Consider the following 72,089-nt stretch of genomic DNA (forward strand, 5'->3'; position numbering starts at 1 on the left):
GAGACGTTCGTTCATCTAGCACCAAGGGAACGGGTTGCAGGAGACACTTTTTCTCTGCTTTCTCAGTCTGTTTCCTAGTGCCGGTTTGAAGTTCCTGCAGTTTTCACTGTAAAAACGAGTTGGAGCTAGTACCTCCCCATATATATGTATGGAATGGAGTTTGCAACTGAAAAGAAACTTTGTGTTCCCAACAAGCTAGGTGAAGGACGGCTTTCACACACACTTATCTCTCGGAACTGAGCAAGTGGAGAGAGGTTCGTTCATCTAGCACCAAGGGAACGGGTTGCAGGAGACACTTTTTCTCTGCTTTCTCAGTCTGTTTCCTAGTGCCGGTTTGAACTTCCTGCAGTTTTCTCTGTAAAACAGAGTTGGAGCTAGTACCTCCCCATATATATGTATGGAATGGTGTTTACAACTGAAAAGAAACTTTGTGTTCCCAACAAGCTAGGTGAAGGACGGATTTCACACACACTTATCTCTCAGAACTGAGCAAGTGGAGAGACGTTCGTTCATCTAGCACCAAGGGAACGGGTTGCAGGAGACACTTTTTCTCCGCTTTCTCAGTCTGTTTCCTAGTGCCGGTTTGAAGTTCCTGCAGTTTTCACTGTAAAACCGAGTTGGAGCTAGTACCTCCCCATTTATATGTATGAAATGGAGTTTGCAACTGAAAAGAAACTTTGTGTTCCCAACAAGCTAGTTGAAGGACGGCTTTAACACACACTTATCTCTCAGAACTGAGCAAGTGGAGAGACGTACGTTCATCTAGCACCAAGGGAACGGGTTGCAGGAGACACTTTTTCTCTACTTTCTCAGTCTGTTTCCTAGTGCCGGTTTGAACTTCCTGCAGTTTTCACTGTAAAACCGAGTTGGAGCTAGTACCTCCCCATATATATGTATGGAATGTAGTTTGCAACTGAAAAGAAACTTTGTCTTCCCAACAAGCTAGGTGAAGGACGGCTTTCACACACACTTATCTCTCGGAACTGAGCAAGTGGAGAGACGTTCGTTCATTTAGGACCAAGGGAACGGGTTGCAGCAGACACTTTCTCTCTGCTTTCTCAGTCTGTTTCCTAGTGCGGGTTTGAAGCTCCTGCAGTTTTCTCTGTAAAACCGAGTTGGAGCTACTACCTCCCCATATATATGTATGGAATGGTGTTTACAACTGAAAAGAAACTTTGTGTTCCCAACAAGCTAGGTGAAGGACGGCTTTCACACACACTTATCTCTCAGAACTGAGCAAGTGAAGAGACGTTCGTTCATCTAGCACCAAGGAAACGGGTTGCAGAAGACACTTTTTCTCCGCTTTCTCAGTCTGTTTCCTAGTGCCGGTTTGAAGTTCCTGCAGTTTTCACTGTAAAACCGAGTTGGAGCTAGTACCTTACCATATATATGTATGGAATGGAGTTTGCAACTGAAAAGAAACTTTGTGTTCCCAACAAGCTAGTTGAAGGACGGCTTTAACACACACTTATCTCTCAGAACAGAGCAAGTGGAGAGACGTTCGTTCATCTAGCACCAAGGGAACGGGTTGCAGGAGACACTTTTTCTCTGCTTTCTCAGTCTGTTTCCTAGTGCCGGTTTGAACTTCCTACAGTTTCCTCTGTAAAACCGAGTTGGAGCTAGTACCTCCCCATATATATGTATGGAATGGTGTTTACAACTGAAAAGAAACTTTGTGTTCCCAACAAGCTAGGTGAAGGACGGCTTTCACACACACTTATCTCTCACAACTGAGCAAGTGGAGAGACTTTCGTTCATCTAGCACCAAGGGAACGGGTTGCAGTAGACACTTTCTCTCTGCTTTCTCAGTCTGTTTCCTAGTGCCTGTTTGAAGCTCCTGCAGTTTTCACTGTCAAACCGATTGGGAGCTACTACCTCCCCATATATGTGTATGGAATGGTGTTTACAACTGAAAAGAAACTTTGTGTTCCCAACAAGCTAGGTGAAGGGCGGCTTTAACACACACTTATCTCTCAGAACTGAGCAAGTGGAGAGACGTTCGTTCATCTAGCACCAAGGGAACGGTTTGCAGGAGACACTTTTTCTCTGCTTTCTCGGTCTGTTTCCTAGTGCCGGTTTGAAGTTCCTGCAGTTTTCACTGTAAAACCGAGTTGGAGCTAGTACCTCCCCATATATATGTATGGAATGGAGTTTGCATCTGAAAAGAAGCTTTGTGTTCCCAACAATCAAGTTGAAGGACGGCTTTCACACACACTTATTTCTCAGAACTGTGCAAGTGGAGAGACGTTCGTTCATCTAGCACAAAGGGAACGGGTTGCAGGAGACACTATTTCTCTGCTTTCTCAGTCTGTTTCCAAGTGCCGGTTTAAAGTTCCTGCAGTTTTCACTGTAAAACCGAGTTGGAGCTAGTACCTCCCCTTATATATGTATGGAATGGAGTTTGCAACTGAAAAGAAACTTTGTGTTCCCAACAAGCTAGGTGAAGGGCTGCTTTCACACACACTTATCTCTCAGAACTGAGCAAGTGGAGAGACGTTCGTTCATCTAGCACCAATGGAACGTGTTGCAGGAGACACTTTTTCTCTGCTTTCTCAGTCTGTTTCCTATTGCCGGTTTGAATTTTCTGCAGTTTTCACTGTCAAACCGAGTTGGAGCTAGTACCTCCCCATATATATGTATGGAATGGAGTTTGCATCTGAAAAGAAGCTTTGTGTTCCTAAAAAGCAATTTGAAGGACGGCTTTCACACACACTTATTTCTCAGAACTGTGCAAGTGGAGAGACGTTCGTTCATCTAGCACCAAGGGAACATGTTGCAGGAGTCACTTTTTCTCTGCTTTCTCAGTCTTTTCCTAGAGCCGGTTTGAAGTTCCTGCAGATTTCACTTTAAAACCGAGTTGGAGCTAGAACCTCCCCATATATATGTATGGAATGGAGTTTGCAACTGAAAAGAAACTTTGTGTTCCCAAAAAGCTAGGTGAAGGACGGCTTTCACACACACTTATCTCTTAGAACTGAGCAAGTGGACAGACGTTCGTTCATCTAGCACCAAGGGAACGTGTTGCAGGAGACACTTATTCTCTGCTTTCTCAGTCTGTTTCCTAGTGCCGGTTTGAACTTCCTACAGTTTTCTCTGTAAAACCGAGTTGGAGCTAGTACCTCCCCATATATATGTATGGAATGGTGTTTACAACTGAAAAGAAACTTTATGTTCCCAAGAAGCTAGGTGAAGGACGGCTTTCACACACACTTATCTCTCAGAACTGAGCAAGTGGAGAGACGTTCGTTCATCTAGCACGAAGTGAACGGGTTGCAGGAGACAATTTTTCTCTGCTTTCTCAGTCTGTTTCCTAGTGCCGGTTTGAAGTTCCTGCAGTTTTCACTGTAAAACCGAGTTGGAGCTAGTACCTCCCCATATATATGTATGGAATGGAGTTTGCAACTGCAAAGAAACTTTGTGTTTCCAACAAGCTAGGTGAAGGACGTCTTTCACACACACTTATCTCTCAGAACTGAGCAAGTGGAGAGACGTTCGTTCATCTAGCACCAAGGGATCGGGTTGCAGGAGACACTATTTCTCTGCTTTCTCAGTCTGTTTCCTAGTGCCGGTTTAAAGTTCCTGCAGTTTTCACTGTAAAACCGAGTTGGAGCTAGTACCTCCCCTTATATATGTATGGAATGGAGTTTGAAACTGAAAAGAAACTTTGTGTTCCCAACAAGCTAGGTGAAGGGCGGCTTTCACACACACTTATCTCTCAGAACTGAGCAAGTGGAGAGACGTTCGTTCATCTAGCACCAAGGGAACGGTTTGCAGGAGACACTTTTTCTCTGCTTTCTCAGTCTGTTTCCTAGTGCCGGTTTGAAGTTCCTGCAGATTTCTTTGTAAAACCGAGTTGGAGATAGTACCTCCCCATATATATGTATTTAATGGAGTTTGCATCTGAAAAGAAGCTTTGTGTTCCTAAAAAGCAATTTGAAGGACGGCTTTCACACACACTTATTTCTCAGTACTGTGCAAGTGGAGAGACGTTCGTTCATCTAGCACCAAGGGAACATGTTGCAGGAGTCACTTTTTCTCTGCTTTCTCAGTCTTTTCCTAGAGCCGGTTTGAAGTTCCTGCAGATTTCACTTTAAAACCGAGTTGGAGCTAGTACCTCCCCATATATATATATGGAATGGAGTTTGCAACTGAAAAGAAACTTTGTGTTCCCAACAAGCTAGGTGAAGGATGGCTTTCACACACACTTACCTCTCAGAACTTAGCAAGTGGAGAGACGTTCGTTCATCTAGCACCAAGGGAACGGTTTGCAGGAGGCACTTTTTCTCTGCTTTCTCAGTCTGTTTCCTAGTGCCGGTTTAGAAGTTCCTGCAGTTTTCACTGTCAAACCGAGTTGGAGCTAGTACATCCCCATATATATGTATGGAATGAAGTTTGCAACTGAAAAGAAACTTTGTGTTCCCAACAAGCTAGGTGAACGACCGCTTTCACACACACTTATCTCTCGGAACTGAGCAAGTGGAGAGACGTTCGTTCATCTAGCACCAAGGGAACGGGTTGCAGGAGACACTTTTTCCCTGCTTTCTCAGTCTGTTTCCTAGTGCCGTTTTAGAAGTTCCTGCAGTTTTCACTGTCAAACAGAGTTGGAGCTAGTACCTCCCCATATATATGTATGGAATGGAGTTTGCAACTGAAAAGAAACTTTGTGTTCCCAACATGCAAGGTGAAGGACGCCTTTCACACACACTTATCTCTCAGAACTGAGCAAGTGGAGAGACGTTCGTTCATCTAGCACCAAGGGAACGGGTTGCAGGAGACACTTTTTCTTTGCTTTCTCAGTCTGTTTCCTAGTGCCGGTTTGAACTTCCTGCAGTTTTCACTGTAAAACCGAGTTGGAGCTAGTACCTCCCCATATATATGTAAGGAATGGAGTTTGCAACTGAAAACATACTTTGTGTTCCCAACAAGCTAGGTGAAGGACCGCTTTCACACACACTTATCTCTTTGAACTGAGCAAGTGGAGAGACGTTCGTTCATCTAGCACCTAGTGAACGGGTTGCAGGAGACACATATTCTCTGCTTTCTCAGTCTGTTTCCAAGTGCCGGTTTGAAGTTCCTGCAGTTTTCACTGTAGAACCGAGTTGGAGCTAGTAACATCCCATATATATGTATGGAATAGAGTTTGCAACAGAAAAGAATCTTTGTGTTCCCAACAAGCTAGGTGAAGGACGGCTTTCACACACACTTATCTCTAAGAACTGAGCAAGCGGAGAGACGTTCGTTCATCTAGCACCAAGTGAACGGGTTGCAGGAGACACATTTTCTCTGCTTTCTCACAGTCTGTTTCCTAGTGCCGGTTTGAAGTTCCTGCAGTTTTCACTGTAAATCCGAGTTGGAGCTAGTACCTCCCCATATATATGTATGGAATGGGGTTTGCAACTGAAAAGAAACTTTGTGTTCCCAACATGCAAGGTGAAGGACGCCTTTCACACACACTTATCTCTCAGAACTGAGCAAGTGGAGAGACGTTCGTTCATCTAGCACCAAGGGAACGGGTTGCAGGAGACACTTTTTCTTTGCTTTCTCAGTCTGTTTCCTAGTGCCGGTTTGAACTTCCTGCAGTTTTCACTGTAAAACCGAGTTAGAGCCAGTAACACCCCATATATATGTATGAAATGGTGTTTACAACTGAAAAGAAACTTTGTGTTCCCAACAAGCTAGGTGAAGGACGGCTTTCACACACACTTATCTCTCAGAACTGAGCAAGTGGATAGACGTTCGTTCATCTAGCACCAAGGGAACGGGTTGCAGGAGACACTTTTTCTCCGCTTTCTCATTCTGTTTCCTAGTGCCGGTTTGAAGTTCCTGCAGTTTTCACTGTAAAACCGAGTTGGAGCTTGTACCTCCCCATTTATATGTATGGAATGGAGTTTGCAACTGAAAAGAAACTTTGTGTTCCCAACAAGCTAGTTGAAGGACAGCTTTAAATCACACTTATCTCTCAGAACGAAGCAAGTGGAGAGACGTTCGTTCATCTAGCACCAAGGGAACGGGTTGCAGGAGACACTTTTTCTCTGCTTTCTCAGTCTGTTTCCTAGTGCCGGTTTGAAGTTCCTGCAGTTTTCACTGTAAAAACGATTTGGAGCTAGTACCTCCCCATATATATGTATGGAATGGAGTTTGCAACTGAAAAGAAACTTTGTGTTCCCAACAAGCTAGGTGAAGGACGGCTTTCACACACACTTATCTCTCGGAACTGAGCAAGTGGAGAGAGGTTCGTTCATCTAGCACCAAGGGAACGGGTTGCAGGAGACACTTTTTCTCTGCTTTCTCAGTCTGTTTCCTAGTGCCGGTTTGAACTTCCTGCAGTTTTCTCTGTAAAACAGAGTTGGAGCTAGTACCTCCCCATATATATGTATGGAATGGTGTTTACAACTGAAAAGAAACTTTGTGTTCCCAACAAGCTAGGTGAAGTACGGATTTCACACACACTTATCTCTCAGAACTGAGCAAGTGGAGAGACGTTCGTTCATCTAGCACCAAGGGAACGGGTTGCAGGAGACACTTCTTCTCCGCTTTCTCAGTCTGTTTCCTAGTGCCGGTTTGAAGTTCCTGCAGTTTTCACTGTAAAACCGAGTTGGAGCTAGTACCTCCCCATTTATATGTATGAAATGGAGTTTGCAACTGAAAAGAAACTTTGTGTTCCCAACAAGCTAGTTGAAGGACGGCTTTAACACACACTTATCTCTCAGAACTGAGCAAGTGGAGAGACGTACGTTCATCTAGCACCAAGGGAACGGGTTGCAGGAGACACTTTTTCTCTACTTTCTCAGTCTGTTTCCTAGTGCCGGTTTGAACTTCCTGCAGTTTTCACTGTAAAACCGAGTTGGAGCTAGTACCTCCCCATATATATGTATGGAATGTAGTTTGCAACTGAAAAGAAACTTTGTCTTCCCAACAAGCTAGGTGAAGGACGGCTTTCACACACACTTATCTCTCGGAACTGAGCAAGTGGAGAGACGTTCGTTCATTTAGGACCAAGGGAACGGGTTGCAGCAGACACTTTCTCTCTGCTTTCTCAGTCTGTTTCCTAGTGCGGGTTTGAAGCTCCTGCAGTTTTCTCTGTAAAACCGAGTTGGAGCTACTACCTCCCCATATATATGTATGGAATGGTGTTTACAACTGAAAAGAAACTTTGTGTTCCCAACAAGCTAGGTGAAGGACGGCTTTCACACACACTTATCTCTCAGAACTGAGCAAGTGAAGAGACGTTCGTTCATCTAGCACCAAGGGAACGGGTTGCAGAAGACTCTTTTTCTCCGCTTTCTCAGTCCGTTTCCTAGTGCCGGTTTGAAGTTCCTGCAGTTTTCACTGTAAAACCGAGTTGGAGCTAGTACCTTACCATATATATGTATGGAATGGAGTTTGCAACTGAAAAGAAACTTTGTGTTCCCAACAAGCTAGTTGAAGGACGGCTTTAACACACACTTATCTCTCAGAACAGAGCAAGTGGAGAGACGTTCGTTCATCTAGCACCAAGGGAACGGGTTGCAGGAGACACTTTTTCTCTGCTTTCTCAGTCTGTTTCCTAGTGCCGGTTTGAACTTCCTACAGTTTCCTCTGTAAAACCGAGTTGGAGCTAGTACCTCCCCATATATATGTATGGAATGGTGTTTACAACTGAAAAGAAACTTTGTGTTCCCAACAAGCTAGGTGAAGGACGGCTTTCACACACACTTATCTCTCACAACTGAGCAAGTGGAGAGACTTTCGTTCATCTAGCACGAAGTGAACGGGTTGCAGGAGACAATTTTTCTCTGCATTCTCAGTCTGTTTCCTAGTGCCGGTTTGAAGTTCCTGCAGTTTTCACTGTAAAACCGAGTTGGAGCTAGTACCTCCCCATATATATGTATGGAATGGAGTTTGCAACTGCAAAGAAACTTTGTGTTTCCAACAAGCTAGGTGAAGGACGTCTTTCACACACAATTATCTCTCAGAACTGAGCAAGTGGAGAGACGTTCGTTCATCTAGCACCAAAGGAACGGGTTGCAGGAGACACTTTTTCTCTGCTTTCTCAGTCTGTTTCCTTGTGCCGGTTTGAAGTTCCTGCAGTTTTCTCTGTAAAACCGAGTTGGAGCTTGTACCTCCCCATATATATGTATGGAATGGAGTTTGCAAGTGAAAAGAAACTTTGTGTTCCCCACAAGCTAGGTGAAGGACGGCTTTCACACACAATAATCTCTCAGAACTGAACAAGTGGAGAGACTTTCGTTCATCTAGCACCAAGGGAACGGGTTGCAGTAGACACTTTCTCTCTGCTTTCTCAGTCTGTTTCCTAGTGCCTGTTTGAAGCTCCTGCAGTTTTCGCTGTCAAACCGATTGGGAGCTACTACCTCCCCATATATGTGTATGGAATGGTGTTTACAACTGAAAAGAAACTTTGTGTTCCCAACAAGCTAGGTGAAGGGCGGCTTTAACACACACTTATCTCTCAGAACTGAGCAAGTGGAGAGACGTTCGTTCATCTAGCACCAAGGGAACGGTTTGCAGGAGACACTTTTTCTCTGCTTTCTCGGTCTGTTTCCTAGTGCCGGTTTGAAGTTCCTGCAGTTTTCACTGTAAAACCGAGTTGGAGCTAGTACCTCCCCATATATATGTATGGAATGGAGTTTGCATCTGAAAAGAAGCTTTGTGTTCCCAACAATCAAGTTGAAGGACGGCTTTCACACACACTTATTTCTCAGAACTGTGCAAGTGGAGAGACGTTCGTTCATCTAGCACAAAGGGAACGGGTTGCAGGAGACACTATTTCTCTGCTTTCTCAGTCTGTTTCCAAGTGCCGGTTTAAAGTTCCTGCAGTTTTCACTGTAAAACCGAGTTGGAGCTAGTACCTCCCCTTATATATGTATGGAATGGAGTTTGCAACTGAAAAGAAACTTTGTGTTCCCAACAAGCTAGGTGAAGGGCTGCTTTCACACACACTTATCTCTCAGAACTGAGCAAGTGGAGAGACGTTCGTTCATCTAGCACCAAGGGAACGTGTTGCAGGAGACACTTTTTCTCTGCTTTCTCAGTCTGTTTCCTACTGCCGGTTTGAAGTTCCTGCAGATTTCACTGTAAAACAGAGTTGGAGCTAGTACCTCCCCATATATATGTATGGAATGGAGTTTGCAACTGAAAAGAAACTTTGTGTTCCCAACAAGCTAGGTGAAGGACGGCTTTCTCACACACTTATCTCTCAGAACTGAGCAAGTGGAGAGACGTTCGTTCATCTAGCACCAAGGGAACGGGTTTCAGGAGACACTTTTTCTATCCTTTCTCTGTCTGTTTCCTAGTGCCGGTTTGAAGTTCCTGCAGATTTCACTGTAAAACCGAGTTGGAGCTAGTACCTCCCCATATATATGTATGGAATGGAGTTTGCAACTGAAAAGAAACTTTGTGTTCCCAACAAGCTAGGTGAAGGACCGCTTTCACACACACTTATCTCTCAGAACTGAGCAAGTGGAGAGACGTTCGTTCATCTAGCACCAAGGGAACGGGTTGCAGGAGACACTTTTTCTCTGCTTTCTCAGTCTGTTTCCTAGTGCCGGTTTGAAGTTCCTGCAGTTTTCACTGTAAAACCGAGTTGGAGCTAGTACCTCCCCATATATATGTATGGAATGGAGTTTGCAAATGAAAAGAAACTTTGTGTTCCCAACAAGCTAGGTGAAGGACCGCTTTCACACACAATTATCTCTCAGAACTGAGCAAGTGGAGAGACGTTCGTTCATCTAGCACCAATATAACGTGTTGCAGGAGACACATTTTCTCTTCTTTCTCAGTCTTTTTCCTACTGCCGGTTTGAAGTTCCTGCAGATTTCACTGTAAAACCGTGTTGGAGCTAGTAACTCCAAATATATATGTATGGAATGGAGTTTGCAACTGAAAAGAAACTTTGTGTTCCCAACAAGCTAGGTGAAGGACCGCTTTCACACACACTTATCTCTCAGAAGTGTGCAAGTGGAGAGACGTTCGTTCATCTAGCACCAAGGAAACGGGTTGCAGGAGACACTTTTTCTCCGCTTTCTCAGTCTGTTTCCTAGTGCCGGTTTGAAGTTCCTGCAGTTTTCACTGTAAAACCGAGTTGGAGCTAGTACCTCCCCATTTATATATATGGAATGGAGTTTGCAACTGAAAAGAAACTTTGTGTTCCCAACAAGCTAGTTGAAGGACGGCTTTAACACACACTTATCTCTCAGAACTGAGCAAGTGGAGAGACGTTCGTTCATCTAGCACCAAGGGAACGGGTTGCAGGAGACACTTTTTCTCTGCTTTCTCAGTCTGTTTCCTAGTGCCGGTTTGAAGTTCCTGCAGTTTTCTCTGTAAAACCGAGTTGGAGCTAGTACCTCCCCATATATATGTATGGAATGGAGTTTGCAACTGAAAAGAAACTTTGTGTTCCCAACAAGCAAGTTGAAGGACGGCTTTCACACACACTTATCTCTCAGAACTTAGCAAGTGGAGAGACGTTCGTTCATCTAGCACCAAGGGAACGGGTTGCAGGAGACACTTTTTCTCTGCTTTCTCAGTCTGTTTCCTAGTGCCGGTTTGAAGTTCCTGCAGTTTTCACTGTAAAACCGAGTTGGAGCTAGTACCTCCCCATTTATATGTATGGAATGGAGTTTGCAACTGAAAAGAAACTTTGTGTTCCCAACAAGCTAGTTGAAGGACGGCTTTAACACACACTTATCTCTCAGAACTGAGCAAGTGGAGAGACGTTCGTTCATCTAGCACCAAGGGAACGGTTTGCAGGAGACACTTTTTCTCTGCTTTCTCAGTCTGTTTCCTAGTGCCATTTTGAAGTTCCTGCAGTTTTCACTGTAAAAACGAGTTGGAGCTAGTACCTCCCCATATATATGTATGGAATGGAGTTTGCAACTGAAAAGAACTTTGTGTTCCCAACAAGCTAGGTGAAGGACGACTTTCACACACACTTATCTCTCGGAACTGAGCAAGTGGAGCTACGTTCGTTCATCTAGCACCAAGGGAACGGGTTGCAGGAGACACTTTTTCTCTGCTTTCTCAGTCTGTTTCCTAGTGCCGGTTTGAACTTCCTGCAGTATTCTCTGTAAAACCGAGTTGGGGCTAGTTCCTCCCCATATATATGTATGGAATGGTGTTTACAACTGAAAAGAAACTTTGTGTTCCCAACAAGCTGGGTGAAGACGGCTTTCACACACACTTATCTCTCAGAACTGTGCAAGTGGAGAGACGTTCGTTCATCTAGCACCAAGGGAACGGGTTGCAGGAGACACTTATTCTCTGCTTTCTCAGTCTGTTTCCTAGTGCCGGTTTGAAGTTCCTGCAGTTTTCTCTGTAAAACCGAGTTGGAGCTAGTACCTCCCCATATATATGTATGGAATGGTGTTTACAACTGAAAAGAAACTTTGTGTTCCCAACAAGCTAGGTGAAGGACGGCTTTCACACACACTTATCTCTCAGAACTGAGCAAGTGGAGAGACGTTCGTTCATCTAGCACCAAGGGAACGGGTTGCAGGAGACACTTTTTCTCTGCTTTCTCAGTCTGTTTCCTAGTGCCGGTTTGAAGTTCCTGCAGTTTTCTCTGTAAAACCGAGTTGGAGCTAGTACCTCCCCATATATATGTATGGAATGGAGTTTGCAACTGAAAAGAAACTTTGTGTTCCCAACAAGCAAGTTGAAGGACGGCTTTCACACACACTTATCTCTCAGAACTGTGCAAGTGGAGAGACGTTCGTTCATCTAGCACCAAGGGAACGGGTTGCAGAAGACACTTTTTCTCTGCTTTTTCAGTCTGTTTCCTAGTGCCGGTTTCAAGTTCCTGCAGTTTTCACTGTCAAACCGAGTTGGAGCTAGTACCTCCCCATATATATATATGGAATGGAGTTTGCAACTGAAAAGAAACTTTGTGTTCCCAACAAGCTAGGTGAAGGATGGCTTTCACACACACTTACCTCTCAGAACTGAGCAAGTGGAGAGACGTTCGTTCATCTAGCACCAAGGGAACGGTTTGCAGGAGACACTTTTTCTCTGCTTTCTCAGTCTGTTTCCTAGTGCCAGTTTGAAGTTCCTGCAGTTTTCACTGTCAAACAGAGTTGGAGCTAGTACATCCCCTTATATATGTATGGAAAGGAGTTTGCAACTGAAAAGAAACTTTGTGTTCCCAACAAGCAAGGTGAAGGACGGCTTTCACACACACTTATTTCTCAGAACTGTGCAAGTGGAGAGACGTTCGTTCATCTAGCACCAAGGGAACGGGTTGCAGGAGACACTTTTTCTCTGCTTTCTCAGTCTGTTTCCTAGTGCCGGTTTGAAGTTCCTGCAGTTTTCACTGTCAAACCGAGTTGGAGCTAGTACATCCCCATATATATGTATGGAATGGAGTTTGCAACTGAAAAGAAACTTTGTGTTCCCAACAAGCTAGTTGAAGGACGGCTTTAACACACACTTATCTCTCAGAACTGAGCAAGTGGAGAGACGTTCGTTCATCTACCACCAAGGGAACGGGTTGCAGGAGACACTTTTTCTCTGCTTTCTCAGTCTGTTTCCTAGTGCCGGTTTGAACTTCCTGCAGTTTTCTCTGTAAAACAAAGTTGGAGCTAGTACCTCCCCATATATATGTATGGAATGGTGTTTACAACTGAAAAGAAACTTTGTGTTCCCAACAAGCTAGGTGAAGGACGGCTTTCACACACACTTATCCTTCAGAACTGAGCAAGTGGAGAGACTTTCGTTCATCTAGCACCAAGGGAACGGGTTGAAGGAGACACTTTTTCTCCGCTTTCTCAGTCTGTTTCCTAGTGCCGGTTTGAAGTTCCTGCAGTTTTCACTGTAAAACCGATTTGGAGCTAGTACCTCCCCATTTATATGTATGGAATGGAGTTTGCAACTGAAAAGAAACTTTGTGTTCCCAACAAGCTAGTTGAAGGACGGCTTTAACACACACTTATCTCTCAGAACTGAGCAAGTGGAGAGACGTTCGTTCATCTAGCACCAAGGGAACGGGTTGCAGGAGACACTTTTTCTCTGCTTTCTCAGTCTGTTTCCTAGTGCCGCTTTGAAGTTCCTGCAGTTTTCACTGTAAAACCGAGTTGGAGCTAGTACCTCCCCATATATATGTATGGAATGGAGTTTGCAACTGAAAAGAAACTTTGTGTTCCCAACAAGCTAGGTGAAGGACGGCTTTCACACACACTTATCTCTCGGAACTGAGCAAGTGGTGAGACGTTCGTTCATCTAGCACCAAGGGAACGGGTTGCAGGAGACACTTTTTCTCTGCTTTCTCAGTCTGTTTCCTAGTGCCGGTTTGAACTTCCTGCAGTTTTCTCTGTAAAACCGAGTTGGAGCTAGTACCTCCCCATATATATGTATGGAATGGTGTTTACAACTGAAAAGAAACTTTGTGTTCCCAACAAGCTAGGTGAAGGACGGCTTTCACACACACTTATCCTTCAGAACTGAGCAAGTGGAGAGACGTTCGTTCATCTAGCACCAAGGGAACGGGTTGAAGGAGACACTTTTTGTCCGCTTTCTCAGTCTGTTTCCTAGTGCCGGTTTGAAGTTCCTGCAGTTTTCACTGTAAAACCGAGTTGGAGCTAGTACCTCCCCATTTATATGTATGGAATGGAGTTTGCAACTGAAAAGAAACTTTGTGTTCCCAACAAGCTAGTTGAAGGACGGCTTTAACACACACTTATCTCTCAGAACTGAGCAAGTGGAGAGACGTTCGTTCATCTAGCACCAAGGGAACGGGTTGCAGGAGACACATTTTCTCTGCTTTCTCAGTCTGTTTCCTAGTGCCGCTTTGAAGTTCCTGCAGTTTTCACTGTAAAACCGAGTTGGAGCTAGTACCTCCCCATATATATGTATGGAATGGAGTTTGCAACTGAAAAGAAACTTTGTGTTCCCAACAAGCTAGGTGAAGGACGGCTTTCACACACACTTATCTCTCGGAACTGAGCAAGTGGTGAGACGTTCGTTCATCTAGCACCAAGGGAACGGGTTGCAGGAGACACTTTTTCTCTGCTTTCTCAGTCTGTTTCCTAGTGCCGGTTTGAACTTCCTGCAGTTTTCTCTGTAAAACCGAGTTGGAGCTAGTACCTCCCCATATATATGTATGGAATGGTGTTTACAACTGAAAAGAAACTTTGTGTTCCCAACAAGCTAGGTGAAGGACGGCTTTCACACACACTTATCCTTCAGAACTGAGCAAGTGGAGAGACGTTCGTTCATCTAGCACCAAGGGAACGGGTTGAAGGAGACACTTTTTCTCCGCTTTCTCAGTCTGTTTCCTAGTGCCGGTTTGAAGTTCCTGCAGTTTTCACTGTAAAACCGAGTTGGAGCTAGTACCTCCCCATTTATATGTATGGAATGGAGTTTGCAACTGAAAAGAAACTTTGTGTTCCCAACAAGCTAGTTGAAGGACGGCTTTAACACACACTTATATCTCAGAACTGAGCAAGTGGAGAGACGTTCGTTCATCTAGCACCAAGGGAACGGGTTGCAGGAGACACTTTTTCTCTGCTTTCTCAGTCTGTTTCCTAGTGCCATTTTGAAGTTCCTGCAGTTTTCACTGTAAAAACGAGTTGGAGCTAGTACCTCCCCATATATATGTATGGAATGGAGTTTGCAACTGAAAAGAAACTTTGTGTTCCCAACAAGCTAGGTGAAGGACGGCTTTCACACACACTTATCTCTCGGAACTGAGCAAGTGGAGAGACGTTCGTTCATCTAGCACCAAGGGAACGGGTTGCAGGAGACACTTTTTCTCTGCTTTCTCAGTCTGTTTCCTAGTGCCGGTTTGAACTTCCTGCAGTTTTCTCTGTAAAACCGAGTTGGGGCTAGTTCCTCCCCATATATATGTATGGAATGGTGTTTACAACTGAAAAGAAACTTTGTGTTCCCAACAAGCTAGGTGAAGACGGCTTTCACACACACTTATCTCTCAGAACTGTGCAAGTGGAGAGACGTTCGTTCATCTAGCACCAAGGGAACGGGTTGCAGGAGACACATTTTCTCTGCTTTCTCAGTCTGTTTCCTAGTGCCGGTTTGAAGTTCCTGCAGTTTTCTCTGTAAAACCGAGTTGGAGCTAGTACCTCCCCATATATATGTATGGAATGGTGTTTACAACTGAAAAGAAACTTTGTGTTCCCAACAAGCTAGGTGAAGGACGGCTTTCACACACACTTATCTCTCAGAACTGAGCAAGTGGAGAGACGTTCGTTCATCTAGCACCAAGGGAACGGGTTGCAGGAGACACTTTTTCTCTGCTTTTTCAGTCTGTTTCCTAGTGCCGGTTTCAAGTTCCTGCAGTTTTCACTGTCAAACCGAGTTGGAGCTAGTACCTCCCCATATATATATATGGAATGGAGTTTGCAACTGAAAAGAAACTTTGTGTTCCCAACAAGCTAGGTGAAGGATGGCTTTCACACACACTTACCTCTCAGAACTGAGCAAGTGGAGAGACGTTCTTTCATCTAGCACCAAGGGAACGGTTTGCAGGAGACACTTTTTCTCTGCTTTCTCAGTCTGTTTCCTAGTGCCGGTTTGAAGTTCCTGCAGTTTTCACTGTCAAACAGAGTTGGAGCTAGTACATCCCCATATATATGTATGGAATGGAGTTTGCAACTGAAAAGAAACTTTGTGTTCCCAACAAGCAAGGTGAAGGACGGCTTTCACACACACTTATCTCTCAGAACTGAGCAAGTGGAGAGACGTTCGTTCATCTAGCACCAAGGGAACGGGTTGCAGGAGACACTTTTTCTCTGCTTTCTCAGTCTGTTTCCTAGTGCCGCTTTGAAGTTCCTGCAGTTTTCACTGTAAAACCGAGTTGGAGTTAGTACCTCCCCATATATATGTATGGAATGGAGTTTGCAACTGAAAAGAAACTTTGTGTTCCCAACAAGCTAGGTGAAGGACTGCTTTCACACACACTTATCTCTCGGAACTGAGCAAGTGGTGAGACGTTCGTTCATCTAGCACCAAGGTAACGGGTTGCAGGAGACACTTTTTCTCTGCTTTCTCAGTCTGTTTCCTAGTGCCGGTTTGAACTTCCTGCAGTTTTCTCTGTAAAACCGAGTTGGAGCTAGTACCTCCCCATATATATGTATGGAATGGTGTTTACAACTGAAAAGAAACTTTGTGTTCCCAACAAGCTAGGTGAAGGACGGCTTTCACACACACTTATCCTTCAGAACTGAGCAAGTGGAGAGACGATCGTTCATCTAGCACCAAGGGAACGGGTTGCAGGAGACACTTTTTCTCTGCTTTCTCAGTCTGTTTCCTAGTGCCGGTTTGAACTTCCTGCAGTTTTCTCTGTAAAACCGAGTTGGGGCTAGTTCCTCCCCATATATATGTATGGAATGGTGTTTACAACTGAAAAGAAACTTTGTGTTCCCAACAAGCTAGGTGAAGACGGCTTTCACACACACTTATCTCTCAGAACTGTGCAAGTGGAGAGACGTTCGTTCATCTAGCACCAAGGGAACGGGTTGCAGGAGACACTTTTTCTCTGCTTTCTCAGTCTGTTTCCTAGTGCCGGTTTGAAGTTCCTGCAGTTTTCTCTGTAAAACCAAGTTGGAGCTAGTACCTCCCCATATATATGTATGGAATGGTGTTTACAACTGAAAAGAAACTTTGTGTTCCCAACAAGCTAGGTGAAGGACGGCTTTCACACACACTTATATCTCAGAACTGAGCAAGTGGAGAGACGTTCGTTCATCTAGCACCAAGGGAACGGGTTGCAGGAGACACTTTTTCTCTGCTTTCTCAGTCTGTTTCCTAGTGCCGGTTTGAAGTTCCTGCAGTTTTCTCTGTAAAACCGAGTTGGAGCTAGTACCTCCCCATATATATGTATGGAATGGAGTTTGCAACTGAAAAGAAACTTTGTGTTCCCAACAAGCAAGTTGAAGGACGGCTTTCACACACACTTATCTCTCAGAACTTTGCAAGTGGAGAGACTTTCGTTCATCTAGCACCAAGGGAACGGGTTGCAGAAGACACTTTTTCTCTGCTTTTTCAGTCTGTTTCCTAGTGCCGGTTTCAAGTTCCTGCAGTTTTCACTGTCAAACCGAGTTGGAGCTAGTACCTCCCCATATATATATATGGAATGGAGTTTGCAACTGAAAAGAAACTTTGTGTTCCCAACAAGCTAGTTGAAGGATGGCATTCACACACACTTACCTCTCAGAACTGAGCAAGTGGAGAGACGTTCGTTCATCTAGCACCAAGGGAACGGTTTGCAGGAGACACTTTTTCTCTGCTTTCTCAGTCTGTTTCCTAGTGCCGGTTTGAAGTTCCTGCAGTTTTCACTGTCAAACAGAGTTGGAGCTAGTACATCCCCATATATATGTATGGAATGGAGTTTGCAACTGAAAAGAAACTTTGTGTTCCCAACAAGCAAGGTGAAGGACGGCTTTCACACACACTTATTTCTCAGAACTGTGCAAGTGGAGAGACTTTCGTTCATCTAGCACCAAGGGAACGGGTTGCAGGAGACACTTTTTCTCTGCTTTCTCAGTCTGTTTCCTAGTGCCGGTTTGAAGTTCCTGCAGTTTTCACTGTCAAACCGAGTTGGAGCTAGTACATCCCCATATATATGTATGGAATGGAGTTTGCAACTGAAAAGAAACTTTGTGTTCCCAACAAGCTAGTTGAAGGACGGCTTTAACACACACTTATCTCTCAGAACTGAGCAAGTGGAGAGACGTTCGTTCATCTACCACCAAGGGAACGGGTTGCAGGAGACACTTTTTCTCTGCTTTCTCAGTCTGTTTCCTAGTGCCGGTTTGAAGTTCCTGCAGTTTTCACTGTCAAACCGAGTTGGAGCTAGTACATCCCCATATATATGTATGGAATGGAGTTTGCAACTGAAAAGAAACTTTGTGTTCCCAACAACCAAGGTGAAGGACGGCTTTCACACACACTTATTTCTCAGAACTGTGCAAGTGGAGAGACGTTCGTTCATCTAGCACCAAGGGAACGGGTTGCAGGAGACACTTATTCTCTGCTTTCTCAGTCTGTTTCCTAGTGCCGGTTTGAACTTCCTGCAGTTTTCTCTGTAAAACCGAGTTGGAGCTTGTTCCTCCCCATATATATGTATGGAATGGTGTTTACAACTGAAAAGAAACTTTGTGTTCCCAACAAGCTAAGTGAAGGACGGCTTTCACACACACTTATCTCTCAGAAGTGTGCAAGTGGAGAGACGTTCGTTCATCTAGCACCAAGGAAACGGGTTGCAGGAGACACTTTTTCTCTGCTTTCTCAGTCTGTTTCCTAGTGCCGGTTTGAAGTTCCTGCAGTTTTCTCTGTAAAACCGAGTTGGAGCTAGTACCTCCCCATATATATGTATGGAATGGAGTTTGCAACTGAAAAGAAACTTTGTGTTCCCAACAAGCAAGTTGAAGGACGGCTTTCACACACACTTATTTCTCAGAATTGAGCAAGTGGAGAGACGTTCGTTCATCTAGCACCAAGGGAACGGGTTGCAGGAGACACTTTTTCCCTGCTTTTTCACTGTGTTTCCTAGTGCCGGTTTCAAGTTCCTGCAGTATTCACTGTCAAACAGAGTTGGAGCTAGTACCTCCCCATATATATATATGGAATGGAGTTTGCAACTGAAAAGAAACTTTGTGTTCCCAACAAGCTAGGTGAAGGACGGCTTTCACACTCACTTACCTCTCAGAACTTAGCAAGTGGAGAGACGTTCGTTCATCCAGCACCAAGGGAACGGTTTGCAGGAGACACTTTTTCTCTGCTTTCTCAGTCTGTTTCCTAGTGCCGGTTTCAAGTTCCTGCAGTTTTCACTGTCAAACCGAGTTGGAGCTTGTACATCCCCATATATATGTATGGAATGGTGTTTGAAACTGAAAAGAAACTTTGTGTTCCCCACAAGCTAGGTGAAGGACCGCTTTCACACACACTTATCTCTCGGAACTGAGCAAGTGGAGAGACGTTCGTTCATCTAGCACCAAGGGAACGGGTTGCAGGAGACACTTTTTCCCTGCTTTCTCAGTCTGTTTCCTAGTGCCGGTTTAGAAGTTCCTGCAGTTTTCACTGTCAAACCGAGTTGGAGCTAGTACCTCCCCATATATATGTATGGAATGGAGTTTGCAACTGAAAAGAAACTTTGTGTTCCCAACATGCAAGGTGAAGGACGCCTTTCACACACACTTATCTCTCAGAACTGAGCAAGTGGAGAGACGTTCGTTCATCTAGCACCAAGGGAACGGCTTGCAGGAGACACTTTTTCTCTGCTTTCTCAGTCTGTTTCCTAGTGCCGGTTTGAAGTTCCTGCAGTTTTCTCTGTAAAACCGAGTTGGAGCTAGTACCTCCCCATATATATGTATGGAATGGAGTTTGCAACTGAAAAGAAACTTTGTGTTCCCAACAAGCAAGTTGAAGGACGGCTTTCACACACACTTATTTCTCAGAACTGAGCAAGTGGAGAGACGTTCGTTCATCTAGCACCAAGGGAACGGGTTGCAGGAGACACTTTTTCCCTGCTTTTTCAGTCTGTTTCCTAGTGCCGTTTTCAAGTTCCTGCAGTTTTCACTGTCAAACAGAGTTGGAGCTAGTACCTCCCCATATATATATATGGAATGGAGTTTGCAACTGAAAAGAAACTTTGTGTTCCCAACAAGCTAGGTGAAGGATGGCTTTCACACACACTTACCTCTCAGAACTTAGCAAGTGGAGAGACGTTCGTTCATCTAGCACCAAGGGAACGGGTTGCAGGAGACACTATTTCTCTGCTTTCTCAGTCTGTTTCCTAGTGCCGGTTTGAAGTTCCTGCAGTTTTCACTGTCAAACCGAGTTGGAGCTAGTACATCCCCATATATATTTATGGAATGGAGTTGGCAACTGAAAAGAAACTTTGTGTTCCCAACAAGCTAGGTGAAGGACCGCTTTCACACGCACTTATCTCTCGGAACTGAGCAAGTGGAGAGACGTTCGTTCATCTAGCACCAAGGGAACGGTTTGCAGGAGACACTTTTTCCCTGCTTTCTCAGTCTGTTTCCTAGTGCCGGTTTAGAAGTTCCTGCAGTTTTCACTGTCAAACAGAGTTGGAGCTAGTACTTCCCCATATATATGTATGGAATGGAGTTTGCAACTGAAAAGAAACTTTGTGTTCCCAACATGCAAGGTGAAGGACGCCTTTCACACACAATTATCTCTCGGAACTGAGCAAGTGGAGAGACGTTCGTTCATCTAGCACCAAGGGAACGGGTTGCAGGAGACACTTTTTCTCTGCTTTCTCAGTCTTTTTCCTAGTGCCGTTTTGAACTTCCTGCAGTTTTCACTGTAAAACCGAGTTGGAGCTAGTACCTCCCCATATATATGTATGGAATGGAGTTTGCAACTGAAAACATACTTTGTGTTCCCAACAAGCTAGGTGAAGTTCCGCTTTCACACACACTTATCTCTCGGAACTGAGCAAGTGGAGAGACGTTCGTTCATCTAGCGCCAATTGAACGGGTTGCAGGAGACACATATTCTCTGCTTTCTCAGTCTGTTTCCAAGTGCCGGTTTGAAGTTCCTGCAGTTTTCACTGTAAAACCGAGTTGGAGCTAGTAACACCCCATATATATGTATGGAATGGAGTTTGCAACAGAAAAGAAACTTTGTGTTCCCAACAAGCTAGGTGAAGGACGGCTTTCACACACACTTATCTCTAAGAACTGAGCAAGCGGAGAGACGTTCGTTCATGTAGCACCAAGTGAACGGATTTCAGGAGACACATTTTCTCTGCTTTCTCAGTCTGTTTCCTAGTGCCGGTTTGAAGTTCCTGCAGTTTTCACTGTAAAACCGAGTTGGAGCTAGTACCTCCCCATATATATGTATGGAATGGAGTTTGCAACTGAAAAGAAACTTTGTGTTCCCAACAAGCTAGGTGAAGGACGGCTTTCACACACATTTATCTCTCGGAACTGAGCAAGTGGAGAGACGTTCGTTCATCTAGCACCAAGGGAACGGGTTGCAGGAGACACTTTTTCTCTGCTTTCTCAGTCTGTTTCCTAGTGCCGGTTTGAACTTCCTGCAGTTTTCACTGTAAAACCGAGTTGGAGCTAGTAGATTCCCATATATATGTATGGAATGGAGTTTGCAACTGAAAAGAAACTTTGTGTTCCCTACAAGCTAGGTGAAGGACGGCTTTCACACACACTTATCTCTCGGAACTGAGCAAGTGGAGAGAAGTTCGTTCATCTAGCACCAAGGGAACGGGTTGCAGGAGACACTTTTTCTCTGCTTTCTCAGTCTGTTTCCTAGTGCCGGTTTGAAGTTCCTGCAGTTTTCTCTGTAAAACCGAGTTGGAGCTTTTACCTCCCCATATGTATGTATGGAATGGTGTTACCAACTGAAAAGAAACTTTGTGTTCCCAACAAGCTAGTGAAGGACGGCTTTCACACACACTTATCTCTCAGAACTGAGCAAGTGGAGAGACGTTCGTTCATCTAGCACCAAGGGAACGGGTTGCAGGAGACATTTTTTCTCTGCTTTCTCAGTCTGTTTCCAAGTGCCGGTTTGAAGTTCCTGCAATTTTCACTGTAAAACCGAGTTGGAGCTAGTACCTCCCCATTTATATGTATGGAATGGAGTTTGCAACTGAAAAGAAACTTTGTGTTCCCAACAAGGTAGTTGAAGGACGGTTTAACACACACTTATCTCTCAGAACGGAGCAAGTGGAGAGACGTTCGTTCACCTAGCACCAAGGGAACGGGTTGCAGGAGACACTTTTTCTCTGCTTTCTCAGTCTGTTTCCTAGTGCCGGTTTGAAGTTCCTGCAGTTTTCACTGTAAAACCGAGTTGGAGCTAGTACCTCCCCATATATATGTATGGAATGGAGTTTGCAACTGAAAAGAAACTTTGTGTTCCCAACAAGCTAGGTGAAGGACGGCTTTCACACACACTTATCTCTCGGAACTGAGCAAGTGGAGAGACGTTCGTTCATCTAGCACCAAGGGAACGGGTTGCAGGAGACACTTTTTCTCTGCTTTCTCAGTCTGTTTCCTAGTGCCGGTTTGATGTTCCGGCAGTTTTCTCTGTAAAACCGAGTTGGAGCTAGTACCTCCCCATTTATATGTATGGAATGGAGTTTGCAACTGAAAAGAAACTTTGTGTTCCCAACAAGCTAGTTGAAGGACGGCTTTAACACACACTTATCTCTCAGAACTGAGCAAGTGGAGAGACGTTCGTTCATCTAGCACCAAGGGAACGGGTTGCAGGAGACACTTTTTCTCTGCTTTCTCAGTCTCTTTCCTAGTGCCGGTTTGAAGTTCCTGCAGTTTTCACTGTAAAAACGAGTTGGAGCTTGTACCTCCCCATATATATGTACGGAATGGAGTTTGCAACTGAAAAGAAACTTTGTGTTACCAACAAGCTAGGTGAAGGACGGCTTTCACACACACTTATCTCTCAGAACTGAGCAAGTGGAGAGACGTTCGTTCATCTAGCACCAAGGGAACGGGTTGCAGGCGACACTTTTTCTCTGCTTTCTCAGTCTGTTTCCTAGTGCCGGTTTGAACTTCCTGCAGTTTTCTCTTTAAAACTGATTTGGAGCTAGTACCTCCCCATATATATGTATGGAATGGTGTTTACAACTGAAAAGAAACTTTGTGTTCCCAACAAGCTAGGTGAAGGACGGCTTTCACACACACTTATCTCTCAGAACTGAGCAAGTGGAGAGACGTTCGTTCATCTAGCACCAAGGGAGCGGGATGCAGGAGACACTTTTTCTCCGCTTTCTCAGTCTGTTTCCTAGTGCCGGTTTGAAGTTCCTGCAGTTTTCACTGTAAAACCGAGTTGGAGCTAGTACCTCCCCATTTATATGTATGGAATGGAGTTTGCAACTGAAAAGAAACTTTGTGTTCCCAACAAGCTAGTTGAAGGACGGCTTTAACACACACTTATCTCTCAGAACGTAGCAAGTGGAGAGACGTTCGTTCATCTAGCACCAAGGGAACGGGTTGGAGGAGACACTTTTTCTCTGCTTTCTCAGTCTGTTTCCTAGTGCCGGTTTGAAGTTCCTGCAGTTTTCACTGTAAAACCGAGTTGGAGCTAGTACCTCCCCATATATATGTATGGAATGGAGTTTGCAACTGAAAAGAAACTTTGTGTTCCCAACAAGCTAGGTGAAGGACGGCTTTCACACACACTTATCTCTCGGAACTGAGCAAGTGGAGAGACGTTCGTTCATCTAGCACCAAGGGAACGTGTTGCAGGAGACACTTTTTCTCCGCTTTCTCAGTCTGTTTCCTAGTGCCGGTTTGATGTTCCTACAGTTTTCTCTGTAAAACCGAGTTGGAGCTAGTACCTCCCCATATATATGTATGGAATGGTGTTTACAACTGAAAAGAAACTTTGTGTTCCCAACAAGCTAGGTGAAGGACGGCTTTCACACACACTTATCTCTCAGAACTGAGCAAGTGGAGAGACGTTCGTTCATCTAGCACCAAGGGAACGGGTTGCAGGAGACACTTTTTCTCCGCTTTCAGAGTCTGTTTCCTAGTGACGGTTTGAAGTTCCTGCAGTTTTCACTGTAAAACCGAGTTGGAGCTTGTACCTCCCCATTTATATGTATGGAATGGAGTTTGCAACTGAAAAGAAACTTTGTGTTCCCAACAAGCTAGTTGAAGGACGGCTTTAACACACACTTATCTCTCAGAACTGAGCAAGTGGAGAGACGTTCGTTCATCTAGCACCAAGGGACCGGTTTGCAGGAGACACTTTTTCTCTGCTTTCTCAGTCTGTTTCCTAGTGACGGTTTGAACTTCCTGCAGTTTTCACTGTAAAACCGAGTTGGAGCTAGTACCTCCCCATATATATGTATGGAATGGAGTTTGCAACTGAAAAGAAACTTTGTGTTCCCAACAAGCTAGGTGAAGGACGGCTTTCACACACACTTATCTCTCGGAACTGAGCAAGTGGAGAGACGTTCGTTCATCTAGCACCAAGGGAACGGGTTGCAAGAGACACTTTTTCTCTGCTTTCTCAGTCTGTTTCCTAGTGCCGGTTTGAACTTCCAGCAGTTTTCTCTGTAAAACCGAGTTGGAGCTAGTACCTCCCCATATATATGTATGGAATGGTGTTTACAACTGAAAAGAAACTTTGTGTTCCCAACAAGCTAGGTGAAGGACGGATTTCACACACACTTATCTATCAGAACTGAGCAAGTGGAGAGACGTTCGTTCATCTAGCACCAAGGGAACGGGTTGCAGGAGACACTTTTTCTCTGCTTTCTCAGTCTGTTTCCTAGTGCCGGTTTGAAGTTCCTGCAGTTTTCACTGTAAAACCGAGTTGGAGCTAGTACCTCCCCATATATATGTATGGAATGGAGTTTGCAACTGAAAAGAAACTTTGTATTCCCAACAAGCTAGGTGAAGGACGGCTTTCACACACACTTATCTCTCGGAACTGAGCAAGTGGAGAGACGTTCGTTCATTTAGGACCAAGGGAACGGGTTGCAGGAGACACTTTCTCTCTGCTTTCTCAGTCTGTTTCCTAGTGCCGGTTTGAAGTTCCTGCAGTTTTCACTGTAAAACCGAGTTGGAGCTAGTACCTTCCCATTTATATGTATGGAATGGAGTTTGCAACTGAAAAGAAACTTTGTGTTCCCAACAAGCTAGTTGAAGGACGGCTTTAACACACACTTATCTCTCAGAACTGAGCAAGTGGAGAGACGTACGTTCATCTAGCACCAAGGGAACGGGTTGCAGGAGACACTTTTTCTCTGCTTTCTCAGTCTGTTTCCTAGTGCCGGTTTGAACTTCCTGCAGTTTTCACTGTAAAACCGAGTTGGAGCTAGTACCTCCCCATATATATGTATGGAATGGAGTTTGCAACTGAAAAGAAACTTTGTGTTCCCAACAAGCAAGTTGAAGGACGGCTTTCACACACACTTATCTCTCAGAACTGTGCAAGTGGAGAGACTTTCGTTCATCTAGCACCAAGGGAACGGGTTGCAGAAGACACTTTTTCTCTGCTTTTTCAGTCTGTTTCCTAGTGCCGGTTTCAAGTTCCTGCAGTTTTCACTGTCAAACCGAGTTGGAGCTAGTACCTCCCCATATATATATATGGAATGGAGTTTGCAACTGAAAAGAAACTTTGTGTTCCCAACAAGCTAGTTGAAGGATGGCATTCACACACACTTACCTCTCAGAACTGAGCAAGTGGAGAGACGTTCGTTCATCTAGCACCAAGGGAACGGTTTGCAGGAGACACTTTTTCTCTGCTTTCTCAGTCTGTTTCCTAGTGCCGGTTTGAAGTTCCTGCAGTTTTCACTGTCAAACAGAGTTGGAGCTAGTACATCCCCATATATATGTATGGAATGGAGTTTGCAACTGAAAAGAAACTTTGTGTTCCCAACAAGCAAGGTGAAGGACGGCTTTCACACACACTTATTTCTCAGAACTGTGCAAGTGGAGAGACTTTCGTTCATCTAGCACCAAGGGAACGGGTTGCAGGAGACACTTTTTCTCTGCTTTCTCAGTCTGTTTCCTAGTGCCGGTTTGAAGTTCCTGCAGTTTTCACTGTCAAACCGAGTTGGAGCTAGTACATCCCCATATATATGTATGGAATGGAGTTTGCAACTGAAAAGAAACTTTGTGTTCCCAACAAGCTAGTTGAAGGACGGCTTTAACACACACTTATCTCTCAGAACTGAGCAAGTGGAGAGACGTTCGTTCATCTACCACCAAGGGAACGGGTTGCAGGAGACACTTTTTCTCTGCTTTCTCAGTCTGTTTCCTAGTGCCGGTTTGAAGTTCCTGCAGTTTTCACTGTCAAACCGAGTTGGAGCTAGTACATCCCCATATATATGTATGGAATGGAGTTTGCAACTGAAAAGAAACTTTGTGTTCCCAACAACCAAGGTGAAGGACGGCTTTCACACACACTTATTTCTCAGAACTGTGCAAGTGGAGAGAAGTTCGTTCATCTAGCACCAAGGGAACGGGTTGCAGGAGACACTTATTCTCTGCTTTCTCAGTCTGTTTCCTAGTGCCGGTTTGAACTTCCTGCAGTTTTCTCTGTAAAACCGAGTTGGAGCTTGTACCTCCCCATATATATGTATGGAATGGTGTTTACAACTGAAAAGAAACTTTGTGTTCCCAACAAGCTAAGTGAAGGACGGCTTTCACACACACTTATCTCTCAGAAGTGTGCAAGTGGAGAGACGTTCGTTCATCTAGCACCAAGGAAACGGGTTGCAGGAGACACTTTTTCTCTGCTTTCTCAGTCTGTTTCCTAGTGCCGGTTTCAAGTTCCTGCAGTTTTCACTGTCAAACCGAGTTGGAGCTAGTACATCCCCATATATATGTATGGAATGGTGTTTGAAACTGAAAAGAAACTTTGTGTTCCCCACAAGCTAGGTGAAGGACCGCTTTCACACACACTTATCTCTCGGAACTGAGCAAGTGGAGAGACGTTCGTTCATCTAGCACCAAGGGAACGGGTTGCAGGAGACACTTTTTCCCTGCTTTCTCAGTCTGTTTCCTAGTGCCGGTTTAGAAGTTCCTGCAGTTTTCACTGTCAAACCGAGTTGGAGCTAGTACCTCCCCATATATATATATGGAATGGAGTTTGCAACTGAAAAGAAACTTTGTGTTCCCAACAAGCTAGGTGAAGGATGGCTTTCACACACACTTACCTCTCAGAACTTAGCAAGTGGAGAGACGTTCGTTCATCTAGCACCAAGGGAACGGGTTGCAGGAGACACTATTTCTCTGCTTTCTCAGTCTGTTTCCTAGTGCCGGTTTGAAGTTCCTGCAGTTTTCACTGTCAAACCGAGTTGGAGCTAGTACATCCCCATATATATTTATGGAATGGAGTTGGCAACTGAAAAGAAACTTTGTGTTCCCAACAAGCTAGGTGAAGGACCGCTTTCACACGCACTTATCTCTCGGAACTGAGCAAGTGGAGAGACGTTCGTTCATCTAGCACCAAGGGAACGGGTTGCAGGAGACACTTTTTCCCTGCTTTCTCAGTCTGTTTCCTAGTGCCGGTTTAGAAGTTCCTGCAGTTTTCACTGTCAAACAGAGTTGGAGCTAGTACTTCCCCATATATATGTATGGAATGGAGTTTGCAACTGAAAAGAAACTTTGTGTTCCCAACATGCAAGGTGAAGGACGCCTTTCACACACAATTATCTCTCGGAACTGAGCAAGTGGAGAGACGTTCTTTCATCTAGCACCAAGGGAACGGGTTGCAGGAGACACTTTTTCTCTGCTTTCTCAGTCTTTTTCCTAGTGCCGGTTTGAACTTCCTGCAGTTTTCACTGTAAAACCGAGTTGGAGCTAGTACCTCCCCATATATATGTATGGAATGGAGTTTGCAACTGAAAACATACTTTGTGTTCCCAACAAGCTAGGTGAAGGTCCGCTTTCACACACACTTATCTCTCGGAACTGAGCAAGTGGAGAGACTTTCGTTCATCTAGCGCCAATTGAACGGGTTGCAGGAGACACATATTCTCTGCTTTCTCAGTCTGTTTCCAAGTGCCGGTTTGAAGTTCCTGCAGTTTTCACTGTAAAACCGAGTTGGAGCTAGTAACACCCCATATATATGTATGGAATGGAGTTTGCAACAGAAAAGAAACTTTGTGTTCCCAACAAGCTAGGTGAAGGACGGCTTTCACACACACTTATCTCTAAGAACTGAGCAAGCGGAGAGACGTTCGTTCATGTAGCACCAAGTGAACGGATTTCAGGAGACACATTTTCTCTGCTTTCTCAGTCTGTTTCCTAGTGCCGGTTTGAAGTTCCTGCAGTTTTCACTGTAAAACCGAGTTGGAGCTAGTACCTCCCCATATATATGTATGGAATGGAGTTTGCAACTGAAAAGAAACTTTGTGTTCCCAACAAGCTAGGTGAAGGACGGCTTTCACACACATTTATCTCTCGGAACTGAGCAAGTGGAGAGACGTTCGTTCATCTAGCACCAAGGGAACGGGTTGCAGGAGACACTTTTTCTCTGCTTTCTCAGTCTGTTTCCTAGTGCCGGTTTGAACTTCCTGCAGTTTTCACTGTAAAACCGAGTTGGAGCTAGTACCTTCCCATATATATGTATGGAATGGAGTTTGCAACTGAAAAGAAACTTTGTGTTCCCTACAAGCTAGGTGAAGGACGGCTTTCACACACACTTATCTCTCGGAACTGAGCAAGTGGAGAGAAGTTCGTTCATCTAGCACCAAGGGAACGGGTTGCAGGAGACACTTTTTCTCTGCTTTCTCAGTCTGTTTCCTAGTGCCGGTTTGAAGTTCCTGCAGTTTTCTCTGTAAAACCGAGTTGGAGCTTTTACCTCCCCATATGTATGTATGGAATGGTGTTACCAACTGAAAAGAAACTTTGTGTTCCCAACAAGCTAGTGAAGGACGGCTTTCACACACACTTATCTCTCAGAACTGAGCAAGTGGAGAGACGTTCGTTCATCTAGCACCAAGGGAACGGGTTGCAGGAGACATTTTTTCTCTGCTTTCTCAGTCTGTTTCCAAGTGCCGGTTTGAAGTTCCTGCAATTTTCACTGTAAAACCGAGTTGGAGCTAGTACCTCCCCATTTATATGTATGGAATGGAGTTTGCAACTGAAAAGAAACTTTGTGTTCCCAACAAGGTAGTTGAAGGACGGTTTAACACACACTTATCTCTCAGAACGGAGCAAGTGGAGAGACGTTCGTTCACCTAGCACCAAGGGAACGGGTTGCAGGAGACACTTTTTCTCTGCTTTCTCAGTCTGTTTCCTAGTGCCGGTTTGAAGTTCCTGCAGTTTTCACTGTAAAACCGAGTTGGAGCTAGTACCTCCCCATATATATGTATGGAATGGAGTTTGCAACTGAAAAGAAACTTTGTGTTCCCAACAAGCTAGGTGAAGGACGGCTTTCACACACACTTATCTCTCGGAACTGAGCAAGTGGAGAGACGTTCGTTCATCTAGCACCAAGGGAACGGGTTGCAGGAGACACTTTTTCTCTGCTTTCTCAGTCTGTTTCCTAGTGCCGGTTTGATGTTCCGGCAGTTTTCTCTGTAAAACCGAGTTGGAGCTAGTACCTCCCCATATATATGTATGGAATGGTGTTTACAACTGAAAAGAAACTTTGTGTTCCCAACAAGCTAGGTGAAGGACGTCTTTCACACACACTTATCTCTCTGAACTGAGCAAGTTGAGAGACGTTCGTTCATCTAGCACCAAGGGAACGGGTTGCAGGAGACACTTTTTCTCCGCTTTCTCAGTCTGTTTCCTAGTGACGGTTTGAAGTTCCTGCAGTTTTCACTGTAAAACCGAGTTGGAGCTTGTACCTCCCCATTTATATGTATGGAATGGAGTTTGCAACTGAAAAGAAACTTTGTGTACCCAACAAGCTAGTTGAAGGACGGCTTTAACACACACTTATCTCTCAGAACTGAGCAAGTGGAGAGACGTTCGTTCATCTAGCACCAAGGGAACGGGTTGCAGGAGACACTTTTTCTCTGCTTTCTCAGTCTGTTTCCTAGTGACGGTTTGAACTTCCTGCAGTTTTCACTGTAAAACCGAGTTGGAGCTAGTACCTCCCCATATATATGTATGGAATGGAGTTTGCAACTGAAAAGAAACTTTGTGTTCCCAACAAGCTAGGTGAAGGACGGCTTTCACACACACTTATCTCTCGGAACTGAGCAAGTGGTGAGAAGTTCGTTCATCTAGCACCAAGGGAACGGGTTGCAAGAGACACTTTTTCTCTGCTTTCTCAGTCTCTTTCCTAGTGCCGGTTTGAACTTCCTGCAGTTTTCTCTGTAAAACCGAGTTGGAGCTAGTACCTCCCCATATATATGTATGGAATGGTGTTTACACCTGAAAAGAAACTTTGTGTTCCCAACAAGCTAGGTGAAGGACGGCTTTCACACACACTTATCTCTCAGAACTGAGCAAGTGGAGAGACGTTCGTTCATCTAGCACCAAGGGAACGGGTTGCAGGAGACACTTTTTCTCCGGTTTCTCAGTCTGTTTCCTAGTGACGGTTTGAAGTTCCTGCAGTTTTCACTGTAAAACCGAGTTGGAGCTAGTACCTCCCCATTTATATGTATGGAATGGAGTTTGCAACTGAAAAGAAACTTTGTGTTCCCAACAAGCTAGTTGAAGGACGGCTTTAACACACACTTATCTCTCAGAACTGAGCAAGTGGAGAGACGTTCGTTCATCTAGCACCAAGGGAACGGGTTGCAGGAGACACTTTTTCTCCGCTTTCTCAGTCTGTTTCCTAGTGCCGGTTTGAAGTTCCTGCAGTTTTCACTGTAAAAACGAGTTGGAGCTAGTACCTCCCCATATATATGTACGGAATGGAGTTTGCAACTGAAAAGAAACTTTGTGTTACCAACAAGCTAGGTGAAGGACGGCTTTCACACACACTTATCTCTCAGAACTGAGCAAGTGGAGAGACGTTCGTTCATCTAGCACCAAGGGAACGGGTTGCAGGCGACACTTTTTCTCTGCTTTCTCAGTCTGTTTCCTAGTGCCGGTTTGAACTTCCTGCAGTTTTCTCTGTAAAACCGAGTTGGAGCTAGTACCTCCCCATATATATGTATGGAATGGTGTTTACAACTGAAAAGAAACTTTGTGTTCCCAACAAGCTAGGTGAAGGACGGCTTTCACACACACTTATCTCTCAGAACTGAGCAAGTGGAGAGACGTTCGTTCATCTAGCACCAAGGGAGCGGGATGCAGGAGACACTTTTTCTCCGCTTTCTCAGTCTGTTTCCTAGTGCCGGTTTGAAGTTCCTGCAGTTTTCACTGTAAAACCGAGTTGGAGCTAGTACCTCCCCATTTATATGTATGGAATGGAGTTTGCAACTGAAAAGAAACTTTGTGTTCCCAACAAGCTAGTTGAAGGACGGCTTTAACACACACTTATCTCTCAGAACGTAGCAAGTGGAGAGACGTTCGTTCATCTAGCACCAAGGGAACGGGTTGGAGGAGACACTATTTCTCTGCTTTCTCAGTCTGTTTCCTAGTGCCGGTTTGAAGTTCCTGCAGTTTTCACTGTAAAACCGAGTTGGAGCTAGTACCTCCCCATATATATGTATGGAATGGAGTTTGCAACTGAAAAGAAACTTTGTGTTCCCAACAAGCTAGGTGAAGGACGGCTTTCACACACACTTATCTCTCGGAACTGAGCAAGTGGAGAGACGTTCGTTCATCTAGCACCAAGGGAACGTGTTGCAGGAGACACTTTTTCTCTGCTTTCTCAGTCTGTTTCCTAGTGCCGGTTTGATGTTCCTGCAGTTTTCTCTGTAAAACCGAGTTGGAGCTAGTACCTCCCCATATATATGTATGGAATGGTGTTTACAACTGAAAAGAAACTTTGTGTTCCCAACAAGCTAGGTGAAGGACGGCTTTCACACACACTTATCTCTCAGAACTGAGCAAGTGGAGAGACGTTCGTTCATCTAGCACCAAGGGAACGGGTTGCAGGAGACACTTTTTCTCCGCTTTCTCAGTCTGTTTCCTAGTGACGGTTTGAAGTTCCTGCAGTTTTCACTGTAAAACCGAGTTGGAGCTTGTACCTCCCCATTTATATGTATGGAATGGAGTTTGCAACTGAAAAGAAACTTTGTGTTCCCAACAAGCTAGTTGAAGGACGGCTTTAACACACACTTATCTCTCAGAACTGAGCAAGTGGAGAGACGTTCGTTCATCTAGCACCAAGGGACCGGTTTGCAGGAGACACTTTTTCTCTGCTTTCTCAGTCTGTTTCCTAGTGACGGTTTGAACTTCCTGCAGTTTTCACTGTAAAACCGAGTTGGAGCTAGTACCTCCCCATATATATGTATGGAATGGAGTTTGCAACTGAAAAGAAACTTTGTGTTCCCAACAAGCTAGGTGAAGGACGGCTTTCACACACACTTATCTCTCGGAACTGAGCAAGTGGAGAGACGTTCGTTCATCTAGCACCAAGGGAACGGGTTGCAAGAGACACTTTTTCTCTGCTTTCTCAGTCTGTTTCCTAGTGCCGGTTTGAACTTCCTGCAGTTTTCTCTGTAAAACCGAGTTGGAGCTAGTACCTCCCCATATATATGTATGGAATGGTGTTTACAACTGAAAAGAAACTTTGTGTTCCCAACAAGCTAGGTGAAGGACGGATTTCACACACACTTATCTATCAGAACTGAGCAAGTGGAGAGACGTTCGTTCATCTAGCACCAAGGGAACGGGTTGCAGGAGACACTTTTTCTCTGCTTTCTCAGTCTGTTTCCTAGTGCCGGTTTGAAGTTCCTGCAGTTTTCACTGTAAAACCGAGTTGGAGCTAGTACCTCCCCATTTATATGTATGGAATGGAGTTTGCAACTGAAAAGAAACTTTGTGTTCCCAACAAGCTAGTTGAAGGACGGCTTTAACACACACTTATCTCTCAGAACGTAGCAAGTGGAGAGACGTTCGTTCATCTAGCACCAAGGGAACGGGTTGGAGGAGACACTTTTTCTCTGCTTTCTCAGTCTGTTTCCTAGTGCCGGTTTGAAGTTCCTGCAGTTTTCACTGTAAAACCGAGTTGGAGCTAGTACCTCCCCATATATATGTATGGAATGGAGTTTGCAACTGAAAAGAAACTTTGTGTTCCCAACAAGCTAGGTGAAGGACGGCTTTCACACACACTTATCTCTCGGAACTGAGCAAGTGGAGAGACGTTCGTTCATCTAGCACCAAGGGAACGTGTTGCAGGAGACACTTTTTCTCTGCTTTCTCAGTCTGTTTCCTAGTGCCGGTTTGATGTTCCTGCAGTTTTCTCTGTAAAACCGAGTTGGAGCTAGTACCTCCCCATATATATGTATGGAATGGTGTTTACAACTGAAAAGAAACTTTGTGTTCCCAACAAGCTAGGTGAAGGACGGCTTTCACACACACTTATCTCTCAGAACTGAGCAAGTGGAGAGACGTTCGTTCATCTAGCACCAAGGGAACGGGTTGCAGGAGACACTTTTTCTCCGCTTTCTCAGTCTGTTTCCTAGTGACGGTTTGAAGTTCCTGCAGTTTTCACTGTAAAACCGAGTTGGAGCTTGTACCTCCCCATTTATATGTATGGAATGGAGTTTGCAACTGAAAAGAAACTTTGTGTTCCCAACAAGCTAGTTGAAGGACGGCTTTAACACACACTTATCTCTCAGAACTGAGCAAGTGGAGAGACGTTCGTTCATCTAGCACCAAGGGACCGGTTTGCAGGAGACACTTTTTCTCTGCTTTCTCAGTCTGTTTCCTAGTGACGGTTTGAACTTCCTGCAGTTTTCACTGTAAAACCGAGTTGGAGCTAGTACCTCCCCATATATATGTATGGAATGGAGTTTGCAACTGAAAAGAAACTTTGTGTTCCCAACAAGCTAGGTGAAGGACGGCTTTCACACACACTTATCTCTCGGAACTGAGCAAGTGGAGAGACGTTCGTTCATCTAGCACCAAGGGAACGGGTTGCAAGAGACACTTTTTCTCTGCTTTCTCAGTCTGTTTCCTAGTGCCGGTTTGAACTTCCTGCAGTTTTCTCTGTAAAACCGAGTTGGAGCTAGTACCTCCCCATATATATGTATGGAATGGTGTTTACAACTGAAAAGAAACTTTGTGTTCCCAACAAGCTAGGTGAAGGACGGATTTCACACACACTTATCTATCAGAACTGAGCAAGTGGAGAGACGTTCGTTCATCTAGCACCAAGGGAACGGGTTGCAGGAGACACTTTTTCTCTGCTTTCTCAGTCTGTTTCCTAGTGCCGGTTTGAAGTTCCTGCAGTTTTCACTGTAAAACCGAGTTGGAGCTAGTACCTCCCCATATATATGTATGGAATGGAGTTTGCAACTGAAAAGAAACTTTGTATTCCCAACAAGCTAGGTGAAGGACGGCTTTCACACACACTTATCTCTCGGAACTGAGCAAGTGGAGAGACGTTCGTTCATTTAGGACCAAGGGAACGGGTTGCAGGAGACACTTTCTCTCTGCTTTCTCAGTCTGTTTCCTAGTGCCGGTTTGAAGTTCCTGCAGTTTTCACTGTAAAACCGAGTTGGAGCTAGTACCTTCCCATTTATATGTATGGAATGGAGTTTGCAACTGAAAAGAAACTTTGTGTTCCCAACAAGCTAGTTGAAGGACGGCTTTAACACACACTTATCTCTCAGAACTGAGCAAGTGGAGAGACGTACGTTCATCTAGCACCAAGGGAACGGGTTGCAGGAGACACTTTTTCTCTGCTTTCTCAGTCTGTTTCCTAGTGCCGGTTTGAACTTCCTGCAGTTTTCACTGTAAAACCGAGTTGGAGCTAGTACCTCCCCATATATATGTATGGAATGGAGTTTGCAACTGAAAAGAAACTTTGTGTTCCCAACAAGCTAGGTGAAGGACGGCTTTCACACACACTTATCTCTCGGAACTGAGCAAGTGGAGAGACGTACGTTCATCTAGCACCAAGGGAACGGGTTGCAGGAGACACTTTTTCTCTGCTTTCTCAGTCTGTTTCCTAGTGCCGGTTTGAAGTTCCTGCAGTTTTCACTGTAAAACCGAGTTGGAGCTAGTACCTCCCCATTTATATGTATGGAATGGAGTTTGCAACTGAAAAGAAACTTTGTGTTCCCAACAAGCTAGTTGAAGGACGGCTTTAACACACACTTATCTCTCAGAACGTAGCAAGTGGAGAGACGTTCGTTCATCTAGCACCAAGGGAACGGGTTGGAGGAGACACTTTTTCTCTGCTTTCTCAGTCTGTTTCCTAGTGCCGGTTTGAAGTTCCTGCAGTTTTCACTGTAAAACCGAGTTGGAGCTAGTACCTCCCCATATATATGTATGGAATGGAGTTTGCAACTGAAAAGAAACTTTGTGTTCCCAACAAGCTAGGTGAAGGACGGCTTTCACACACACTTATCTCTCGGAACTGAGCAAGTGGAGAGACGTTCGTTCATCTAGCACCAAGGGAACGTGTTGCAGGAGACACTTTTTCTCTGCTTTCTCAGTCTGTTTCCTAGTGCCGGTTTGATGTTCCTGCAGTTTTCTCTGTAAAACCGAGTTGGAGCTAGTACCTCCCCATATATATGTATGGAATGGTGTTTACAACTGAAAAGAAACTTTGTGTTCCCAACAAGCTAGGTGAAGGACGGCTTTCACACACACTTATCTCTCAGAACTGAGCAAGTGGAGAGACGTTCGTTCATCTAGCACCAAGGGAACGGGTTGCAGGAGACACTTTTTCTCCGCTTTCTCAGTCTGTTTCCTAGTGACGGTTTGAAGTTCCTGCAGTTTTCACTGTAAAACCGAGTTGGAGCTTGTACCTCCCCATTTATATGTATGGAATGGAGTTTGCAACTGAAAAGAAACTTTGTGTTCCCAACAAGCTAGTTGAAGGACGGCTTTAACACACACTTATCTCTCAGAACTGAGCAAGTGGAGAGACGTTCGTTCATCTAGCACCAAGGGACCGGTTTGCAGGAGACACTTTTTCTCTGCTTTCTCAGTCTGTTTCCTAGTGACGGTTTGAACTTCCTGCAGTTTTCACTGTAAAACCGAGTTGGAGCTAGTACCTCCCCATATATATGTATGGAATGGAGTTTGCAACTGAAAAGACACTTTGTGTTCCCAACAAGCTAGGTGAAGGACGGCTTTCACACACACTTATCTCTCGGAACTGAGCAAGTGGAGAGACGTTCGTTCATCTAGCACCAAGGGAACGGGTTGCAAGAGACACTTTTTCTCTGCTTTCTCAGTCTGTTTCCTAGTGCCGGTTTGAACTTCCTGCAGTTTTCTCTGTAAAACCGAGTTGGAGCTAGTACCTCCCCATATATATGTATGGAATGGTGTTTACAACTGAAAAGAAACTTTGTGTTCCCAACAAGCTAGGTGAAGGACGGATTTCACACACACTTATCTATCAGAACTGAGCAAGTGGAGAGACGTTCGTTCATCTAGCACCAAGGGAACGGGTTGCAGGAGACACTTTTTCTCTGCTTTCTCAGTCTGTTTCCTAGTGCCGGTTTGAAGTTCCTGCAGTTTTCACTGTAAAACCGAGTTGGAGCTAGTACCTCCCCATATATATGTATGGAATGGAGTTTGCAACTGAAAAGAAACTTTGTATTCCCAACAAGCTAGGTGAAGGACGGCTTTCACACACACTTATTTCTCGGAACTGAGCAAGTGGAGAGACGTTCGTTCATTTAGGACCAAGGGAACGGGTTGCAGGAGACACTTTCTCTCTGCTTTCTCAGTCTGTTTCCTAGTGCCGGTTTGAAGTTCCTGCAGTTTTCACTGTAAAACCGAGTTGGAGCTAGTACCTTCCCATTTATATGTATGGAATGGAGTTTGCAACTGAAAAGAAACTTTGTGTTCCCAACAAGCTAGTTGAAGGACGGCTTTAACACACACTTATCTCTCAGAACTGAGCAAGTGGAGAGACGTACGTTCATCTAGCACCAAGGGAACGGGTTGCAGGAGACACTTTTTCTCTGCTTTCTCAGTCTGTTTCCTAGTGCCGGTTTGAACTTCCTGCAGTTTTCACTGTAAAACCGAGTTGGAGCTAGTACCTCCCCATATATATGTATGGAATGGAGTTTGCAACTGAAAAGAAACTTTGTGTTCCCAACAAGCTAGGTGAAGGACGGCTTTCACACACACTTATCTCTCGGAACTGAGCAAGTGGAGAGACGTTCGTTCATTTAGGACCAAGGGAACGGATTGCAGGAGACACTTTCTCTCTGCTTTCTCAGTCTGTTTCCTAGTGCCGGTTTGAAGTTCCTGCAGTTTTCTCTGTAAAACCGAGTTGGAGCTTGTACCTCCCCATATATATGTATGGAATGGTGTTTACAACTGAAAAGAAACTTTGTGTTCCCAACAAGCTAGGTGAAGGACGGCTTTCACACACACTTATCTCTCAGAACTGAGCAAGTGGAGAGACGTTCGTTCATCTAGCACCAAGGGAACGGGTTGCAGGAGACACTTTTTCTCCGCTTTCTCAGTCTGTTTCCTAGTGCCGGTTTGAAGTTCCTGCAGTTTTCACTGTAAAACCGAGTTGGGGCTAGTACCTTCCCATATATATGTATGGAATGGAGTTTGCAACTGAAAAGAAACTTTATGTTCCCAACAAGCTAGTTGAAGGACGGCTTTAACACACACTTATCTCTCAGAACTGAGCAAGTGGAGAGACGTTCGTTCATCTAGCACCAAGGGAACGGGTTGCAGGAGACACTTTTTCTCTGCTTTCTCAGTCTGTTTCCTAGTGCCGGTTTGAAGTTCCTGCAGTTTTCACTGTAAAAACGAGTTGGAGCTAGTACCTCCCCATATATATGTATGGAATGGTGTTTGCAACTGAAAAGAAACTTTGTGTTCCCAACAAGCTAGGTGAAGGACGGCTTTCACACACACTTATCTCTCGGAACTGAGCAAGTGGAGAGACGTTCGTTCATCTAGCACCAAGGGAACGGGTTGCAGGAGACACTTTTTCTCTGCTTTCTCAGTCTGTTTCCTAGTGCCGGTTTGAACTTCCTGCAGTTTTCTCTGTAAAACCGTGTTGGAGCTAGTACCTCCCCATATATATGTATGGAATGGTGTTTACAACTGATAAGAAACTTTGTGTTCCCAACAAGCTAGGTGAAGGACGGCTTTCACACACACTTATCTCTCAGAACTGAGCAAGTGGAGAGACGTTCGTTCATCTAGCACCAAGGGAACGGGTTGCAGGAGAAACTTTCTCTCTGCTTTCTCAGTCTGTTTCCTAGTCAAGGTTTGAAGTTCCTGCAGTTTTCACTGTAAAAACGAGTTGGAGCTACTACCTCCCCATATATATGTACGGAATGGAGTTTGCAACTGAAAAGAAACTTTGTGTACCCAACAAGCTAGTTGAAGGACGGCTTTAACACACACTTATCTCTCAGAACTGAGCAAGTGGAGAGACGTTCGTTCATCTAGCACCAAGGTAACGGGTTGCAGGAGACACTTTTTCTCTGCTTTCTCAGTCTGTTTCCTAGTGCCGGTTTGAAGTTCCTGCAGTTTACACTGTCAAAACGAGTTGGAGCTAGTACCTCCCCATATATATGTATGGAATGGAGTTAGCAACTGAAAAGAAACTTTGTGTTCCCAACAAGCTAGTTGAAGGACGGCTTTCACACACACTTATCTCTCGGAACTGAGCAAGTGGAGAGACATTCGTTCATCTAGCACCAAGGGAACGGGTTGCAGGAGAAACTTTTTCTCTGCTTTCTCAGTCTGTTTCCTAGTGCCGGTTTGAACTTCCTACAGTTTTCTCTGTAAAACCGAGTTGGAGCTAGTACCTCCCCATATATATGTATGGAATGGTGTTTACAACTGAAAAGAAACTTTATGTTCCCAAGAAGCTAGGTGAATTACGGCTTTCACACACACTTATCTCTCAGAACTAAGCAAGTGGAGAGACGTTCGTTCATCTAGCACGAAGTGAACGGGTTGCAGGAGACAATTTTTCTCTGCTTTCTCAGTCTGTTTCCTAGTGCCGGTTTGAAGTTCCTGCAGTTTTCACTGTAAAACCGAGTTGGAGCTAGTACCTCCCCATATATATGTATGGAATGGAGTTTGCAACTGCAAAGAAACTTTGTGTTTCCAACAAGCTAGGTGAAGGACGTCTTTCACACACACTTATCTCTCAGAACTGAGCAAGTGGAGAGACGTTCGTTCATCTAGCACCAAGGGATCGGGTTGCAGGAGACACTATTTCTCTGCTTTCTCAGTCTGTTTCCTAGTGCCGGTTTAAAGTTCCTGCAGTTTTCACTGTAAAACCGAGTTGGAGCTAGTACCTCCCCTTATATATGTATGGAATGGAGTTTGCAACTGAAAAGAAACTTTGTGTTCCCAACAAGCTAGGTGAAGGGCGGCTTTCACACACACTTATCTCTCAGAACTGAGCAAGTGGAGAGACGTTCGTTCATCTAGCACCAAGGGAACGGTTTGCAGAAGACACTTTTTCTCTGCTTTCTCAGTCTGTTTCCTAGTGCCGGTTTGAAGTTCCTGCAGTTTTCTCTGTAAAACCGAGTTGGAGCTAGTACCTCCCCATATATATGTATTTAATTGAGTTTGCATCTGAAAAGAAGCTTTGTGTTCCTAAAAAGCAATTTGAAGGACGGCTTTCACACACACTTATTTCTCAGAACTGTGCAAGTGGAGAGACGTTCGTTCATCTAGCACCAAGGGAACATGTTGCAGGAGTCACTTTTTCTCTGCTTTCTCAGTCTTTTCCTAGAGCCGGTTTGAAGTTCCTGCAGATTTCACTTTAAAACCGAGTTGGAGCTAGTACCTCCCCATATATATGTATGGAATGGTGTTTACAACAGATAAGAAACTTTGTGTTCCCAACAAGCTAGGTGAAGGACGGCTTTCACACACACTTATCTCTCAGAACTGAGCAAGTGGAGAGACGTTCGTTCATCTAGCACTAAGGGAACGGGTTGCAGGAGACACTTTCTCTCTGCTTTCTCAGTCTGTTTCCTAGTGAAGGTTTGAAGTTCCTGCAGTTTTCACTGTCAAAACGAGTTGGAGCTACTACCTCCCCATATATATGTATGGAATGGAGTTTGCAACTGAAAAGAAACTTTGTGTACCCAACAAGCTAGGTGAAGGACGGCTTTCACACACACTTATCTCTCGGAACTGAGCAAGTGGAGAGACGTTCGTTCATCTAGCACCAATGGAACGGGTTGCAAGAGACACTTTTTCTCTGCTTTCTCAGCCTGTTTCCTAGTGCCGGTTTGAACTTCCTGCAGTTTTCTCTGTAAAACCGAGTTGGAGCTAGTACCTCCCCATATATATGTATGGAATGGTGTTTACAACTGAAAAGAAACTTTGTGTTCCCAACAAGCTAGGTGAAGGACGGATTTCACACACACTTATCTCTCAGAACTGAGCAAATGGAGAGACGTTCGTTCATCTAGCACCAAGGGAACGGGTTGCAGGAGACACTTTTTCTCTGCTTTCTCAGTCTGTTTCCTAGTGCCGGTTTGAAGTTCCTGCAGTTTTCACTGTAAAACCGAGTTGGAGCTAGTACCTCCCCATATATATGTATGGAATGGAGTTTGCAACTGAAAAGAAACTTTGTGTTCCCAGCAAGTTAGGTGAAGGACGGCTTTCACACACACTTATCTCTCGGAACTGAGCAAGTGGAGAGACGTTCGTTCATTTAGGACCAAGGGAACGGGTTGCAGGAGACACTTTCTCTCTGCTTTCTCAGTCTGTTTCCTAGTGCCGGTTTGAAGTTCCTGCAGTTTTCACTGTAAAACCGAGTTGGAGCTAGAACCTTCCCATTTATATGTATGGAATGGAGTTTGCAACTGAAAAGAAACTTTGTGTTCCCAACAAGCTAGTTGAAGGACGGCTTTAACACACACTTATCTCTCAGAACTGAGCAAGTGGAGAGACGTACGTTCATCTAGCACCAAGGGAACGGGTTGCAGGAGACACTTTTTCTCTGCTTCCTCAGTCTGTTTCCTAGTGCCGGTTTGAAGTTCCTGCAGTTTTCACTGTAAAACCGAGTTGGAGCTAGTACCTCCCCATATATATGTATGGAATGGAGTTTGCAACTGAAAAGAAACTTTGTGTTCCCAACAAGCTAGGTGAAGGACGGCTTTCACACACACTTATCTCTCGGAACTGAGCAAGTGGAGAGACGTTCGTTCATTTAGGACCAAGGGAACGGGTTGCAGGAGACACTTTCTCTCTGCTTTCTCAGTCTGTTTCCTAGTGCCGGTTTGAAGTTCCTGCAGTTTTCACTGTAAAACCGAGTTGGAGCTAGTACCTTCCCATATAGATGTATGGAATGGAGTTTGCAACTGAAAAGAAACTTTGTGTTCCCAACAAGCTAGTTGAAGGACGGCTTTAACACACACTTATCTCTCAGAACTGAGCAAGTGGAGAGACGTTCGTTCATCTAGCACCAAGGGAACGGGTTGCAGGAGACACTTTTTCTCTGCTTTCTCAGTCTGTTTCCTAGTGCCGGTTTGAAGTTCCTGCAGTTTTCACTGTAAAACCGAGTTGGAGCTAGTACCTCCCCATATATATGTATGGAATGGAGTTTGCAACTGAAAAGAAACTTTGTGTTCCCAACAAGCTAGGTGAAGGACGGCTTTCACAAACACTTATCTCTCGGAACTGAGCAAGTGGAGAGACGTTCGTTCATTTAGGACCAAGGGAACGGGTTGCAGGAGACACTTTCTCTCTGCTTTCTCAGTCTGTTTCCTAGTGCCGGTTTGAAATTCCTGCAGTTTTCTCTGTAATACCGAGTTGGAGCTTGTACCTCCCCATATATATGTATGGAATGGTGTTTACAACTGAAAAGAAACTTTGTGTTCCCAACAAGCTAGCTGAAGGACGGCTTTCACACACACTTATCTCTCAGAACTGAGCAAGTGGAGAGACGTTCGTTCATCTAGCACCAAGGGAACGGGTTGCAGGAGACACTTTTTCTCCGCTTTCTCAGTCTGTTTCCTAGTGCCGGTTTGAAGTTCCTGCAGTTTTCACTGTAAAACCGAGTTGGAGCTAGTACCTTCCCATATATATGTATGGAATGAAGTTTGCAACTGAAAAGAAACTTTGTGTTCCCAACAAGCTAGTTGAAGGACGGCTTTAACACACACTTATCTCTCAGAACTGAGCAAGTGGAGAGACGTTCGTTCATCTAGCACCAAGGGAACGGGTTGCAGGAGACACTTTTTCTCTGCTTTCTCAGTCTGTTTCCTAGTGCCGGTTTGAACTTCCTACAGTTTTCTCTGTAAAACCGAGTTGGAGCTAGTACCTCCCCATATATATGTATGGAATGGTGTTTACAACTGAAAAGAAACTTTATGTTCCCAAGAAGCTAGGTGAAGGACGGCTTTCACACACACTTATCTCTCAGAACTGAGCAAGTGGAGAGACGTTCGTTCATCTAGCACGAAGTGAACGGGTTGCAGGAGACAATTTTTCTCTGCTTTCTCAGTCTGTTTCCTAGTGCCGGTTTGAAGTTCCTGCAGTTTTCACTGTAAAACCGAGTTGGAGCAATACCTCCCCATATATATGTATGGAATGGAGTTTGCAACTGCAAAGAAACTTTGTGTTTCCAACAAGCTAGGTGAAGGACGTCTTTCACACACACTTATCTCTCAGAACTGAGCAAGTGGAGAGACGTTCGTTCATCTAGCACCAAGGGATCGGGTTGCAGGAGACACTATTTCTCTGCTTTCTCAGTCTGTTTCCTAGTGCCGGTTTAAAGTTCCTGCAGTTTTCACTGTAAAACCGAGTTGGAGCTAGTACCTCCCCTTATATATGTATGGAATGGAGTTTGCAACTGAAAAGAAACTTTGTGTTCCCAACAAGCTAGGTGAAGGGCGGCTTTCACACACACTTATCTCTCAGAACTGAGCAAGTGGAGAGACGTTCGTTCATCTAGCACCAAGGGAACGGTTTGCAGGAGACACTTTTTCTCTGCTTTCTCAGTCTGTTTCCTAGTGCCGGTTTGAAGTTCCTGCAGTTTTCTCTGTAAAACCGAGTTGGAGCTAGTACCTCCCCATATATATGTATTTAATGGAGTTTGCATCTGAAAAGAAGCTTTGTGTTCCTAAAAAGCAATTTGAAGGACGGCTTTCACACACACTTATTTCTCAGAACTGTGCAAGTGGAGAGACGTTCGTTCATCTAGCACCAAGGGAACATGTTGCAGGAGTCACTTTTTCTCTGCTTTCTCAGTCTTTTCCTAGAGCCGGTTTGAAGTTCCTGCAGATTTCACTTTAAAACCGAGTTGGAGCTAGTACCTCCCCATATATATGTATGGAATGGTGTTTACAACTGATAAGAAACTTTGTGTTCCCAACAAGCTAGGTGAAGGACGGCTTTCACACACACTTATCTCTCAGAACTGAGCAAGTGGATAGACGTTCGTTCATCTAGCACCAAGGGAACGGGTTGCAGGAGACACTTTCTCTCTGCTTTCTCAGTCTGTTTCCTAGTGAAGGTTTGAAGTTCCTGCAGTTTTCACTGTAAAAACGAGTTGGAGCTACTACCTCCCCATATATATGTATGGAATGGAGTTTGCAACTGAAAAGAAACTTTGTGTTCCCAACAAGCTAGTTGAAGGACGGCTTTCACACACACTTATCTCTCGGAACTGAGCAAGTGGAGAGACATTCGTTCATCTAGCACCAAGGAAACGGGTTGCAGGAGAAACTTTTTCTCTGCTTTCTCAGTCTGTTTCCTAGTGCCGGTTTGAACTTCCTACAGTTTTCTCTGTAAAACCGAGTTGGAGCTAGTACCTCCCCAAATATATGTATGGAATGGTGTTTACAACTGAAAAGAAACTTTATGTTCCCAAGAAGCTAGGTGAAGGACGGCTTTCACACACACTTATCTCTCAGAACTGAGCAAGTGGAGAGACGTTCGTTCATCTAGCACGAAGTGAACGGGTTGCAGGAGACAATTTTTCTCTGCTTTCTCAGTCTGTTTCCTAGTGCCGGTTTGAAGTTCCTGCAGTTTTCACTGTAAAACCGAGTTGGAGCTAGTACCTCCCCATATATATGTTTGGAATGGAGTTTGCAACTGCAAAGAAACTTTGTGTTTCCAACAAGCTAGGTGAAGGACGTCTTTCACACACACTTATCTCTCAGAACTGAGCAAGTGGAGAGACGTTCGTTCATCTAGCACCAAGGGATCGGGTTGCAGGAGACACTATTTCTCTGCTTTCTCAGTCTGTTTCCTAGTGCCGGTTTAAAGTTCCTGCAGTTTTCACTGTAAAACCGAGTTGGAGCTAGTACCTCCCCTTATATATGTATGGAATGGAGTTTGCAACTGAAAAGAAACTTTGTGTTCCCAACAAGCTAGGTGAAGGACCGCTTTCACACACACTTATCTCTCAGAACTGAGCAAGTGGAGAGACGTTCGTTCATCTAGCACCAAGGGAACGGTTTGCAGGAGACTCTTTTTCTCTGCTTTCTCAGTCTGTTTCCTAGTGCCGGTTTGAAGTTCCTGCAGTTTTCTCTGTAAAACCGAGTTGGAGCTAGTACCTCCCCATATATATGTATTTAATGGAGTTTGCATCTGAAAAGAAGCTTTGTGTTCCTAAAAAGCAATTTGAAGGACGGCTTTCACACACACTTATTTCTCAGAACTGTGCAAGTGGAGAGACGTTCGTTCATCTAGCACCAAGGGAACATGTTGCAGGAGTCACTTTTTCTCTGCTTTCTCAGTCTTTTCCTAGAGCCGGTTTGAAGTTCCTGCAGATTTCACTTTAAAACCGAGTTGGAGCTAGTACCTCCCCATATATATGTATGGAATGGAGTTTGCAACTGAAAAGAAACTTTGTGTTCCCAACAAGCTAGGTGAAGGACGGCTTTCACACACACTTATCTCTCGGAACTGAGCAAGTGGAGAGACGTTCGTTCATTTAGGACCAAGGGAACGGGTTGCAGGAGACACTTTCTCTCTGCTTTCTCAGTCTGTTTCCTAGTGCCGGTTTGAAGTTCCTGCAATTTACTCTGTAAAACCGAGTTGGAGCTAGTACCTCCCCATATATATGTATGGAATGGTGTTTACAACTGAAAAGAAACTTTGTGTTCCCAACAAGCTAGGTGAAGGACGGCTATAACACACACTTATCTCTCAGAACTGAGCAAGTGGAGAGACGTTCGTTCATCTAGCACCAAGGGAACGGGTTGCAGGAGACACTTTTTCTCCGCTTTCTCAGTCTGTTTCATACTGCCGGTTTGAAGTTCCTGCAGTTTTCACTGTAAAACCGAGTTGGAGCTAGTACCTTCCCATATATATGTATGGAATGGAGTTTGCAACTGAAAAGAAACTTTGTGTTCCCAACAAGCTAGTTGAAGGACGGCTTTAACACACACTTGTCTCTCAGAACTGAGCAAGTGGAAAGACGTTCGTTCATCTAGCACCAAGGGAACGGGTTGCAGGAGACACTTTTTCTCTGCTTTCTCAGTCTGTTTCCTAGTGCCGGTTTGAAGTTCCTGCAGTTTTCACTGTAAAAACGAGCTGGAGCTAGTACCTACCCATATATATGTATGGAATGGAGTTTGCAACTGAAAAGAAACTTTGTGTTCCCAACAAGCTAGGTGAAGGACGGCTTTCACACACACTTATCTCTCGGAACTGAGCAAGTGGAGAGACGTTCGTTCATCTAGCACCAAGGGAACGGGTTGCAGGAGACACTTTTTCTCTGCTTTCTCATTCTGTTTCCTAGTGCCGGTTTGAACTTCCTGCAGTTTTCTCTGTAAAACCGAGTTGGAGCTAGTACCTCCCCATATATATGTATGGAATGGTGTTTACAACTGATAAGAAACTTTGTGTTCCCAACAAGCTAGGTGAAGGACGGCTTTCACACACACTTATCTCTCAGAACTGAGCAAGTGGAGAGACGTTCGTTCATCTAGCACCAAGGGAACGGGTTGCAGGAGACACTTTCTCTCTGCTTTCTCAGTCTGTTTCCTAGTGCCGGTTTGAAGTTCCTGCAGTTTTCACTGTAAAAACGAGTTGGAGCTACTACCTCCCCATATATATGTATGGAATGGAGTTTGCAACTGAAAAGAAACTTTGTGTACCCAACAAGCTAGTTGAAGGACGGCTTTAACACACACTTATCTCTCAGAACTGAGCAAGTGGAGAGACGTTCGTTCATCTAGCACCAAGGGAACGGGTTGCAGGAGACACTTTTTCTCTGCTTTCTCAGTCTGTTTCCTAGTGCCGGTTTGAAGTTCCTGCAGTTTTCACTGTCAAAACGAGTTGGAGCTAGTACCTCCCCATATATATGTATGGAATGCAGTTTGCAACTGAAAAGAAACTTTGTGTTCCCAACAAGCTAGGTGAAGGACGGCTTTCACACACACTTATCTCTCGGAACTGAGCAAGTGGAGAGACATTCGTTCATCTAGCACCAAGGGAACGGGTTGCAGGAGAAACTTTTTCTCTGCTTTCTCAGTCTGTTTCCTAGTGCCGGTTTGAACTTCCTACAGTTTTCTCTGTAAAACCGAGTTGGAGCTAGTACCTCCCCATATATATGTATGGAATGGTGTTTACAACTGAAAAGAAACTTTATGTTCCCAACAAGCAATGTGAAGGACGGCTTTCACACACACTTATCTCTCAGAACTGAGCAAGTGGAGAGACGTTCGTTCATCTAGCACGAAGTGAACGGGTTGCAGGAGACAATTTTTCTCTGCTTTCTCAGTCTGTTTCCTAGGGCCGGTTTGAAGTTCCTGCAGTTATCACTGTAAAACCGAGTTGGAGCTAGTACCTCCCCATATATATGTATGGAATGGAGTTTGCAACTGCAAAGAAACTTTGTGTTTCCAACAAGCTAGGTGAACGACGTCTTTCACACACACTTATCTCTCAGAACTGAGCAAGTGGAGAGACGTTCGTTCATCTAGCACCAAAAGAACGGGTTGCAGGAGGCACTTTTTCTCTGCTTTCTCAGTCTGTTTCCTTGTGCCGGTTTGAAGTTCCTGCAGTTTTCTCTGTAAAACCGAGTTGGAGCTAGTACCTCCCCATATATATGTATGGAATGGAGTTTGCATCTGAAAAGAAACTTTGTGTTCCCAACAAGCTAGGTGAAGGACGGCTTTCACACACACTTATCTCTCAGAACTGAGCAAGTGGACAGACGTTCGTTCATCTAGCACCAAGGGAACGGTTTGCAGGAGACACTTTTTCTCTGCTTTCTCAGTCTGTTTCCTAGTGCCGGTTTGAAGTTCCTGCAGTTTTCTCTGTAAAACCGAGTTGGAGCTAGTAACTCCCCATATATATGTATTTAATGGAGTTTGCATCTGAAAAGAAGCTTTGTGTTCCTAAAAAGCAATTTGAAGGACGGCTTTCACACACACTTATTTCTCAGAACTGTGCAAGTGGAGAGACGTTCGTTCATCTAGCACCAAGGGAACATGTTGCAGGAGTCACTTTTTCTCTGCTTTCTCAGTCTTTTCCTAGAGCCGGTTTGAAGTTCCTGCAGATTTCACTTTAAAACAGAGTTGGAGCTAGTACCTCCCCATATATATGTATGGAATGGTGTTTACAACTGATAAGAAACTTTGTGTTCCCAACAAGCTAAGTGAAGGACGGCTTTCACACACACTTATCTCTCAGAACTGAGCAAGTGGAGAGACGTTCGTTCATCTAGCACCAAGGGAACGGGTTGCAGGAGACACTTTCTCTCTGCTTTCTCAGTCTGTTTCCTAGTGAAGGTTTGAAGTTCCTGCAGTTTTCACTGTAAAAACGAGTTAGAGCTACTACCTCCCCATATATATGTATGGAATGGAGTTTGCAACTGAAAAGAAACATTGTGTTCCCAACAAGCTAGTTGAAGGACGGCTTTCACACACACTTATCTCTCGGAACTGAGCAAGTGGAGAGACATTCGTTCATCTAGCACCAAGGAAACGGGTTGCAGGAGAAACTTTTTCTCTGCTTTCTCAGTCTGTTTCCTAGTGCCGGTTTGAACTTCCTACAGTTTTCTCTGTAAAACCGAGTTGGAGCTAGTACCTCCCCAAATATATGTATGGAATGGTGTTTACAACTGAAAAGAAACTTTATGTTCCCAACAAGCTAGGTGAAGGACGGCTTTCACACACACTTATCTCTCAGAACTGAGCAAGTGGAGAGACGTTCGTTCATCTAGCACGAAGTGAACGGGTTGCAGGAGACAATTTTTCTCTGCTTTCTCAGTCTGTTTCCTAGTGCCGGTTTGAAGTTCCTGCAGTTTTCACTGTAAAACCGAGTTGGAGCTACTACCTCCCCATATATATGTATGGAATGGAGTTTGCAACTGCAAAGAAACTTTGTGTTTCCAACAAGCTAGGTGAAGGACGTCTTTCACACACACTTATCTCTCAGAACTGAGCAAGTGGAGAGACGTTCGTTCATCTAGCACCAAGGGATCGGGTTGCAGGAGACACTATTTCTCTGCTTTCTCAGTCTGTTTCCTAGTGCCGGTTTAAAGTTCCTGCAGTTTTCACTGTAAAACCGAGTTGGAGCTAGTACCTCCCCTTATATATGTATGGAATGGAGTTTGCAACTGAAAAGAAACTTTGTGTTCCCAACAAGCTAGGTGAAGGACCGCTTTCACACACACTTATCTCTCAGAACTGAGCAAGTGGAGAGACGTTCGTTCATCTAGCACCAAGGGAACGGTTTGCAGGAGACACTTTTTCTCTGCTTTCTCAGTCTGTTTCCTAGTGCCGGTTTGAAGTTCCTGCAGTTTTCTCTGTAAAACCGAGTTGGAGCTAGTACCTCCCCATATATATGTATGGAATGGAGTTTGCAACTGAAAAGAAACTTTGTGTTCCCAACAAGCTAGGTGAAGGACGGCTTTCACACACACTTATCTCTCGGAACTGAGCAAGTGGAGAGACGTTCGTTCATTTAGGACCAAGGGAACGGGTTGCAGGAGACACTTTCTCTCTGCTTTCTCAGTCTGTTTCCTAGTGCCGGTTTGAAGTTCCTGCAATTTACTCTGTAAAACCGAGTTGGAGCTAGTACCTCCCCATATATATGTATGGAATGGTGTTTACAACTGAAAAGAAACTTTGTGTTCCCAACAAGCTAGGTGAAGGACGGCTATAACACACACTTATCTCTCAGAACTGAGCAAGTGGAGAGACGTTCGTTCATCTAGCACCAAGGGAACGGGTTGCAGGAGACACTTTTTCTCCGCTTTCTCAGTCTGTTTCCTAGTGCCGGTTTGAAGTTCCTGCAGTTTTCACTGTAAAACCGAGTTGGAGCTAGTACCTTCCCATATATATGTATGGAATGGAGTTTGCAACTGAAAAGAAACTTTGTGTTCCCAACAAGCTAGTTGAAGGACGGCTTTAACACACACTTGTCTCTCAGAACTGAGCAAGTGGAGAGACGTTCGTTCATCTAGCACCAAGGGAACGGGTTGCAGGAGACACTTTTTCTCTGCTTTCTCAGTCTGTTTCCTAGTGCCGGTTTGAAGTTCCTGCAGTTTTCACTGTAAAAACGAGTTGGAGCTAGTACCTACCCATATATATGTATGGAATGGAGTTTGCAACTGAAAAGAAACTTTGTGTTCCCAACAAGCTAGGTGAAGGACGGCTTTCACACACACTTATCTCTCGGAACTGAGCAAGTGGAGAGACGTTCGTTCATCTAGCACCAAGGGAACGGGTTGCAGGAGACACTTTTTCTCTGCTTTCTCATTCTGTTTCCTAGTGCCGGTTTGAACTTCCTGCAGTTTTCTCTGTAAAACCGAGTTGGAGCTAGTACCTCCCCATATATATGTATGGAATGGTGTTTACAACTGATAAGAAACTTTGTGTTCCCAACAAGCTAGGTGAAGGACGGCTTTCACACACACTTATCTCTCAGAACTGAGCAAGTGGAGAGACGTTCGTTCATCTAGCACCAAGGGAACGGGTTGCAGGAGACACTTTCTCTCTGCTTTCTCAGTCTGTTTCCTAGTGCCGGTTTGAAGTTCCTGCAGTTTTCACTGTAAAAACGAGTTGGAGCTACTACCTCCCCATATATATGTATGGAATGGAGTTTGCAACTGAAAAGAAACTTTGTGTACCCAACAAGCTAGTTGAAGGACGGCTTTAACACACACTTATCTCTCAGAACTGAGCAAGTGGAGAGACGTTCGTTCATCTAGCACCAAGGGAACGGGTTGCAGGAGACACTTTTTCTCTGCTTTCTCAGTCTGTTTCCTAGTGCCGGTTTGAAGTTCCTGCAGTTTTCACTGTCAAAACGAGTTGGAGCTAGTACCTCCCCATATATATGTATGGAATGCAGTTTGCAACTGAAAAGAAACTTTGTGTTCCCAACAAGCTAGGTGAAGGACGGCTTTCACACACACTTATCTCTCGGAACTGAGCAAGTGGAGAGACATTCGTTCATCTAGCACCAAGGGAACGGGTTGCAGGAGAAACTTTTTCTCTGCTTTCTCAGTCTGTTTCCTAGTGCCGGTTTGAACTTCCTACAGTTTTCTCTGTAAAACCGAGTTGGAGCTAGTACCTCCCCATATATATGTATGGAATGGTGTTTACAACTGAAAAGAAACTTTATGTTCCCAACAAGCAATGTGAAGGACGGCTTTCACACACACTTATCTCTCAGAACTGAGCAAGTGGAGAGACGTTCGTTCATCTAGCACGAAGTGAACGGGTTGCAGGAGACAATTTTTCTCTGCTTTCTCAGTCTGTTTCCTAGTGCCGGTTTGAAGTTCCTGCAGTTATCACTGTAAAACCGAGTTGGAGCTAGTACCTCCCCATATATATGTATGGAATGGAGTTTGCATCTGAAAAGAAACTTTGTGTTCCCAACAAGCTAGGTGAAGGACGGCTTTCACACACACTTATCTCTCAGAACTGAGCAAGTGGACAGACGTTCGTTCATCTAGCACCAAGGGAACGTGTTGCAGGAGACACTTTTTCTCTGCTTTCTCAGTCTGTTTCCTACTGCCGGTTTGAAGTTCCTGCAGATTTCACTGTAAAACCGAGTTGGAGCTAGTACCTCCCCATATATATGTATGGAATGGAGTTTGCAACTGAAAAGAAACTTTGTGTTCCCAACAAGCTAGGTGAAGGACGGCTTTCACACACACTTATCTCTCGGAACTGAGCAAGTGGAGAGACGTTCGTTCATCTAGCACCAAGGGAACGGTTTGCAGGAGACACTTTTTCTATGCATTCTCTGTCTGTTTCCTAGTGCCGGTTTGAAGTTCCTGCAGTTTTCACTGTAAAACCGAGTTGGAGCTAGTACCTCCCCATATATATGTATGGAATGGAGTTTGCAACTGAAAAGAAACTTTGTGTTCCCAACAAGCTAGGTGAAGGACGGCTTTCACACACACTTATCTCTCAGAACTGAGCAAGTGGAGAGACGTTCGTTCATCTAGCACCAAGGGAACGGGTTGCAGGAGACACTTTTTCTCTGCTTTCTCAGTCTGTTTCCTAGTGCCGGTTTGAAGTTCCTTCAGTTTTCACTGTAAAACCGAGTTGGAGCTAGTACCTCCCCATATATATATATGGAATGGAGTTTGCAACTGAAAAGAAACTTTGTGTTCCCAACAAGCTAGGTGAAGGACCGCTTTCACACACACTTACCTCTCAGAACTTAGCAAGTGGAGAGACGTTCGTTCATCTAGCACCAAGGGAACGGTTTGCAGGAGACACTTTTTCTCTGCTTTCTCAGTCTGTTTCCTAGTGCCGGTTTGAAGTTCCTGCAGTTTTCACTGTCAAACCGAGTTGGAGCTAGTACATCCCCAAATATATGTATGGAATGGAGTTTGCAACTGAAAAGAAACTTTGTGTTCCCAACAAGCTAGGTGAACGACCGCTTTCACACACACTTATCTCTCGGAACTGAGCAAGTGGAGAGACGTTCGTTCATCTAGCACCAAGGGAACGGGTTGCAGGAGACACTTTTTCCCTGCTTTCTCAGTCTGTTTCCTAGTGCCGGTTTAGAAGTTCCTGCAGTTTTCACTGTCAAACAGAGTTGGAGCTAGTACCTCCCCATATATATGTATGGAATGGAGTTTGCAACTGAAAAGAAACTTTGTGTTCCCAACATGCAAGGTGAAGGACGCCTTTCACACACACTTATCTCTCAGAACTGAGCAAGTGGAGAGACGTTCGTTCATCTAGCACCAAGGGAACGGGTTGCAGGAGACACTTTTTCTCTGCTTTCTCAGTCTGTTTCCTAATGCCGGTTTGAACTTCCTGCAGTTTTCACTGTAAAACCGAGTTGGAGCTAGTACCTCCCCATATATAAGTAAGGAATGGAGTTTGCAACTGAAAACATACTTTGTGTTCCCAACAAGCTAGGTGAAGGACCGCTTTCACACACACTTATCTCTTTGAACTGAGCAAGTGGAGAGACGTTCGTTCATCTAGCACCTAGTGAACGGGTTGCAGGAGACACATATTCTCTGCTTTCTCAGTCTGTTTCCAAGTGCCGGTTTGAAGTTCCTGCAGTTTTCACTGTAAAACCGAGTTGGAGCTAGTAACACCCCATATATATGTATGGAATGGAGTTTGCAACAGAAAAGAATCTTTGTGTTCCCAACAAGCTAGGTGAAGGACGGCTTTCACACACACTTATCTCTAAGAACTGAGCAAGCGGAGAGACGTTCGTTCATCTAGCACCAAGTGAACGGGTTGCAGGAGACACATTTTCTCTGCTTTCTCACAGTCTGTTTCCTAATGCCGGTTTGAAGTTCCTGCAGTTTTCACTGTAAATCCGAGTTGGAGCTAGTACCTCCCCATATATATGTATGGAATGGAGTTTGCAACTGAAAAGAAACTTTGTGTTCCCAACATGCAAGGTGAAGGACGCCTTTCACACACACTTATCTCTCAGAACTGAGCAAGTGGAGAGACGTTCGTTCATCTAGCACCAAGGGAACGGGTTGCAGGAGACACTTTTTCTTTGCTTTCTCAGTCTGTTTCCTAGTGCCGGTTTGAAGTTCCTGCAGTTTTCACTGTAAAAACGAGTTGGAGCTAGTACCTCCCCATATATATGTACGGAATGGAGTTTGCAACTGAAAAGAAACTTTGTGTTACCAACAAGCTAGGTGAAGGACGGCTTTCACACACACTTATCTCTCGGAACTGAGCAAGTGGAGAGACGTTCGTTCATCTAGCACCAAGGGAACGGGTTGCAGGAGACACTTTTTCTCTGCTTTCTCAGTCTGTTTCCTAGTGCCGGTTTGAACTTCCTGCAGTTTTCTCTGTAAAACCGAGTTGGAGCTAGTACCTCCCCATATATATGTATGGAATGGTGTTTACAACTGAAAAGAAACTTTGTGTTCCCAACAAGCTAGGTGAAGGACGGCTTTCACACACACTTATCTCTCAGAACTGAGCAAGTGGAGAGACGTTCGTTCATCTAGCACCAAGGGAACGGGTTGCAGGAGACACTTTTTCTCCGCTTTCTCATTCTGTTTCCTAGTGCCGGTTTGAAGTTCCTGCAGTTTTCACTGTAAAACCGAGTTGGAGCTAGTACCTCCCCATTTATATGTATGGAATGGAGTTTGCAACTGAAAAGAAACTTTGTGTTCCCAACAAGCTAGTTGAAGGATAGCTTTAAATCACACTTATCTCTCAGAACGAAGCAAGTGGAGAGACGTTCGTTCATCTAGCACCAAGGGAACGGGTTGCAGGAGACACTTTTTCTCTGCTTTCTCAGTCTGTTTCCTAGTGCCGGTTTGAAGTTCCTGCAGTTTTCACTGTAAAAACGAGTTGGAGCTAGTACCTCCCCATATATATGTATGGAATGGAGTTTGCAACTGAAAAGAAACTTTGTGTTCCCAACAAGCTAGGTGAAGGACGGCTTTCACACACACTTATCTCTCGGAACTGAGCAAGTGGAGAGAGGTTCGTTCATCTAGCACCAAGGGAACGGGTTGCAGGAGACACTTTTTCTCTGCTTTCTCAGTCTGTTTCCTAGTGCCGGTTTGAACTTCCTGCAGTTTTCTCTGTAAAACAGAGTTGGAGCTAGTACCTCCCCATATATATGTATGGAATGGTGTTTACAACTGAAAAGAAACTTTGTGTTCCCAACAAGCTAGGTGAAGGACGGATTTCACACACACTTATCTCTCAGAACTGAGCAAGTGGAGAGACGTTCGTTCATCTAGCACCAAGGGAACGGGTTGCAGGAGACACTTTTTCTCCGCTTTCTCACTCTGTTTCCTAGTGCCGGTTTGAAGTTCCTGCAGTTTTCACTGTAAAACCCAGTTGGAGCTAGTACCTCCCCATTTATATGTATGAAATGGAGTTTGCAACTGAAAAGAAACTTTGTGTTCCCAACAAGCTAGTTGAAGGACGGCTTTAACACACACTTATCTCTCAGAACTGAGCAAGTGGAGAGACGTACGTTCATCTAGCACCAAGGGAACGGGTTGCAGGAGACACTTTTTCTCTGCTTTCTCAGTCTGTTTCCTAGTGCCGGTTTGAACTTCCTGCAGTTTTCACTGTAAAACCGAGTTGGAGCTAGTACCTCCCCATATATATGTATGGAATGTAGTTTGCAACTGAAAAGAAACTTTGTCTTCCCAACAAGCTAGGTGAAAGACGGCTTTCACACACACTTATCTCTCGGAACTGAGCAAGTGGAGAGACGTTCGTTCATTTAGGACCAAGGGAACGGGTTGCAGGAGACACTTTCTCTCTGCTTTCTCAGTCTGTTTCCTAGTGCCGGTTTGAAGTTCCTGCAGTTTTCTCTGTAAAACCGAGTTGGAGCTACTACCTCCCCATATATATGTATGGAATGGTGTTTACAACTGAAAAGAAACTTTGTGTTCCCAATAAGATAGGTGAAGGACGGCTTTCACACACACTTATCTCTCAGAACTGAGCAAGTGAAGAGACGTTCGTTCATCTAGCACCAAGGGAACGGGTTGCAGAAGACACTTTTTCTCCGCTTTCTCAGTCTGTTTCCTAGTGCCGGTTTTAAGTTCCTGCAGTTTTCACTGTAAAACCGAGTTGGAGCTAGTACCTTCCCATATATATGTATGGAATGGAGTTTGCAACTGAAAAGAAACTTTGTGTTCCCAACAAGCTAGTTGAAGGACGGCTTTAACACACACTTATCTCTCAGAACAGAGCAAGTGGAGAGACGTTCGTTCATCTAGCACCAAGGGAACGGGTTGCAGGAGACACTTTTTCTCTGCTTTCTCAGTCTGTTTCCTAGTGCCGGTTTGAAGTTCCTGCAGTTTTCACTGTAAAAACGAGTTGGAGCTAGTACCTCCCCATATATATGTATGGAATGGAGTTTGCAACTGAAAAGAAACTTTGTGTTCCCAACAAGCTAGGTGAAGGACGGCTTTCACACACACTTATCTCTGGGAACTGAGCAAGTGGAGAGAGGTTCGTTCATCTAGCACCAAGGGATCGGGTTGCAGGAGAAACTTTTTCTCTGCTTTCTCAGTCTGTTTCGTAGTGCCGGTTTGAACTTCCTGCAGTTTTCTCTGTAAAACCGAGTTGGAGCTTGTACCTCCCCTTATATATGTATGGAATGGTGTTTACAACTGATAAGAAACTTTGTGTTCCCAACAAGCTAGGTGAAGGACGGCTTTCACACACACTTATCTCTCGGAACTGAGCAAGTGGAGAGACATTCGTTCATCTAGCACCAAGGGAACGGGTTGCAGGAGACACTTTTTCTCTGCTTTCTCAGTCTGTTTCCTAGTGCCGGTTTGAACTTCCTACAGTTTCCTCTGTAAAACCGAGTTGGAGCTATACCTCCCCATATATATGTATGGAATGGTGTTTACAACTGAAAAGAAACTTTGTGTTCCCAACAAGCTAGGTGAAGGACGGCTTTCACACACACTTATCTCTCACAACTGAGCAAGTGGAGAGACTTTCGTTCATCTAGCACGAAGTGAACGGCTTGCAGGAGACAATTTTTCTCTGCATTCTCAGTCTGTTTCCTAGTGCCGGTTTGAAGTTCCTGCAGTTTTCACTGTAAAACCGAGTTGGAGCTAGTACCTCCCCATATATATGTATGGAATGGAGTTTGCAACTGCAAAGAAACTTTGTGTTTCCAACAAGCTAGGTGAAGGACGTCTTTCACACACAATTATCTCTCAGAACTGAGCAAGTGGAGAGACGTTCGTTCATCTAGCACCAAAGGAACGGGTTGCAGGAGACACTTTTTCTCTGCTTTCTCAGTCTGTTTCCTTGTGCCGGTTTGAAGTTCCTGCAGTTTTCTCTGTAAAACCGAGTTGGAGCTTGTACCTCCCCATATATATGTATGGAATGGAGTTTGCAAGTGAAAAGAAACTTTGTGTTCCCCACAAGCTAGGTGAAGGACGGCTTTCACACACAATAATCTCTCAGAACTGAACAAGTGGAGAGACTTTCGTTCATCTAGCACCAAGGGAACGGGTTGCAGTAGACACTTTCTCTCTGCTTTCTCAGTCTGTTTCCTAGTGCCTGTTTGAAGCTCCTGCAGTTTTCACTGTCAAACCGATTGGGAGCTACTACCTCCCCATATATGTGTATGGAATGGTGTTTACAACTGAAAAGAAACTTTGTGTTCCCAACAAGCTAGGTGAAGGGCGGCTTTAACACACACTTATCTCTCAGAACTGAGCAAGTTGAGAGACGTTCGTTCATCTAGCACCAAGGGAACGGTTTGCAGGAGACACTTTTTCTCTGCTTTCTCGGTCTGTTTCCTAGTGCCGGTTTGAAGTTCCTGCAGTTTTCACTGTAAAACCCAGTTGGAGCTAGTACCTCCCCATATATATGTATGGAATATAGTTTGCATCTGAAAAGAAGCTTTGTGTCCCCAACAAGCAAGTTGAAGGACGGCTTTCACACACACTTATTTCTCAGAACTGTGCAAGTGGAGAGACGTTCGTTCATCTAGCACCAAGGGAACGGGTTGCAGGAGACACTATTTCTCTGCTTTCTCAGTCTGTTTCCTAGTGCCGGTTTAAAGTTCCTGCAGTTTTCACTGTAAAACCGAGTTGGAGCTAGTACCTCCCCTTATATATGTATGGAATGGAGTTTGCAACTGAAAAGAAACTTTGTGTTCCCAACAAGCTAGGTGAAGGGCTGCTTTCACACACACTTATCTCTCAGAACTGAGCAAGTGGAGAGACGTTCGTTCATCTAGCACCAATGGAACGTGTTGCAGGAGACACTTTTTCTCTGCTTTCTCAGTCTGTTTCCTATTGCCGGTTTGAAGTTCCTGCAGTTTTCACTGTCAAACCGAGTTGGAGCTAGTACCTCCCCATATATATGTATGGAATGGAGTTTGCATCTGAAAAGAAGCTTTGTGTTCCCAACAAGCAAGTTGAAGGACGGCTTTCACACACACTTATTTCTCAGAACTGTGCAAGTGGAGAGACGTTCGTTCATCTAGCACCAAGGGAATATGTTGCAGGATTCACTTTTTCTCTGCTTTCTCAGTCTTTTCCTAGAGCCGGTTTGAAGTTCCTGCAGATTTCACTTTAAAACCGAGTTGGAGCTAGAACCTCCCCATATATATGTATGGAATGGAGTTTGCAACTGAAAAGAAACTTTGTGTTCCCAAAAAGCTAGGTGAAGGACGGCTTTCACACACACTTATCTCTTAGAAGTGAGCAAGTGGACAGACGTTCGTTCATCTAGCACCAAGGGAACGTGTTGCAGGAGACACTTTTTCTCTGCTTTCTCAGTCTGTTTCCTACTGCCGGTTTGAAGTTCCTGCAGATTTCACTGTAAAACCGAGTTGGAGCTAGTACCTCCCCATATATATGTATGGAATGGAGTTTGCAACTGAAAAGAAACTTTGTGTTCCCAACAAGCTAGGTGAAGGACCGCTTTCACACACACTTATCTCTCAGAACTGAGCAAGTGGAGAGACGTTCGTTCATCTAGCACCAAGGGAACGGGTTGCAGGAGACACATTTTCTCTGCTTTCTCAGTCTGTTTCCTAGTGCCGGTTTGAAGTTCCTGCAGTTTTCACTGTAAAACCGAGTTGGAGCTAGTACCTCCCCATATATATGTATGGAATGGAGTTTGCAAATGAAAAGAAACTTTGTGTTCCCAACAAGCTAGGTGAAGGACCGCTTTCACACACAATTATCTCTCAGAACTGAGCAAGTGGAGAGACGTTCGTTCATCTAGCACCAATATAACGTGTTGCAGGAGACACTTTTTCTCTGCTTTCTCAGTCTTTTTCCTACTGCCGGTTTGAAGTTCCTGCAGATTTCACTGTAAAACCGTGTTGGAGCTAGTAACTCCAAATATATATGTATGGAATGGAGTTTGCAACTGAAAAGAAACTTTGTGTTCCCAACAAGCTAGGTGAAGGACGGCTTTCACACACACTTATCTCTCAGAACTGAGCAAGTGGAGAGACGTTCGTTCATCTAGCACCAAGGGCACGGGTTGCAGGAGACACTTTTTCTCTGCTTTCTCAGTCTGTTTCCTAGAGCCGGTTTGAAGTTCCTGCAGATTTCACTGTAAAACCGAGTAGGAGCTAGTACCTCCCCATATATATGTATGGAGTGGAGTTTGCAACTGAAAAGAAACTTTGTGTTCCCAACAAGCTAGGTGAAGGACGGCTTTCACACACACTTATCTCTCGGAACTGAGCAATTGGAGAGACGTTCGTTCATCTAGCACCAAGGGAACGGGTTGCAGGAGATACTTTTTCTCTGCTTTCTCAGTCTGTTTCCTAGTGCCGGTTTGAAGTTCCTGCAGTTTTCACTGTAAAACCGAGTTGGAACTAGTACCTCCCCATATATATGTATGGAATGGAGTTTGCAACTGAAAAGAAATTTGTGTTCCCAACAAGATAGGTGAAGGACCGCTTTCACACACACTTATCTCTCAGAACTGAGCAAGTTGAGAGACGTTCGTTCATCTAGCACCAAGTGAACGGGTTGCAGGAGACAATTTTTCTCTGCTTTCTCAGTCTGTTTCCTAGTGCCGGTTTGAAGTTCCTGCAGTTTTCACTGTAAAACCGAGTTGGAGCTAGTACCTTCCCATATATATGTATGGAATGGAGTTTGCAACTGAAAAGAAACTTTGTGTTCCCAACAAGCTAGGTGAAGGGCGGCTTTCACACACACTTATCACTCAGAACTGAGCAAGTGGAGAGACGTTCGTTCATCTAGCACCAAGGGAACCGTTTGCAGGAGACACTTTTTCTCTGCTTTCTCGGTCTGTTTCCTAGTGCCGGTTTGAAGTACCTGCAGTTTTCACTGTAAAACCGAGTTGGAGCTAGTACCTCCCCATATATATGTATGGAATGGAGTTTGCATCTGAAAAGAAGCTTTGTGTTCCCAACAAGCAAGTTGAAGGACGGCTTTCACACACACTTATTTCTCAGAACTGTGCAAGTGGAGAGATGTTCGTTCATCTAGCACCAAGGGAACGGGTTGCAGGAGACACTTTTTCTCTGCTTCCTCAGTCTGTTTCCTATTGCCGGTTTGAAGTTCCTGCAGTTTTCACTGTCAAACCGAGTTGGAGCTAGTACCACCCCATATATATGTATGGAATGGAGTTTGCATCTGAAAAGAAGCTTTGTGTTCCTAAAAAGCAAGTTGAAGGACGGCTTTCACACACACTTATTTCTCAGAACTGTGCAAGTGGAGAGACGTTCGTTCATCTAGCACCAAGAGAACATGTTGCAGGAGTCACTTTTTCTCTGCTTTCTCAGTCTTTTCCTAGAGCCGGTTTGAAGTTCCTGCAGATTTCACTTTAAAACCGAGTTGGAGCTAGAACCTCCCCATATATATGTATGGAATGGAGTTTGCAACTGAAAAGAAACTTTGTGTTCCCAACAAGCTAGGTGAAGGACCGCTTTCACACACACTTATCTCTCAGAACTGAGCAAGTGGAGAGACGTTCGTTCATCTAGCACCAAGGGCACGGGTTGCAGGAGACACTTTTTCTCTGCTTTCTCAGTCTGTTTCCTAGAGCCGGTTTGAAGTTCCTGCAGATTTCACTGTAAAACCGAGTAGGAGCTAGTACCTCCCCATATATATGTATGGAGTGGAGTTTGCAACTGAAAAGAAACTTTGTGTTCCCAACAAGCTAGGTGAAGGACGGCTTTCACACACACTTATCTCTCGGAACTGAGCAATTGGAGAGACGTTCGTTCATCTAGCACCAAGGGAACGGGTTGCAGGAGACACTTTTTCTCTGCTTTCTCAGTCTGTTTCCTAGTGCCGGTTTGAAGTTCCTGCAGTTTTCACTGTAAAACCGAGCTGGAACTAGTACCTCCCCATATATATGTATGGAATGGAGTTTGCAACTGAAAAGAAACTTTGTGTTCCCAACAAGATAGGTGAAGGACCGCTTTCACACACACTTATCTCTCAGAACTGAGCAAGTTGAGAGACGTTCGTTCATCTAGCACCAAGTGAACGGGTTGCAGGAGACAATTTTTCTCTGCTTTCTCAGTCTGTTTCCTAGTGCCGGTTTGAAGTTCCTGCAGTTTTCACTGTAAAACCGAGTTGGAGCTAGTACCTTCCCATATATATGTATGGAATGGAGTTTGCAACTGAAAAGAAACTTTGTGTTCCCAACAAGCTAGGTGAAGGGCGGCTTTCACACACACTTATCACTCAGAACTGAGCAAGTGGAGAGACGTTCGTTCATCTAGCACCAAGGGAACGGTTTGCAGGAGACACTTTTTCTCTGCTTTCTCGGTCTGTTTCCTAGTGCCGGTTTGAAGTACCTGCAGTTTTCACTGTAAAACCGAGTTGGAGCTAGTACCTCCCCATATATATGTATGGAATGGAGTTTGCATCTGAAAAGAAGCTTTGTGTTCCAAACAAGCAAGTTGAAGGACGGCTTTCACACACACTTATTTCTCAGAACTGTGCAAGTGGAGAGACGTTCGTTCATCTAGCACCAAGGGAACGGGTTGCAGGAGACACTTTTTCTCTGCTTTCTCAGTCTGTTTCCTATTGCCGGTTTGAAGTTCCTGCAGTTTTCACTGTCAAACCGAGTTGGAGCTAGTACCTCCCCATATATATGTATGGAATGGAGTTTGCATCTGAAAAGAAGCTTTGTGTTCCTAAAAAGCAAGTTGAAGTACGGCTTTCACACACACTTATTTCTCAGAACTGTGCAAGTGGAGAGACGTTCGTTCATCTAGCACCAAGAGAACATGTTGCAGGAGTCACTTTTTCTCTGCTTTCTCAGTCTTTTCCTAGAGCCGGTTTGAAGTTCCTGCAGATTTCACTTTAAAACCGAGTTGGAGCTAGAACCTCCCCATATATATGTATGGAATGGAGTTTGCAACTGAAAAGAAACTTTGTGTTCCCAAAAAGCTAGGTGAAGGACGGCTTTCACACACACTTATCTCTTAGAACTGAGCAAGTGGACAGACGTTCGTTCATCTAGCACCAAGGGAACGTGTTGCAGGAGACACTTTTTCTCTGCTTTCTCAGTCTGGTTCCTAGAGCCGGTTTGACGTTCCTGCAGATTTCACTGTAAAACCGAGTTGGAGCTAGTACCTCCCCATATATATGTATGGAATGGAATTTGCAACTGAAAAGAAACTTTGTGTTCCCAACAAGCTAGGTGAAGGACGGCTTTCACACACACTTATCCCTCGGAACTGAGCAAGTGGAGAGACGTTCGTTCATCTAGCACCAAGGGAACGGGTTTCAGGAGACACTTTTTCTATGCTTTCTCTGTCTGTTTCCTAGTGCCGGTTTGAAGTTTCTGCAGTTTTCACTGTAAAACCGAGTTGGAGCTAGTACCTCCCCATATATATGTACGGAATGGAGTTTGCAACTGAAAGGAAACTTTGTGTTCCCAACAAGCTAGGTGAAGGACCGCTTTCACACACACTTATCTCTCAGAACTGAGCAAGTGGAGAGACGTTCGTTCATCTAGCACCAAGGGAACGGGTTGCAGGAGACACTTTTTCTCTGCTTTCTCAGTCTGTTTCCTAGTGCCGGTTTGAAGTTCCTGCAGTTTTCACTGTAAAACCGAGTTGGAGCTAGTACCTCCCCATATATATGTATGGAATGGAGTTTGCAAATGAAAAGAAACTTTGTGTTCCCAACAAGCTAGGTGAAGGACCGCTTTCACACACAATTATCTCTCAGAACTGAGCAAGTGGAGAGACGTTCGTTCATCTAGCACCAATATAACGTGTTGCAGGAGACACTTTTTCTCTGCTTTCTCAGTCTGTTTCCTACTGCCGGTTTGAAGTTCCTGCAGATTTCACTGTAAAACCGAGTTGGAGCTAGTACCTCCAAATATATATGTATGGAATGGAGTTTGCAACTGAAAAGAAACTTTGTGTTCCCAACAAGCTAGGTGAAGGACGGCTTTCACACACACTTATCTCTCAGAACTGAGCAAGTGGAGAGACGTTCGTTCATCTAGCACCAAGGGCACGGGTTGCAGGAGACACTTTTTCTCTGCTTTCTCAGTCTGTTTCCTAGAGCCGGTTTGAAGTTCCTGCAGATTTCACTGTAAAACCGAGTAGGAGCTAGTACCTCCCCATATATATGTATGGAGTGGAGTTTGCAACTGAAAAGAAACTTTGTGTTCCCAACAAGCTAGTTGAAGGACGGCTTTCACACACACTTATCTCTCGGAACTGAGCAATTGGAGAGACGTTCGTTCATCTAGCATCAAGGGAACGGGTTGCAGGAGACACTTTTTCTCTGCTTTCTCAGTCTGTTTCCTAGTGCCGGTTTGAAGTTTCTGCAGTTTTCACTGTAAAACCGAGTTGGAAATAGTACCTCCCCATATATATGTATGGAATGGAGTTTGCAACTGAAAAGAAACTTTGTGTTCCCAACAAGATAGGTGAAGGACCGCTTTCACACACACTTATCTCTCAGAACTGAGCAAGTGGAGAGACGTTCGTTCATCTAGCACCAAGGGAACGGGTTGCAGGAGACACTTTTTCTCTGCTTTCTCAGTCTGGTTCCTAGAGCCGGTTTGAAGTTCCTGCAGATTTCACTGTAAAACCGAGTTGGAGCTAGTACCTCCCCATATATATGTATGGAATGGAGTTTGCAACTGAAAAGAAACTTTGTGTTCCCAACAAGCTAGGTGAAGGACGGCTTTCACATACACTTATCTCTCGGAACTGAGCAAGTGGAGAGACGTTCGTTCATCTAGCACCAAGGGAACGGGTTACAGGATACACTTTTTCTATGCTTTCTCTGTCTGTTTCCTAGTGCCGGTTTGAAGTTCCTGCTGTTTTCACTGTAAAACCGAGTTGGAGCTAGTACCTCCCCATATATATGTATGGAATGGAGTTTGCAACTGAAAAGAAACTTTGTGTTCCCAACAAGCTAGGTGAAGGACGGCTTTCACACACACTTATCTCTCAGAACTGAGCAAGTGAAGAGACGTTCGTTCATCTAGCACCAAGGGAACGGGTTGCAGGAGACACTTTTTCTCTGCTTTCTCAGTCTGTTTCCTAGTGCCGTTTTGAAATTCCTGCAGTTTTCACTGTAAAACCGAGTTGGAGCTAGTACCTCCCCATATATATGTATGGATTGGAGTTTGCAAATGAAAAGAAACTTTGTGTTCCCAACAAGCTAGGTGAAGGACCGCTTTCACACACAATTATCTCTCAGAACTGAGCAAGTGGAGAGACGTTCGTTCATCTAGCACCAAGGGAACGGGTTGCAGGAGACACTTTTTCTCTGCTTCCTCGGTCTGTTTCCTAGTGCCGGTTTGAAGTACCTGCAGTTTTCACTGTAAAACCGAGTTGGAGCTAGTACCTCCCCATATATATGTATGGAATGGAGTTTGCATCTGAAAAGAAGCTTTGTGTTCCCAACAAGCAAGTTGAAGGACGGCTTTCACACACACTTATTTCTCAGAACTGTGCAAGTGGAGAGACGTTCGTTCATCTAGCACCAAGGGAACGGGTTGCAGGAGACACTTTTTCTCTGCTTTCTCAGTCTGTTTCCTATTGCCGGTTTGAAGTTCCTGCAGTTTTCACTGTCAAACCGAGTTGGAGCTAGTACCTCCCCATATATATGTATGGAATGGAGTTTGCATCTGAAAAGAAGCTTTGTGTTCCTAAAAAGCAAGTTGAAGGACGGCTTTCACACACACTTATTTCTCAGAACTGTGCAAGTGGAGAGACGTTCGTTCATCTAGCACCAAGAGAACATGTTGCAGGAGTCACTTTTTCTCTGCTTTCTCAGTCTTTTCCTAGAGCCGGTTTGAAGTTCCTGCAGATTTCACTTTAAAACCGAGTTGGAGCTTGAACCTCCCCATATATATGTATGGAATGGAGTTTGCAACTGAAAAGAAACTTTGTGTTCCCAAAAAGCTAGGTGAAGGACGGCTTTCACACACACTTATCTCTTAGAACTGAGCAAGTGGACAGACGTTCGTTCATCTAGCACCAAGGGAACGTGTTGCAGGAGACACTTTTTCTCTGCTTTCCCAGTCTGGTTCCTAGAGCCGGTTTGACGTTCCTGCAGATTTCACTGTAAAACCGAGTTGGAGCTAGTACCTCCCCATATATATGTATGGAATGGAGTTTGCAACTGAAAAGAAACTTTGTGTTCCCAACAAGCTAGGTGAAGGACGGCTTTCACACACACTTATCCCTCGGAACTGAGCAAGTGGAGAGACGTTCGTTCATCTAGCACCAAGGGAACGGGTTTCAGGAGACACTTTTTCTATGCTTTCTCTGTCTGTTTCCTAGTGCCGGTTTGAAGTTTCTGCAGTTTTCACTGTAAAACCGAGTTGGAGCTAGTACCTCCCCATATATATGTACGGAATGGAGTTTGCAACTGAAAAGAAACTTTGTGTTCCCAACAAGCTAGGTGAAGGACCGCTTTCACACACACTTATCTCTCAGAACTGAGCAAGTGGAGAGTCGTTCGTTCATCTAGCACCAAGGGAACGGGTTGCAGGAGACACTTTTTCTCTGCTTTCTCAGTCTGTTTCCTAGTGCCGGTTTGAAGTTCCTGCAGTTTTCACTGTAAAACCGAGTTGGAGCTAGTACCTCCCCATATATATGTATGGAATGGAGTTTGCAAATGAAAAGAAACTTTGTGTTCCCAACAAGCTAGGTGAAGGACCGCTTTCACACACAATTATCTCTCAGAACTGAGCAAGTGGAGAGACGTTCGTTCATCTAGCACCAATATAACGTGTTGCAGGAGACACTTTTTCTCTGCTTTCTCAGTCTGTTTCCTACTGCCGGTTTGAAGTTCCTGCAGATTTCACTGTAAAACCGAGTTGGAGCTAGTACCTCCAAATATATATGTATGGAATGGAGTTTGCAACTGAAAAGAAACTTTGTGTTCCCAACAAGCTAGGTGAAGGACGGCTTTCACACACACTTATCTCTCAGAACTGAGCAAGTGGAGAGACGTTCGTTCATCTAGCACCAAGGGAACGGGTTGCAGGAGACACTTTTTCTCTGCTTTCTCAGTCTGTTTCCTAGAGCCGGTTTGAAGTTCCTGCAGATTTCACTGTAAAACCGAGTAGGAGCTAGTACCTCCCCATATATATGTATGGAGTGGAGTTTGCAACTGAAAAGAAACTTTGTGTTCCCAACAAGCTAGTTGAAGGACGGCTTTCACACACACTTATCTCTCGGAACTGAGCAATTGGAGAGACGTTCGTTCATCTAGCATCAAGGGAACGGGTTGCAGGAGACACTTTTTCTCTGCTTTCTCAGTCTGTTTCCTAGTGCCGGTTTGAAGTTCCTGCAGTTTTCACTGTAAAACCGAGTTGGAAATAGTACCTCCCCATATATATGTATGGAATGGAGTTTGCAACTGAAAAGAAACTTTGTGTTCCCAACAAGATAGGTGAAGGACCGCTTTCACACACACTTATCTCTCAGAACTGAGCAAGTGGAGAGACGTTCGTTCATCTAGCACCAAGGGAACGGGTTGCAGGAGACACTTTTTCTCTGCTTTCTCAGTCTGGTTCCTAGAGCCGGTTTGAAGTTCCTGCAGATTTCACTGTAAAACCGAGTTGGAGCTAGTACCTCCCCATATATATGTATGGAATGGAGTTTGCAACTGAAAAGAAACTTTGTGTTCCCAACAAGATAGGTGAAGGACGGCTTTCACACACACTTATCTCTCGGAACTGAGCAAGTGGAGAGACGTTCGTTCATCTAGCACCAAGGGAACGGGTTACAGGAGACACTTTTTCTATGCTTTCTCTGTCTGTTTCCTAGTGCCGGTTTGAAGTTCCTGCTGTTTTCACTGTAAAACCGAGTTGGAGCTAGTACCTCCCCATATATATGTATGGAATGGAGTTTGCAACTGAAAAGAAACTTTGTGTTCCCAACAAGCTAGGTGAAGGACGGCTTTCACACACACTTATCTCTCAGAACTGAGCAAGTGAAGAGACGTTCGTTCATCTAGCACCAAGGGAACGGGTTGCAGGAGACACTTTTTCTCTGCTTTCTCAGTCTGTTTCCTAGTGCCGTTTTGAAATTCCTGCAGTTTTCACTGTAAAACCGAGTTGGAGCTAGTACCTCCCCATATATATGTATGGAATGGAGTTTGCAAATGAAAAGAAACTTTGTGTTCCCAACAAGCTAGGTGAAGGACCGCTTTCACACACAATTATCTCTCAGAACTGAGCAAGTGGAGAGACGTTCGTTCATCTAGCACCACTACAACGTGTTGCAGGAGACACTTTTTCTCTGCTTTCTCAGTCTGTTTCCTACTGCCGGTTTGAAGTTCCTGCAGTTTTCACTGTAAAACCGAGTTGGAGCTAGTACCTCCCCATATATATGTATGGAATGGAGTTTGAATCTGAAAAGAAGCTTTGTGTTCCCAACAAGCAAGTTGAAGGACGGCTTTCACACACACTTATTTCTCAGAACTGTGCAAGTGGAGAGACTTTCGTTCATCTTGCACCAAGGGAACGGGTTGCAGGAGACACTATTTCTCTGCTTTCTCAGTCTGTTTCCTAGTGCCGGTTTAAAGTTCCTGCAGTTTTCACTGTAAAACCGATTGGAGCTAGTACTTCCCCTTATATATGTATGGAATGGAGTTTGCAACTGAAAAGAAGCTTTGTGTTCCTAAAAAGCAAGTTGAAGTACGGCTTTCACACACACTTATTTCTCAGAACTGTGCAAGTGGAGAGACGTTCGTTCATCTAGCACCAAGGGAACGGGTTGCAGGAGACACTTTTTCTCTGCTTTCTCAGTCTTTTCCTAGAGCCGGTTTGAAGTTCCTGCAGATTTCACTTTAAAACCGAGTTGGAGCTAGAACCTCCCCATATATATGTATGGAATGGAGTTTGCAACTGAAAAGAAACTTTGTGTTCCCAAAAAGCTAGGTGAAGGACGGCTTTCACACACACTTATCTCTCAGAACTGAGCAAGTGGACAGACGTTCGTTCATCTAGCACCAAGGGAACGTGTTGCAGGAGACACTTTTTCTCTGCTTTCTCAGTCTGTTTCCTACTGCCGGTTTGAAGTTCCTGCAGATTTCACTGTAAAACCGAGTTGGAGCTAGTACCTACCCATATATATGTATCGAATGGAGTTTGCAACTGAAAAGAAACTTTGTGTTCCCAACAAGCTAGGTGAAGGACGGCTTTCTCACACACTTATCTCTCAGAACTGAGCAAGTGGAGAGACGTTCGTTCATCTAGCACCAAGGGAACGGGTTGCAGGAGACACTTTTTCTCTGCTTTCTCGGTCTGTTTCCTAGTGCCGGTTTGAAGTTCCTGCAGTTTTCACTGTAAAACCGAGTTGGAGCTAGTAACTCCCCATATATATGTATGGAATGGAGTTTGCATCTGAAAAGAAGCTTTGTGTTCCCAACAAGCAAGTTGAAGGACGGCTTTCACACACACTTATTTCTCAGAACTGTGCAAGTGGAGAGACGTTCGTTCATCTAGCACCAAGGGAACATGTTGCATGAGTCACTTTTTCTCTGCTTTCTCAGTCTTTTCCTTGAGCCGGTTTGAAGTTCCTGCAGATTTCACTTTAAAACCGAGTTGGAGCTAGAACCTCCCCATATATATGTATGGAATGGAGTTTGCAACTGAAAAGAAACTTTGTGTTCCCAAAAAGCTAGGTGAAGGACGGCTTTCACACACACTTATCTCTCAGAACTGAGCAAGTGGACAGACGTTCGTTCATCTAGCACCAAGGGAACGTGTTGCAGGAGACACATTTTCTCTGATTTCTCAGTCTGTTTCCTACTGCCGGTTTGAAGTTCCTGCAGATTTCACTGTAAAACCGAGTTGGAGCTAGTACCTCCCCATATATATGTATGGAATGGAGTTTGCAACTGAAAAGAAACTTTGTGTTCCCAACAAGCTAGGTGAAGGACGGCTTTCTCACACACTTATCTCTCAGAACTGAGCAAGTGGAGAGACGTTCGTTCATCTAGCACCAAGGGAACGGGTTGCAGGAGACACTTTTTCTCTGCTTTCTCAGTCTGGTTCCTAGAGCCGGTTTGAAGTTCCTGCAGATTTCACTGTAAAACCGAGTTGGAGCTAGTACCTCCCCATATATATGTATGGAATGGAGTTTGCAACTGAAAAGAAACTTTGTGTTCCCAACAAGCTAGGTGAAGGACGGCTTTCACACACACTTATCTCTCGGAACTGAGCAAGTGGAGAGACGTTCGTTCATCTAGCACCAAGGGAACGGGTTACAGGAGACACTTTTTCTATGCTTTCTCTGTCTGTTTCCTAGTGCCGGTTTGAAGTTCCTGCTGTTTTCATTGTAAAACCGCGTTGGAGCTAGTACCTCCCCATATATATGTATGGAATGGAGTTTGCAACTGAAAAGAAACTTTGTGTTCCCAACAAGCTAGGTGAAGGACGGCTTTCACACACACTTATCTCTCAGAACTGAGCAAGTGGAGAGACGTTCGTTCATCTAGCACCAAGGGAACGGGTTGCAGGAGACACTTTTTCTCTGCTTTCTCAGTCTGTTTCCTAGTGCCGTTTTGAAGTTCCTGCAGTTTTCACTGTAAAACCGAGTTGGAGCTAGTACCTCCCCATATATATGTATGGAATGGAGTTTGCAAATGAAAAGAAACTTTGTGTTCCCAACAAGCTAGGTGAAGGACCGCTTTCACACACAATTATCTCTCAGAACTGAGCAAGTGGAGAGACGTTCGTTCATCTAGCACCACTACAACGTGTTGCAGGAGACACTTTTTCTCTGCTTTCTCAGTCTGTTTCCTACTGCCGGTTTGAAGTTCCTGCAGTTTTCACTGTAAAACCGAGTTGGAGCTAGTACCTCCCCATATATATGTATGGAATGGAGTTTGCATCTGAAAAGAAGTTTTGTGTTCCCAACAAGCAAGTTGAAGGACGGCTTTCACACACACTTATTTCTCAGAACTGTGCAAGTGGAGAGACGTTCGTTCATCTAGCACCAAGGGAACGGGTTGCAGGAGACACTATTTCTCTGCTTTCTCAGTCTGTTTCCTACTGCCGGTTTGAAGTTCCTGCAGTTTTCACTGTAAAACCGATTGGAGCTAGTACCTCCCCATATATATGTATGGAATGGAGTTTGCAACTGAAAAGAAACTTTGTGTTCCCAACAAGCTAGGTGAAGGACGGCTTTCTCACACACTTATCTCTCAGAACTGAGCAAGTGGAGAGACGTTCGTTCATCTAGCACCAAGGGAACGGGTTGCAGGAGACACTTTTTCTCTGCTTTATCAGTCTGGTTCCTAGAGCCGGTTTGAAGTTCCTGCAGATTTCACTGTAAAACCGAGTTGCAGCTAGTACCTCCCCATATATATGTATGGAATGGAGTTTGCAACTGAAAAGAAACTTTGTGTTCCCAACAAGGTAGGTGAAGGACGGCTTTCACACACACTTATCTCTCGGAACTGAGCAAGTGGAGAGACGTTCGTTCATCTAGCACCAAGGGAACGGGTTGCAGGAGACACTTTTTCTATGCTTTCTCTGTCTGTTTCCTAGTGCCGGTTTGAAGTTCCTGCTGTTTTCAGTGTAAAACCGAGTTGGAGCTAGTACCTCCCCATATATATGTATGGAATGGAGTTTGCAACTGAAAAGAAACTTTGTGTTCCCAACAAGCTAGGTGAAGGACGGCTTTAACACACACTTATCTCTCGGAACTGAGCAAGTGGAGAGACGTTCGTTCATCTAGCACCAAGGGAACGGTTTGCAGGAGACACTTTTTCTCTGCTTTCTCTGTCTGTTTCCTAGTGCCGGTTTGAAGTTCCTGCAGTTTTCACTGTAAAACCGAGTTGGAGCTAGTAACTCCCCATATATATGTATGGAATGGAGTTTGCATCTGAAAAGAAGCTTTGTGTTCCCAACAAGCAAGTTGAAGGACGGCTTTCACACACACTTATTTCTCAGAACTGTGCAAGTGGAGAGACGTTCGTTCATCTAGCACCAAGGGAACGGGTTGCAGGAGACACTATTTCTCTGCTTTCTCAGTCTGTTTCCTAGTGCCGGTTTAAAGTTCCTGCAGTTTTCACTGTAAAACCGAGTTGGAGCTAGTACCTCCCCTTATATATGTATGGAATGGAGTTTGCAACTGAAAAGAAGCTTTGTGTTCCTAAAAAGCAAGTTGAAGGACGGCTTTCACACACACTTATTTCTCAGAACTGTGCAAGTGGAGAGACGTTCGTTCATCTAGCACCAAGGGAACATGTTGCATGAGTCACTTTTTCTCTGCTTTCTCAGTCTTTTCCTAGAGCCGGTTTGAAGTTCCTGCAGATTTCACTTTAAAACAGAGTTGGAGCTATAACCTCCCCATATATATGTATGGAATGGAGTTTGCAACTGAAAAGAAACTTTGTGTTCCCAAAAAGCTAGGTGAAGGACGGCTTTCACACACACTTATCTCTCAGAACTGAGCAAGTGGACAGACGTTCGTTCATCTAGCACCAAGGGAACGTGTTGCAGGAGACACTTTTTCTCTGCTTTCTCAGTCTGTTTCCTACTGCCGGTTTGAAGTTCCTGCAGAATTCACTGTAAAACCGAGTTGGAGCTAGTACCTCCCCATATATATGTATGGAATGGAGTTTGCAACTGAAAAGAAACTTTGTGTTCCCAACAAGCTAGGTGAAGGACGGCTTTCTCACACACTTATCTCTCAGAACTGAGCAAGTGGAGAGACGTTCGTTCATCTAGCTCCAAGGGAACGGGTTGCAGGAGACACTTTTTCTCTGCTTTCTCAGTTTGGTTCCTAGAGCCGGTTTGAAGTTCCTGCAGATTTCACTGTAAAACCGAGTTGGAGCTAGTTCCTCCCCATATATATGTATGGAATGGAGTTTGCACCTGAAAAGAAACTTTGTGTTCCCAACAAGCTATGTGAAGGACGGCTTTCACACACACTTATCTCTCGGAACTGAGCAAGTGGAGAGACGTTCGTTCATCTAGCACCAAGGGAACGGGTTGCAGGAGACACTTTTTCTCTGCTTTCTCTGTCTGTTTCCTAGTGCCGTTTTGAAGTTCCTGCAGTTTTCACTGTAAAACCGAGTTGGAGCTAGTACCTCCCCATATATATGTATGGAATGGAGTTTGCAACTGAAAAGAAACTTTGTGTTCCCAACAAGCTAGGTGAAGGACGGCTTTCACACACACTTATCTCTCAGAACTGAGCAAGTGGAGAGACGTTCGTTCATCTAGCACCAAGGGAACGGGTTGCAGGAGACACTTTTTCTCTGCTTTCTCTGTCTGTTTCCTAGTGCCGTTTTGAAGTTCCTGCAGTTTTCACTGTAAAACCGAGTTGGAGCTAGTACCTCCCCATATATATGAATGGAATGGAGTTTGCAAATGAAAAGAAACTTTGTGTTCCCAACAAGCTAGGTGAAGGACCGCTTTCACACACAATTATCCCTCAGAACTGAGCAAGTGGAGAGACGTTCGTTCATCTAGCAACAATATAACGTGTTGCAGGAGACACTTTTTCTCTGCTTTCTCAGTCTGTTTCCTACTGCCGGTTTGAAGTTCCTGCAGTTTTCACTGTAAAACCGAGTTGGAGCTAGTACCTCCCCATATATATGTATGGAATGGAGTTTGCATCTGAAAAGAAGCTTTGTGTTCCCAACAAGCAAGTTGAAGGACGGCTTTCACACACACTTATTTCTCAGAACTGTGCAAGTGGAGAGACGTTCGTTCATCTAGCACCAAGGGAACGTGTTGCAGGAGACACTATTTCTCTGCTTTCTCAGTCTGTTTCCTAGTGCCGGTTTAAAGTTCCTGCAGTTTTCACTGTAAAACCGAGTTGGAGCTAGTACCTTCCCTTATATATGTATGGAATGGAGTTTGCAACTGAAAAGAAGCTTTGTGTTCCCAACAAGCTAGGTGAAGGACGGCTTTCTCACACACTTATCTCTCAGAACTGAGCAAGTGGAGAGACGTTCGTTCATCTAGCACCAAGGGAACGGGTTGCAGGAGACACTTTTTCTCTGCTTTCTCAGTTTGGTTCCTAGAGCCGGTTTGAAGTTCCTGCAGATTTCACTGTAAAACCGAGTTGCAGCTAGTACCTCCCCATATATATGTATGGAATGGAGTTTGCAACTGAAAAGAAACTTTGTGTTCCCAACAAGGTAGGTGAAGGACGGCTTTCACACACACTTATCTCTCGGAACTGAGCAAGTGGAGAGACGTTCGTTCATCTAGCACCAAGGGAACGGGTTGCAGGAGACACTTTTTCTATGCTTTCTCTGTCTGTTTCCTAGTGCCGGTTTGAAGTTCCTGCTGTTTTCAGTGTAAAACCGAGTTGGAGCTAGTACCTCCCCATATA

Source organism: Camelus dromedarius, chromosome 22 (assembly GCF_036321535.1).
Source record: "Camelus dromedarius isolate mCamDro1 chromosome 22, mCamDro1.pat, whole genome shotgun sequence".
NCBI classification, from domain to species: Eukaryota; Metazoa; Chordata; class Mammalia; order Artiodactyla; family Camelidae; genus Camelus; species Camelus dromedarius.